Here is a 72089-nt window from a genome sequence, read left to right as displayed (position 1 = left end):
GATTTCTGAAATTTCATGGGGTCCCCCTTTTGAAAAAAAAATTTGAGTTCCGGCTAATATGGGAATTTCATATGTGACGTGACGATTTAGTCTATATTTCCGGACCCATATAAGCGATCCGTATGAAATTTTATACACATCTGTGGGGATATTATAGCTATCATTTGGGACTAAGTTTGTGAAAATCGGCCAAACCATTTCCGGGAAACTGATGTGAGTTCGTAAATTTTGAAAGATGGCCGCTTTTCCCGGGCACTTCCGGAACCGTCTATGGTGGTCAATGTAGTCAACGAAAGTTTGTTTGGCTGTTGGTGACCTAGAACAGCAAATTTAAGTTGTTTGAGAGACATTTTAGCGAAATTTTTACCTTTTTTGCTTTCATCGGAGTATCGGTTTGAATCCCAATTTGCTATGTGATCGCACGCCACAGCCTGTAACTCCGGAACCGGAAGTCGGATCGGGATGAAATTAAATAGCCATTTACGGAGATGCAATGCCTTTCATTTGAGATCAAGTTTAGTCGAATCGGTCTAGCCATCTCCGAGAAACCGATGTGACTGTTATTCTGAATTTAGATACTTCCGCCGGGGCTTCCGGAACCGATGATGGTGGCCAATGTGGCCAAATAGACTTTGAATGGATGTTAGTGACCTAATACTACAAATCTAAGCAGTTGTGGTCATATTTTGGAAAAATTTTCACCTTTATACATTCATTGCAGGATTTCTTAAAATCGACATTTTCTGCGTGTTCGTACTCATCACCCTGTAATTCCGGAACCGGAAGTCGGATCCATTAGAAATTCAATAGCAGCCTATGGGAACGTTGCACCTTTCATTTGGGACTAAGTTTTTAAAAATCGGTTCATCCATCTCTGAGAAAAGTGAGTGAGATTGTGTTCGCGTACACACACACAGACGCACATACACACACACATACATACACACACACATACATACACACACAGACATTTGCCGAACTCGACGAACTGAATCGAATGGTATATGTCACTCGGCCCTCCGGACCTCCGTTAAAAAGTCGGTTTTCAGAGCAATTGCAATACCTTTCTATTGAGAAAGGCAAAACGTGACTCACCTAATTATTGGCAGAAATATGCTGGAGCAAAAATTTCACGTACCTGCAAAAAAGAAGAAAAAAACAACATTAACGAAAATGTTGGTCCATCTTGTCGCGCTTAACATCCTAATAAGGATATAATTTGCACATTTTCCCGCAGCTAGCTGGAAAGGACCAAGCAACTGCCTCGGACAGCCCCAGCCAACCAACCCCCTCCACTCAACCAAAAACGATCACGAAGAAGCATCAGCATAGACAACATTCCAGACAGGATATTATGAATGGGTCAGTGAACAAGGGCGTCTTTTGAATAAGAAGCTCGGGAAAACAGTAGAAAGTGTCAGGTTCGGGCCTGAGTCTGACTGAATACAGAGCGAGATCAAGGAAAAAATATTTCCCCGTTGAGTTTGAGATAGTGCGGAGGGGGAGTTCAGATGCCCACAGGGGTTATAAAACAGTCGTTTCATATTCCTTTCCTGTCCTGTCTGGGCTGCTGGGCATGGCTTGGGAAATGGTGGATGCGCCGCGCGTACTGGACAACGGACGACTTGGGTTTCGGTTCTGTAGTTGACAAATGGCACGAATCCACGAATGAATTGAATTTTAAGTGTTTCTTCTTGTTTCACTTTCTCGACTGCGGATGGGGAAAACTTCTGGTCGTCGATTTGGGTGCTCCGCGTGTTCGATTGGGAGTCCGTTACAGTGTCGTTATTTAATTTCGGATAGGGATCGATTCAGACATCAGACGTTGTCGCCCCAGTTGTGACGGGGCAGCTGCAGCTTGGGTTGATGTCGGGGTCGGGCTTGGGCTCGGAGTTCGGTGATTGGTTGGGATGGAATTTGAAATAATCGAAATCGATTATCGTTTCGGCGTTTAATTAGATTGGAGATCAAACTGAAGGAACTTTGTTTTGGAACTATGCACGATAGTGAATTGTTGGAATGTACTGAAGTGAATTGTTAAAACGGTATTGACAAGTAACCTTTGATAGAATAATTTTCCTGTTGCTTTGAAGAAGAAAAAAAATGAATAATAATTTCACACCTTGAAAAACTTCTCGTGATTTAAAAGAATACCGAAAGCTTTGGAAATATTTTCTACATTTTTCTTCCCGGAAATTCGCATTGCCGCGTACATTAACTAGAGATAAACCGGTACCATCACAACTGGTTCCATGGAATTATACGATTATCTCGATTATTTGGCAACATATAAGCGAATGATAAATTATTGGTGAAGTCGCCTTTATCCAGTTCCATCATGTCATGGATACAATATTGATAACAGGGGTGGGCGTAGCGTATTGGTAAATCGATTGCCTTGTACGCAGCGCACCTGGGTTCGAGTCCCGACCCCGCACATAGGGTTTGAAATTTTTCATAAGAGATTTTTCTAACCCGAAGAGGCGAATGACCTTAAGGTTAAAACCTCTATAATCGAAATAAAAAAAAAAAAATTGATAACGTTCATCAAATTGACTCAGCAAAAAAAAACACTTTATGCTACAATCACGCATTAATGGCAACGGTAAAAGCTGCATCCAGTCCCACAAAATCCCTATCAGTGAGAAAACTGATACTAACGGAGGCGCGTTCATACTCGTGACCCGTAAGTGCAAGAAATAAAGAATAACATGAGATCGTGGCAGCATTAGCGACGACAACATGAAGGTGTATTACAAAAAGAGCGAAATAAAAGACTACCAAGACTCAGTTGGCGAGAAAATGCGAGCATGATATCGGATGGACAGCCACTAACATTCGCTTTGTGTTAAACTTTGTAAAAAAACCGCGGCTCCGTTTAGCTAGCTCATTGAGCTGTGTCAAATTAAAGCACCACATACAAAACCTTCCCGCTTTTACCACGGACTAGTCATTTTGCATTGACACAATTAGCCCACCAAGCAACCAATTAATCGGTCGGTTGTTGCACCGACTCTTATGGGAGACTAACATGGACGTCTGCCGATGCGACAGGCTATTAATTGTGTCCGACTTAATCTGTAGAAATCAGTCTATTTCAGCGGATTGAATCGATTAGTTGATAGTTTAAAACTGAAACCAGATAAAACCCAACTTAGTCGGTTAGTTAATTTGTCGACTCCGAAGCATCCGATTTGTCGGTCGAAAAAGAATTTTCGCAACAGTCAAATTTTCTATAAGCTAATTATTAAAAAATCATTTTTTAATCGAGACAAATTAATCAACTACTTCGATTATCTATCAGTTACTAATCGATTAAAAAAAATTCGATTGCCATTGATCGAATAATTAAATCATAATCGGACATCCCTATTTTGAGCTACCATCAATGCTACCGGCGCTAGCATTGTCCTGTCACTAAACGCTAACTTTTGATGAGAAAAAGTCAAAACGCAAATTCCATAACTAATTTAACAAAATACCGCGATCTTCTAACTTTTAACATTTCTTTTATTTTTTATAACAACGAAAATATTTTCATTCGAATGCTCGAATTTTTCCTAGAAAAATAGGAATAGATGGAAATTTTTCATCAGACGAGTATAGCTTGGTTGGTATCCCGAGCAAATACTCATGGGTTCAAACACCACATAGCCCCTTGAAAAGGCCTTAAACATGGTCCGTGCCAAAATTCACAACCACCAAGACACCATAAAATGGTTTCAATAACCCATAAATACACCAACATATGGTATTTTATATGGGATCTACCGGACCATGTTGATGGCGTTTTCAAGGGTTGAACCCATTTCAAACACCCATGTCAAACCCCATGAGCATGGGTGTATTCGTTTGCTCGGGATGTCGATTGACCCTAAAATTGAAACGTTTATAATGGAAACAGAAAAAATGTAAATAGTTTCAGAAATAATGCATTTTCCCTAATATTTTCCCATGGTGGCAAAGGGCAAGTCCAAATAGTGAAATATTTGATTTTTGATTTTGTTTGGAATTTGTCACAGGAAAAGGGGAGATATCCCAATTTTGAGCCTACCATTTGAGTCAATACGTTAGGATGGCAGACGCTGTTCTAATAGTTTTAAATGGACAAGACGATAAAATGAATATGATGAAACTAGGCTCATGACCCTAAGATGAACGAAGAATTTTTCATTTTGTGTAAGTATTTTTTATTGATTTTTGACAGCTTAGTCAGTCTTTAAGGAATGAGTAGAAGTATTTTTATTCTTTGTCCGACGTGTCGATGATGTTCAGCACCATCTTCAGGAGAAGAACACCCGACGTCGGATAAAAATTAAAATACGTTCTAACCATTCTTTAAAGACTAAGCCGTAAAAAATTTATTTATTTATTTATCGCTCATGAATACAATACATGCAAAATACATGAAAAATCACAGTAAAACGTCACAGTCGAACTCGACACGCAAGCAAGAGAGAGACAGGGAGATAGAGTAAATTCAAGAGAATAAATTTGATAGAGTAGATGTTAGAGAGTGATTTCATGGGAAGAGTTCTAGCGAGTAAATCGTAGAGAGTAAATTTGTTACAAGACAATTGACAGTAAATTTGACAGAACAAGTTCGAGCGAACAAGTTTGGGACAAAAAGTTGCGAAGAGTAAGTTGAAAAGTGTGAGTTTAAGAGAGTATGTTTAAAAGAGCAGGTTGTAGAAAGAAAGTAGTTTTTGCATTGTTAATACAGTGATGGTCCGCTTTTATCAGCCCTTTGGTGTAATGAAGGTTGACAACATCGGGACACAGTTTTTTCATTATTTACAAAAAATTGAGCTATTGAATATTATTTCTCAGCTTCTAGACTAAACCTCATAACAATTTCCTATTATATTGTGTACATTTTCCTTAAGGGAATTGACCACACCAAAATTTTCAAAAATCGCGTTTCGTTGCATATTTTGCACTTTTAAAATAAGAAAAATGATCCCAAAAAAGGATTCTTAGTATTTTTGCTTGGTTCGTCGGTTAAAAACCATGAAACATGTCGCTGTAATTTATAATATGTTTCAAATTGTACGAGTTGTACAACTTTAAACGCATATGTTGAATGATTGTACCTATTTTCATGAGAGTTAACTTGACCTGTTCCTCCCCTTTTGTCATGTTTTTTACCACAATACTTGATAAAAATTATTAACAATCCTCCATTTTAAATTTATATCAATTTATGAATGAACTACGTGATAACCTAAGAACTCTCCCGGTATTGAAGTAACAATTAATGATTATTCCAATTTTAACACACCATTTGATACTCGATGGGCATCAATTTGTGTCAAATTCAATAGGCTGGCAAAAACCGAACCAAAAAGTTGTTGAAATCGACTTTTCACTGTATACTAATGCGTAAAGCAATTGTTTTATTTGCTCTTTCATATTTGTACAGTCAATTATGTATAGTAGCTGAAAGTTTAAGCAATTTAAGCAAATAACAATTCTAGAGCTTTCATTCAAAACGACATATCTACAATGAGTGACTCTCTTTTGATTTTTACGGCGTCACTATAACATTTTTCACTTATTTAGGAGTACAGATCGAAAGACGGTGGTTTTAACTAGTATATTATGCAAAGAGTTGTGGGATAAATGTTAAAGCGACCGAATTATTAACAGAAGAGAAAGTAAACAATGAGAGTCACTCATTGTAGATATGTCTTCTTGAAAAAAAACCTGTTTTAATCCACCTAGTGGTGCAATCGACAGCCACGATCTTGAGATGCTATGTGTCGACACTGAAACATCGCTTAAAACCAGCGGCGGATCAAGGAAGAGGATCCGGGGGGTCCGGACCCTGTCGAAAATTTTCAACTTGTTAAGAAGTTTTAAACTAGTTTTAATTTTAAAGTAGCAACCCCTCACTGGATACTCCTACCTACGCCTAAAAAGTCAAAAAAAAAATCACACACACACATACATACCCACACAGACATTTTCCGATCTCGACGAACTGAGTCGAATGGTATATGGCATTCGGCCCTCCGGGCCGGGATTAGATTGAGGATTTTTAGAGTGATTGCAATACCTTTCTATATGAGAAAGGCAAAAAGGTGCCAAAGTCCAAAAAAGTCAATTTTAGTCAAAAACATTTTTTTAGAGATTTCATCAAATCTCAACGTTTCATGTATTTTAAAGTCATTTGGCATCAAAAATGCAAATTCGATTTTGAAATTTTCCCTTACTCCCCCCTTTGAGAATTTTTCATTTTAGTTTATAAGGGAATTTGCTGTGTGGACGCACTCTTCAACCCGTAACTCTGGAACCGGAAGTCCAATCAATAAAAAATTCAATAGCAGCCGATGGGAAGGTTGTACCTTTCATTTAAGACTAAGTTTGTGCAAATCGGTCCAGCCAACTCTGAGAAACAGAGCTGACATTTTTTTCCACATACACACATACACACATATGCACACACAGACATTTTCCGATCTCGACGAACGGAGACTGAGGGATTAGGTTGAAGATTTTTAGAGTGATTGCATAACCTTTCTATATGAGAAAGGCACAAAAACGCCCAAGAATTTACACATTTGCACAACACTCTCGGTAACTGGCTGCCCAGATATTGAATACATCAAGAACTAAACAAGACTTTCTATTCTTGTTCGAGAAGCCCTACTCGTAGACTAGGTACGTAGATTAGACGTAGGTTGAATCCTAGCCCTTATACCCTTCCAAAACTTCGACTCCGCGACGTAGGTGTGTATGGTAAAGTGTGATGAATCGTCGTCCTTCCGTTTAGTAGGCGAAGCATCAACACTTTACCTTTCTACCATATCCTTTATTATTTACAATGACCTATGGAGAAGGGAAAAGCTGGTAATGTTGATTTTCATGCTATTGTGGTTTTAATTTGGGATTGAATTTGGATTAAGGTGATCCTTTACTTTCGAAGCCCACAAGTGAGCTGTTTTTGGGAAATAAATTGCAAAGTATCTACTGCATAGATTTTGAATTTTCAGTTGAGTTGAGTATTTTTTTTTTGGTTTATTTTAAAGCTAGATGTTTTGAATTTCAAATTATAATTTTTAATCCCAGGTTAAATAATCAGCGGCTTTAAAATGTCATTGATTACATGAATGTTATAACTACTGCCGAGTAAGACTTTTCATAAAAGAATTGGTCCAATCTCAATATTTTTTTTAAAATTGTTCAATAAACATACCGCTATTTTTTCCCATGGCAGATTTGAAAAATATTTTTGTTCTATTTCAATGACACTTCAATAGTAATTCTTCAAAAGGGCTAATGAGACTTTTGTAAACAAACTTATTTCGCTCATTATTCCGCCAACGAGTTGAATTTTATGAAAAATATACATGAATCAACATCTTTACCCTTGGCAGAATCAATTTCAAATGTTTTCTGTGTTGAAATGACAACAAATTAAGAGAAATCAGCAAAACAAAAGTTTGTTTACAAATCTTATTAGCCCTATTCAAATGTTGATATGGACTTAACCTCTTCGTGCCCATGTTGTTTGTGGACAACATTTTTAAACAGCTATAACTTTTGACTGAGGGAAGATTTGCTCACAAAAACAAGTAAGGCTAATAAATGTAATTATTGCCTTTCATTTGAGTATTAACAGTTACAAGGATCAGCTATAGAACTTAAGTTATTGCAATTCATACGTCTCCCAACCTTTGAACGGAACGGATCGTTATATTTCACAGTGGTGCTCGGTGTGTAAATTTTAGTGAGTCAAGGTCATCCTTTGTTCGTTCGTTAGCAGCCGTTCTGCTGGTGCCGACAGTAAATCCAGTACATTGTTTTCGCTGGTGCGGAACAATCGACGTTGTTTGCAGATAAGTTTTGCTTTATTTTTTTTCCTCGTTTGCTTTCTTTCCTTTTCCCTACTTTTACTCTACCTTGTAATCAAATAATAAGACACATTCCCGTTTATATAACGCTCTGCCCTCGTGCTTAAATGGCCGAGGGCGAAATACCATCTGATGCAATCATGGAAGTCCCTGATCCCCCTAATACTCGCATTGCTCCCCGTATAAAGCAGTACCCAGAAGGTTCCTCTGGGCCATGGGTGGTATATTTTCGGACCGGAGAGAAACCGGTTAATATATTAAAACTTTCTCGAGATCTGACTGCTAATTACCCGGCCGTAACTCAGATAACACGTGTTCGGGCAAACAAGATACGTGTTCTAGTGAGTGATCTCGGCCAGGCAAACGCGATTGCTTGCTGTGAGCGCTTTACGCGGGAATTTAAAGCGTACGTGCCTTGTGTGGCCTGTGAAATCGATGGGGTAGTGTCCGAACCGGGCCTGAAATGCGAAGAACTGTTGGAGCACGGGGTTGGCTGCTTTAAGGACCCCTCTCTTGAACAGATTAAGATCTTAGAATGCAAACAATTGTATACCGCAAACACCGAGGGAGGTAAGACTACCTACTCTCTATCAGGCTCGCTTCGGGTGACATTCGCCGGGTCCTCTCTTCCCAACTACATCCTCCTTGACAGGGTTCGCCTACCAGTTCGCCTGTTTGTACCGCGGGTCATGAGCTGCAGCAATTGCAAGCAGTTGGGCCACACAGCCACATATTGTGGAAATAAGAAACGATGCGGCAAATGCGAAGGAGAGCATGAGGATGACTCTTGCGACAAAGAAACTGAAAAGTGTATTTGCTGCGGGGGCCCTTCACATGCTCTTAAATCGTGCCCTGCGTACAAGCAGCGCGGGGATAAAATTAAGCGCTCCCTTAAGGAACGCTCAAGGCGTTCTTATGCAGAAATGCTAAAGAATGCTTCGCCATCTGTCCTGTCCGAAAATCCCTATGCTGGTTTGGCTAACGTTGAGCAAGAATCTGACGACCCACGAGAGGGAACATCTTTGGTTAACCCAGGGGAATCCAGGAAGAGGAGAAATCCAGCCTCCCCTACATTGCCTCGTAAGGGTGCCAAGGTGTCGTCCACTCAGAGTGCGCCATCTACAACCAATAAATCCAACGGAAGTGATGCACAAAAGCCGAAGCAATTTGCTCCAGGACTTGGAAATATTAATTCTAACAAGGAGTACCCACCACTTCCAGGGACATCCAAAACCCCAAGTGTCCCCTTTTTTCAAACAGATACTCAGTCCAGTAGCGGACTAATGAAATTTTCTGACATAGTGGACTTAATTTTCACAGCTTTCAATGTTACTGATCCTCTTAAAAGCCTTCTGATACGTTTTCTCCCTATAGTGCAAACATTTTTGAAGCAGTTGACTACTAAATGGCCCCTCCTTGCAGCGATCGTATCCTTCGATGGCTAAGTCATCGAACGAGGTCACCGATTCGATCACTGTTCTACAGTGGAACAGCAGAAGTATCCTCCCGAAAATCGATTCCTTTAAATTTTTACTAAATAGTTTAAAATGTGATGCTTTCGCATTATGTGAAACTTGGTTAACTTCCGATATAAATCTCAACTTCCACGACTTTAATATAATTCGTCTGGATCGAGAAAACCCCTATGGAGGAGTACTTTTGGGGATCAAAAAGTGCTATTCTTTCAACCGAATTAACCTCCCTTCGACACCAGGCATTGAAATTGTCGCTTGTCAAGTTTTAATCAAAGGTAAAGACCTTTGCATTGCTTCCATCTACATTCCTCCTAGAGCCTCGGTAGGGCACCGAACGCTTTGTAATATCACGGAATCCTTACCGGCACCGCGGCTAGTTCTGGGAGACTTTAACTCGCACGGTACGGTATGGGGCTGTCTTCATGATGATAATAGATCAACATTAATCCAAGATCTTTGCGATAATTTCAACATGACCATCTTAAACACGGGAGAAATGACGCGGATTCCTACACCACCAGCACGCGCAAGCGCGTTGGATTTATCGCTTTGCTCGACATCGCTACAGTTAGATTGCATGTGGAAGGTGATCCCTGATCCCCACGGTAGCGATCATTTGCCTATCGTGATTTCAATTGCTAACGGTTCAAGACCATCGGAAACAATCAATGTATCGTATGACCTCACACGGAACATTGATTGGAAGAGTTACGCGACCGCGATATCCGTTAAAATCGAATCCACTCAAGAACTTCCTCCGGAGGAAGAGTACAGGTTTTTGGCTGGCTTGATTCTCGACAGTGCGAATCAAGCTCAGACTAAACCAGTACCCAGCGCGAATACCCATAGACGGTCTCCCACCCTGTGGTGGGATAAAGAGTGCTCAGAGCTGTACGCGGAAAAGTCCACTGCATATAAGGCCTTCCGGGAAGACGGGTTACCCGCTAGCTATCAACAGTACGCGTCGTTAGAAAGGCGAATGAAGAGTCTAATGAAAGCCAAAAAACGCAGTTATTGGCGCCGGTTCGTCGACGGGTTAACGAGAGAAACAGCGATGAGCACTCTTTGGGGTACGGCTCGACGTATGCGTAACCGTAATAGTACCAACGAGAACGTGGAATATTCAAACCGTTGGATATTCGCTTTCGCCAAGAAGATCTGTCCGGACTTTGTTCCTGTACAGAAAACGTACCGCGCCGCGTCTTCTCACGATACCGCGAACGAAACACCGTTTTCGATGGTGGAGTTCTCACTTGCTCTCTTATCGTGCAACAATAACGCCCCAGGGTTAGACAGAATCAAATTCAACTTGCTGAAGAATCTGCCTGACACTGCAAAAAGGCGCCTGTTGAATTTATTTAACAAGTTTCTTGAGGGTAACATTGTCCCTTATGAATGGAGGCAAGTGAAGGTCATCGCCATCCAAAAACCAGGAAAACCAGCCTCCGACCACAACTCATATCGGCCGATTGCAATGCTGTCCTGTATTCGGAAGTTGTTCGAGAAAATGATCATGTTTCGCCTCGACAATTGGGTTGAAGCAAATGGCTTACTGTCAGATACACAATTTGGCTTCCGCAAAGGCAAAGGGACGAACGATTGCCTTGCGTTGCTTTCTACAGAAATCCAAATGGCCTATGCTAACAAAGAGCAGATGGCATCAGTCTTCTTGGATATTAAGGGGGCTTTTGACTCAGTTTCTATCAACACTCTGTCAGAGAAGCTGCACCAGCATGGTCTTTCGCCAATTTTAAATAACTTTTTGCTAAACCTGTTGTCTGAAAAGCACATGCACTTTTCGCATGGCGATTTAACAACATCGCGATTTAGCTACATGGGTCTTCCCCAGGGCTCATGTCTAAGTCCCCTGCTCTACAATTTCTACGTGAATGACATTGACGATTGTCTTGCCAATTCATGCACGCTAAGGCAACTTGCAGACGACGGGGTGGTCTCTGTTACAGGGCCCAAAGCTGCCGACTTGCAAGGACCATTACAAAATACCTTGGACAATTTGTCTGCTTGGGCTCTTCAGCTGGGTATTGAGTTCTCCACGGAGAAAACTGAGTTGGTTGTTTTTTCTAGGAAACGTGAGCCGGCGCAACTCCAGCTTTTAATAATGGGTGCAACGATCAACCAGGTTTTCACATTTAAATATCTCGGGGTCTGGTTCGACTCTAAAGGTACCTGGGGATGTCACATTAGGTATCTGAAACAGAAATGCCAACAAAGGATCAATTTTCTCCGAACAATAACTGGAACATGGTGGGGTGCTCACCCAGGAGACCTGATCAGGTTGTACCAAACAACGATATTGTCGGTGATGGAGTACGGGTGTTTCTGTTTCCGCTCCGCTGCGAACATACACTTCATCAAACTAGAGAGAATCCAGTATCGTTGCTTGCGCATTGCCTTGGGTTGCATGCACTCGACCCATACGATGAGTCTCGAAGTGCTGGCGGGCGTTCTTCCGCTAAAAAATCGATTTTGGGAACTCTCATATCGATTGCTCATCCGATGCGACATTCTGAACCCGTTGGTAATTGAAAACTTCGAGAGGCTCGTCGAGCTTAATTCTCAAACCCGATTTATGGCCTTGTACTTCGACTACATGGCACAGAGCATTAATCCTTCTGCATATACTCCCAACCGTGTTCGTTTGCTAGATACTTCTGATTCTACTGTATTCTTCGACACATCCATGAAGGAAGAGATTCGTGGAATCCCGGACCATATACGCCCGCAGGTGATCCCCAATATATTTTATAATAAATTCCGAGAAGTCGACTGCGACAAAATGTTTTACACTGACGGATCAAATCTCGATGGGTCCACTGGCTTCGGTATCTTCAACAATACTATCACCGCTTCATTCAAGCTCAATGATCCCGCTTCAGTTTACGTCGCAGAGTTAGCTGCAATTCAGTACACCCTTGGGATCATCGACACTCTGCCCACAGATCACTACTTCATCGTTTCGGACAGCCTCAGCTCTATCGAGGCTCTTCGTGCGGTGAAGCCTAAAAAGCAATTACCGTATTTTCTGGGGAAGATACAGGAGTCCTTGTGTACGTTATCTGAAAAATCTTATAAGATTACCTTTGTTTGGGTCCCCTCTCATTGTTCTATCCCGGGCAATGAAAAGGCCGACTCATTAGCAAAGGTGGGCGCATTAAATGGTGACATATACGAAAGACCAATCTGCTTCAATGAATTTTTTAGTATTTGTCGTCAGAGGACACTCAACAGTTGGCAAACCTCGTGGAGCAATGGGGAACTTGGACGATGGCTACATTCGATTATCCCAAAGGTATCAACGAAGCCTTGGTTCGGGGGGATGGATGTGGGTCGGGATTTTATTCGTGTAATGTCCCGACTTATGTCCAATCACTACACCATGGATGCGCATTTGCGGCGTATTGGGCTTGCGGAGAGTAGTCTGTGCGCTTGTGACGAGGGCTATCACGACATCGAACACGTTGTCTGGGTATGCGCCGGGTATTGTGACGCCAGGTCTCAGTTAAAGGAATCCCTTCGGGCCCGAGGTAGACCACCCAATGTACCAGTCCGAGATATGCTGGCAACTCGTGATTTCTCCTATATGTCCCTTATTTATACCTTCATAAAAACGATAAATATCCCAATTTAGCCCCTCTCTTTTATTTCTCGTTTTTAGAGTTTCCTCCTGCCTTGTGGAACCGATCAGCTCCAGAGTGCCACTATGTAACCGCCGTCGCCCTTACCACTACGCCTGCATAGAAGGAAACTGAAGCGAGAGCGACTCGAGGTCCGATGACTTTTGAAGGATTCCCCGCGGGTCCGAAGAATACCATCCGCCAATCCGGTACTCGACGACTTACTAGACTGAGGCGCAAATTTGATACGCTGATCTCCCCCCCCCCCCGCCGTTCGAGCGAAAGTTGCAAGTTTTGCTCTTCTTTCCCTGTCTCTCCCCTGTCTTTGATACAACTGCTGCTACACTGATGCGGAAATAAGCCACCCTTTGAATATCTTGACCAAGCATAAGTTTTAGTTAAAAAATTCAAATTAGTATTCTGTATTCCTAGTTTTAAGATAGCTATAATTTTTACTCTTTATTGAAACTCTTGTCCTCCATCTTGTAAATAGAATTGAATCCCTAGTTTTAAGATTTCTGTGAAATTTCTCATAAATATTTGTTCCCCCTTTTGTGTACTAAACTATATTGTTAGTTTTAAGATAACCGTAAAATATTTCGTAAAATACTATTACTCCCCCTCTTGTATATCAAAGTGAATCCCTTGTTTTAAATTTTTTTCATAAAAAAATCTTTTGGCCCTCTTTTGTATATTGAATCTTATTTCTAGTCTTAAGATAGCTGTAAACTTTCTTTTCCTTTGTAAAAAAAAATATTTCAACATTGTAACCTCCTAGTTTTAAGATATCCAAAATGTAAAAACAAAAGCATTTGGCACCGCCAAGCTAACGCATTTGTGCCTATCAAATAAACGAAATGAATAAAAAAAAAAAAAAAGTTATTGCAATTTGTTTGATTGGATTCCGATGGAGCAGTGCTGCCAGGGACAGTTTACGTTGACGGCGGAAAATGAATTTTTCATATATCTTCGTTATGTTGCAATATTATTGAAAACAGATAAAACTTATAAGTTTACACTGTCTTTGGCTACGTTTTTCATACAATTGCACTATTGTAAATATTCTAGGAGAATTGTATTGAGCGTTGGAAGTTAAAAATTGAGAAGCTTCTACCACTGCGAGGGAGGCACCCATCTTTTTGAAAATAGGCTTTTCGTGTTTCTTCACCTCACCGTTTGTAAGGAAAAATAGTTTTGAAACCCTACATGCACTAGAAAAAAGTTGGGCATGAAAGGGTTAATATGTCAAAAAATGACCTCAAAATTAAAAAAAATTGACAAATTGTTTCTTAAATTTTGTATCGCAAAATAAAATAACAGCGGTATGTTTACTGAAAATTTAAAAAAAATGAAAGCGGACCAATACTTTTATGAAAAGTCTTACTCGGCAGTAGTTTGAACATTATTTCAAGGTCGTCAATGTTTTTTTTCTGGACTTCAAAATTGAAATTTTAGGTCCAAACACGTAGAAACAAAGTTAAAAATGAAAATTCAAAATCTACCAAGTCGATACATTGCAATTTATTCCCCAAAAATAGCTAAATTTCTGGCCTCGTGAATAGAGGACTCCTTAACTCCCAAGTATCATTTCCTGAGTTTCAGCATGTGATCCGTCAAAATCGTTGTCGTTACATAACGCAACACGAGAGAGTTGAAGTTCAAGAAAGTACGTTTGGGAGCGTATGTTTAAGACTGTAAATGTGGAACTATTCGAGAGAAAACAATTTTCATGGAATAAGTTTGAGGGTAACTATGAGAGACTAAATATGGGGGAGTAAATTTGAATGTTTTCTGGATTATGTATGAGAGAGAAAATATGAGAGTTTAAAAGAGCAAGATTGACAGTTTGAGAGAGTTAGCTTGAATATTGAGAGAATTTTTCAGAGAGTTTTAGAGTTCAGGAGAGTAAGTCTGAGTATTTGATAAGAGCAATCTTTAGGGAGCAAGTTTGAGAGAGTAAAATTAAGAGCAACCTTTAGGGTGCAAGTTTGAGAGAGTAAATTTTTTTTGGAGTGTAGGTTTAAGACTGTAATACTTCAATTTTGAGCAATTTTGAGATAAACAATATTTTTAGGGAATAGGTTTGAGGAAGAGTATATATCCGAGAGTAAATTTGGGAGACAAAATATGAGGGAGTAAATTTGAAAGCCTAACAACGAGAGTATATTAGCGAGAGCAAGGTTTAGAAAGAAAGTATCGGAGGTTAGGAGATTAAGTTTGAGAGTTTGTGAGATCCAGTTTGAGGGTATGAACTAGTAAGTTTAATAGCCCTTCCCCGAGCGTAATGCTATATGGCATCATCGGACCTGACTTGTGTAATTTTATCGTAATAGCTTGTTTGAACATATTCGAACTGGTTCTTATACATAATGAATAGAGGATAGATTAAGCTGTTTTTTGTTGTATAATACATCGAAATTCGTACAACCATCATCGTGATGAATGAATAAAAATTTAAAGTCACGTTAATAAAAATTAAAAAAAAGAATAAACAAAAGTACAACTATCATGTCGTAATCTTAATTTTTATTTTTTTAAATTTTGATTAGAGGTTTTAACCTTGGGGTCATTCGCTTCATTTCGGGTTAGAGAAATCTCTTTAGGAAAAATCTAAACCTTATCTGCGGTGTTGGGAATCGAGCCCAGGTGAACTGCGTACAAGGCTATCGATTTATCAACTACACTATGCCCGTCCTCCGTAATTATAAAAATACTAAGATAAGAGCATGCTTTTATCATTTGTTTCACGCGGGGAATACGTCAAAAAAGTGAATTTGAGAGTTTGAGAGAGTAAGTTAGAAAATGGGAAGAGTTCCTTTGATAGTTTGTGAGTTTAGGACAGCTGATTGAGAATTTGAGAGAGTAAACCTGGATGTTTATTTTCCAAATTCATCTCATCAGTAATCAGCACCAACTTGGTGCAACAGCATCTGTGTTTGCTATGCAAGACACCACTAGGGGTCAGCATGTTGCTTTAACCGTTCACGCAAATTATTTGACTGTTTGGTTTTAGTATCTAACCGGTGCCGATTTGGTGTTAGTGTGAATTTTCATATCATCTAACTGGCACCAATTTTGTGCTGATCACTGATGAAACTGAATTCGAAACTCTAAAACCCACTTTTATCCACGTCAGGTGTTCACAAATTGGCTTAATCTAATATGTTTGCCTTTTGGGAGCAAATTTTGCAGAGTAATTTACTCTGAGATATTTAGAGAAAGTAAACAAGAGTGTTTTAGAATTGGATTGTTAGTAAGAGGCAGTGAGATTAATTGCTTGGAAGCATATGTTTAAGAGTTAAAGAGAAAGAGGGAAAAAGAGATAGTATGTTATAGGGTAAAACTTTAAGAGAGTAAGATTGAGAGAATACATTATAGACAGTATGCTTGGCGGTAAGTTTGAAAGATTAACAATAAGGGAGAATAAATTTGAAGGAGAAAGTTTACGAGAGTACTTTTGAGAGAATAAGTTTGAGGGACCAAGTCTGGGAGAGAATGTAGGAGAGAATGTACGAGAGTAAGTTGAGAGTTGGAGAGACAAGTTTCTGGTTTTGAAAGAGTAAGCTTGTAGATCCAATGAATTATGTTGACCTTTAAAGAAATTTCGTTTCAAAGTCTACGAGATGAAGTTAGGGCTTGAATAAACCAGATAGTTTGAGAGAGTAAACCTGAGGGCTTGAAAGACCAAGTTTAAAAAAAATATGTTTTCGAGTTTCCGAGAGAAATCTTGAAAAAAAAAATATGTACACGACTTAGTTCGACTAAGACTTACTTACACCACTGTAGAGCACGAAAAAATAGGAATATTTTGGGAAATCTTCTTAACGCAATATAGAGATAAATCGAGAGCTTGTTAAATAGGATTTATAGCAAAGTAATGAATCATAAAAAATGTTTGTGTTTTTTACCAAAAGATGGCAGTTGTGTAACATTTCCCCCATGCGCGTTTTTTTGGAAGGGGTCAAAAGCCGATAAACTAGTTCCCATAACTTCAATTTTTTTGATTCCTTATGACAATCGCAAGCGACGTATGTAGAGTTTTTTCGATATTTTGATTTTCCACGAAATAGCACACTTTTGAGTGAAAAAACGTCGAAAATGTAAAAACGACACAAATTAGGTAATTGAAAAGAATTAAGCAATATAATAATGAAATCCTACGTACGTCGCTGGAGAAATCAATTTCGAATATACGGTAAAAATTTCGAAGCGATCAAAAATCAATTGGTCGAGTTATATTTCCGGCCAGCTGTAAAAAAGTGGTTGCGAGAAAAACGCGAATAAAGTTTTTAGTACACTCGGGGTATACGCAAAAGGCTTTGCGACAGAATTGAAAATTTGAACATTTATGTCTTCCATTTGTTGGGACATCATTTCTACCACCCTAAAACACATTTTAGACCGATAGATAAAAATTCGATTTTTTTTAATTCTTCAGTGGTCCCTTTAAATCATATTTCGTAGATCGCTCTCCATAATACGTTATTTATTATTATCACCTCGGGTCTGCCTCGAGGAAACAATCTGTGGCCTTTGCTATTTTCGCTGTTCTTCAATGACGAGCCCTGTGCGAAATGCACTAGGATACATACGCTGACGACCTCAAACTATTTCTTATTCTACTGTCCATAACATATTGCATTGCTCTACAGCGACACAAGATGATTTCTGTGATTGGTGTCATAACAATTTGCTGATTCGTAGTGTATCTAAAAAATCTGTTCACACAACGCAAAGAAAAAACTGGAGCTAGAATATTTCTGGGGAATCGGTCATGTGAATGTTAATCGTGGTATTCTTCTAGACTCGCAATTGTGCTTCAGAGATCGATTCAGCTAATGAAAGTATTGTCAAGGCTCCTAACACTGATAACTGTGACGCTATTTGGAGTCTGAAATTCGCAGAAATTTTAAATGGCTGTGAACAACATTCTAAAGACTCCAAAAAGAGAGAAACACTTCATAGATTGCAATAACTTCCACTTAAAAAGGGGAGCCAATTTTTCGGATATACCTATTGGAAGTATTGCCACATGACCCAGATAATACGGTAGAAATGATCAAGTTAAGACTGGACACCAACAGCCTTGAAGGGCAGCGGAATCGGAACCATTCTGTTCCGCCTCTCCACACAAGCAGTCAATTCTAAATCTGACGGTTTCTTGTTTGTCTACTATCAAAATGTCCGAGGAATGAGAACAAAAACTCATGATTTCTTCGTGGCCCTCTCTTCTTTCGATTATGATGTTTTTGTTCTCATACGAACCTTATTGCGCACTGACATATAGAACTTAGGACTTTCAATGAACTACACAGTTTATCGTTGTAAACTCTTTCTCGCCGGACGCTCGATCTGGAATTCGTGAACTACACAGAATGAGTCAAATTTCTTGAGACTCCGACCTCGATGCTTAAAGCGGACGTTCACCGTAAACCCTTCGTGCTGAGGTTTGATACGCAACGCTTTTGCCGAATCCATCGACAGTCTCAATTTCAACTTCCATCACTGTAGTTTTCATAAAATTTCCGTGGCCTTCGATGCTGTTCACTAGTGTGACTTGTTAAGTGGAAACGATCTGGATTATGCTGCCGCGATGCTCTACGGAACTGCATACAATACTGTTTGGTTCCTAACAAACGAGCGGAGAAGCGTTAACAAACCGACGCATTATATTTTAACTTTCTCAAAAGTATGCGATAAACTGCCTTACAATATTGCTCTTCTGAAACTGCAGAGCCTAGGATTTTCTCCGTAATTAGCTAGATGTTTGCAATTCCGCCTATCTAGTCGATGAGCTTCCAGTAGAATGTGTTCAACACGTTCTAGCTTACTTGTTACATCAACCGGAGTCCCTCGAAGAAGTCAACTAGGGCTTTTGATTTTCGTTTTATTTATAAACGACATCTGCACTCGTATCAATTTTGGAAAATTATTGTACGTTGATAGTTTAAAGATTTTTCGTTCCATTGCTTCTAGGTTTGACTTTGCTGCACTTTAAGATGGCGTAGTTAATATTGAACAAAAGGTTGAATGGCATGCAGGTAAACGTCGACCATTGTCAGATGATAAGTTTCAAGGCGATCGTTCACTCTAAGCTATCATGAATATTTGTTCCAAGACCGCGTTATCGAAAGAGCGGACTCTATTCGTGGCTTGGGGGTGCTTTTTAATGGGAATGTTAGCTTATCGGATCACATCACCATTAAGTTTAAATACTTTATATTAAGAAGGATATAGGAAAAATGTAATTGAGTGAGGGCGCTTTAAAGAGACAATATACTGTCTATCTTGATGAATACTCACAGAAAAATTACAATAATTTGGATTACAACTGCAGAGCAAGACAGACTTTAATGTCTACCCAACGATTAGCAAAGCGTGAAATAAACCTGGCCAAATTAAACCAGGTAAATTTCCAAATAGAGCTAGTTTGTTCCAATGGCTGCTTCGGAACCGTAACTGCAGGTGTTTATTTAGGCGGGAAATGATCAATTTTCAAGCAAACCAACATAGCATTAGATTAGAACTTAATGCCTAATGACTTTGGGTACTCGTCTAAGTCAATAAATGTCTGCAACAAGATTTTAGTGATTCGTGTTTGATAATTCGCAAAGCTCTGTATATTTCAAACGGATGAATTTCCATTAGCAAAGCATTCACTTCAAAGATTCTGCTTATAACATTTCGTGGTTCTGTTTTTTTATTGACTCAACTATTTATTTAATTAAAGAATCAATAACCTCTTTCTTGGTAGCAAAATATGACCAATACCACTACCTTTTCAGGAGTTTTTCCACCTTTATGTCCCATTCAGGAATAAAAGTCCTGCAGCAAACTTACAAACACACGCCCACAGCTATCCCACTGAATTGAGCAATCAGCAACTGCTCTCCTGTCATATCAAAAGAAACTAGCAAAGCTCAGGGAAAATTTAATTAAATTCAATTTCGTGTGAAACCACACCACCAATCCACCTCCCACCCATTATCGCCGAACATTGTTCCACGTACAACTACATTAAACCAAAAAAATAAAATAAAACGGAAAGAAAATGCAACAGTCTGAATTTGCCATGCTTCGGTCGTCATTGCCAGACACAACGTGGAAAACTTTTTTCCTCCCTCTTCAATACCCCCTTACCCGCAGCCAAGCAACCAACTTCGCTGAACTAGATTTACTCCGATGCTCACCTCGACCAAAACGGTGCAGCCCTGTATGACAAACTTTAATTTGATGACGCATGAAATTCTGTCCTCTTTTAGGATCAGTTTTTGAAAAAAAAAAAAATACAGTAACCAAACAAGCAACCAGCCGGAGACAAAAGACTATTTTGCAAGGCATTGCACTTTTTCACCGTTCTCGAAACCGTCTGTTGAACGCCACTATCCACCAGCCAATCCAGCCAACTAACCATCCAGCCAGAGCCAGAGTAGAGCAAGTTTCACTTCTGGGTCGAAAGCCACACACACACCATCACATCGCCACACCGCCTCCGATTTGTGGTGGAGGTGCTTCCAGTCAACCCACAAATCACTCCTCAGGACGTTACGCGTCGTTCGAACTGGTCCGGTCGGGAGCAGTAGAAAGAGGAGATATTGAGACCTGACCCGGGGGTCGGGGGAGGCAAACTCAAAGTGATATTTATTCTCGCGTTAAAAATTAAAGCGTTTAAATAAATTTTCTTCTTTACAGCTCTAACGGTGGGCACCTGGCACGCAGTTAGAGAACAGGGCATCGTTCGATCGCTGCGAGCTGTTTTGGTAGCCACTACAGAGACGACACAAAGGTCATCTCAAGCTGGATGTCTTGAACCGGGAGGAGGAGGAGGGGCATGATGCTCCAAACAAATTGATTGGTGATTGATCAAACAGTTCCGTTTTGCTGCTACCTTCTGGTACTGATAGATCTTTATTTAGAGCTTTGATAAGGATGGTGGTGTGATCGGATCATCTCATATTCGTGTGAGCATGGAATACAGACACACGGGAGAAGCAGCTGCTGTGGTGTCCGAGCGGTTAAGGAGATGGACTTGAAATCCATTGGGTTCTACCCGCACAGGTTCGAATCCTGTCTACAGCGAAATTTTTTTTCTCCAGTTTTTTTTAGTGGTTCATGATAATGTGTAATGCTATTCAAATTTTGTCGGTAGAAAAAGGGGCCTGACTCACTCGCCGCTGGGTTGTATTGGTTTAGAGCTATAGTAGAACCTCATTCAACTAGGTATATTGAATTTGAGCGCAATTTAAGTAACTATTTTAATAAAATATAAGCCTTCGCAAACTGTCGTAAACAATCAGTTCGAGGTTATTTATGAGCACAGTAGCTTTATTTTTCTTGTTTTGAAAGGTTTGAGAAAGGTTTTAAACTGAGATCAAATTCCGATTCTAGTTTTAATTTTGGTAAAATCTTAGAATTTTTTTTTGCTAAATTTTAGGAAGTTTTTAGTAAAATATAGTAACATTTTAGCAAAATTTTAGTTAAATACTAGTATAATTAAAAAAATCTGTTAATTTTAGTACAATATTTGTAAATTTTAGAAATATTGAGGAAAGTTATATACAGTTAGTTATAGACTTTATTAAAATTTTGGACCATTTAAGGTAATTAGCCTATTTTGGCCCTATTTCTATTATCACTCTACCCATTTGGTTAGATCTTTGTTGCACGCATTGGCTCAAATGGCAGGACGATAATTGGGGCATTCGATTCGAGTGTTCGTTACATTCAAACACGAGTTCTTCACTTGTTTCGTATTATTTTTGGTATAATAGTGGTACTTATGAACGAAGCAAACATGTTGATGCCAATTAATATGCATTCCGTTAATTGTAGGCGGAATAATTAATGGAATAGTGTGGCAACCTCCTTAAAAGAGCCAAAATTAGCGCTTTACCCTAAGTAGAACTTTAGGAAAAATTTCGAAATATTTTACAATAACTTCAGTAAAATTTCAGAAAATTTTTTATGTAACTTGAATAGAATTTTAGAAAAAAAAATAAAGAGATGTTAGGAGAATTTTTACTGAGATTTTAGCTGAATATTGGTAGATGTTTCATAAAAATTTCAGTAAATGTTTAATAATCTTCGTAATTTTTTTATGCAATTTTGAGATTATTTAGAAATTTTATAAATAAATAACAGAAATTTCGGTGAAGCTGGACTAAGAATTCAGTGAAACTTTTACGAAAAGATTTATAATTTTTTTCGAAATATTCTACAACCAATTTAGTCTAAATTTAGTAAAACTATTAGCGAGAATTTTTGGAATAATTGCAGCAAATTTTTAGTAAAATCTTTAACAATTTTCAATAACATTTTAAAAACAATTATAAAATTTTTAAGAATTCTTGGAAAATTTTAGAAAAAATTTAGTGGAATTTCAGTAAAATCTAGGAAAAAAAAATCAGATAAGTATTATAAATATTTTACAATAAATTACAAATTTAGAAAACTTCAAGTCATATTTTGAAAAATCTTCGAGAAAAATTCATAAAATTTTAAAATTAATTAGAAAAACTTTAATTTGAACTTAAAACATTTGAGAAATGCTTCACAATTATTTTCATAAAATTTGAGTGAAATTTTAGCGACAATATTAATGGAATTGAAAAAAAATAAATAAAATTTTAGCGTCATCTTTAAATTTTTTTTATTAAATTTTAGGAATGTTTAGAAAAATTCAAGCGTAATTTTAGTAATTTTTTTTGAACATTTAAGTAGAACTTTGAAAAAATATAGCAATCTTATACAGTAGCAGTGAAATTATAGTAAAATTTTAATATAACTTCAGCAAAATTTTGATGAATCACCAAGTTTTTAAGAAATTTTGGTGAGATTGTAGGAAAAAATTTACTGAAATTTTAGTTTAATATTAGGCGAATTTTGACAAAATTTCAGTAAATATTTAAAAAATCTTCCTACAATTTCAACAGAATTTTTTAAAATTGATTCGAAAAATTTTAGTCAGATCTTATAAAATTGCAGTGAAGTCTTAGTTTTAATTGTAGATTTTAGTGACATTTCAGTAACATTTAAGAGAAGTTTCAAATTTTTTTGATATATTATACAATAAATTCAATAACAAATATAGTAATACTTCAGTAAAAATTTACTGTAATCTTAGTAAGATACTAATAATATGTTGATGAAATTTGACTTAAATACTAGTAGAATTTTTGTATAATTTCAGTAAAATTTTAGTAAAAACTCAAGTTTTAATAAAATTTTAAAAAATTGTTAGAAAAACTTTAGAAAAATCTTTGAAAGTGTTAAAAAATAACGACATTTGGTTAAATTTCAGATATTTCAAAAATTATTCTGCAATAAATTTAGTAAAATTGAGGTAAAATTTGAACAAGGTATAAGTTTCATTTTAGTGAAATTTATTTAAATAATATTAGAATTTGAGTAAAATTTCCGAAAATTTTACAAAAGTCATCGAAAAAATTTCAGAAGCTCTTAAAAATTAAATAAAAGAATTCTAGTTAAACCTTGGAAAATACATTTCGTAGTAAAATTTCAGCAAAATTTTAGTAAAATTTCAATGAATTTAAAAAAAAATCTAGGAGATATTTTAATAAAACTTCAAGTAAATCTTGGAAAATTTTAGAAAAATTTTCAACATTTAATAATTATTTCAATAAAATTCTATAAATTTAACTAAAATTGTAGTAAACTTTAGTAAAATTTTAGTAAAATGTCTGCAATTTTTTTTAGTTAAATATTTGTAGAATTTAAAAAAGAAATCAGTAAAACTTAGGTACAATCGTTGTAAAGTTTTTGTAAGATTCTAGTAAAACTATAGCGCATTTAAGTAGGCATTCTGGGAAAGTTTTAGAAAAAATTACAATGAATTCAATCAAATTTTAGTGCATTTTAGTACAACTTATGCAAAAAAATTAAAATTTTAGTGAAATTTTACATCAATTTCGGTATAATTATAATAAAACTTCTGTAAAATTTTAAAAAATTCATCAATTTTTGAAAAATTTAAAAATATTCAAAAAAATGTTAGTCAAAGCTGGAAAAAATTTAATAAAATTTTAGTGAGATTTTGGTAAATTTCAAAATGTCTTTAGAATAAATTACAATTCCAGTGAAATTTAAGTAAAATTTTGGTAAAGTCTATGCAATAGCAATTTCAGTGAAATTTAAGAAAAAATTTGGTAGTCTGTAAAATAAATTGCTATTTCAGCGAAATTTAACAACAACTAGAACAGGGTATTCGATTTTTTCAGCGAAATAGCATCAAATATTAGCAGAAATTTTGAAAAATTTCATAAGATGTTTGAAAAAATTTAATAAACTTTTAATATTAAATAGAATTTTTTTGGTTAAATTTTGAATAATTATTTCAGTAAACTTTTGGTAAAGCTCAAGTTCAATTTGGTAAAATCTTAGCGAGTTTTTAGAATTTTTTTTGTGAAACTTTACTAAGATATTAGTTGAGATTTAATTAAATTTTGGTGATATCTTAATAAACTTTTAGTAACATTTCAGTAAAATTTTTAAAATGCTTCGAAAATTTGAAAAACATTTCAAAGTTCATTACCAAAGTTTTACTTAAATCTAGAAAAAATCATTAAAAATTTTATAATTTCAACAATATTTTAAAAACATAAGCAATATTACAGTAAAATTTTAGTGAAATTTTGCTTAAATATTAGTACAACATTAATAAAATTTAAGTTTAATCTCGGAATATTTTAAAAAATTGCAGAAAGCTTTTAGTATAATTTTGGTATTAAAAAAATAAAAACAAATTTAGTATAATTTTGCAATAATTTCTATCAAGTTTTAGTGCAGTTTTGTGAAATTTTGGTAAAAATTATGATATTTTATCATAATTTTTACCAAAATTTCAGATTTTAGCAAGATTGTAGAAATTTTTTTTAGTGAAATTTAGTTAAAATCTAGGACGTTTTTGTAATATTTCAGTAAAATTTTAGTATATTAATAATAAAGTAATTGTGATATTTTAATTTAATTTAGTTAACCCTTTAATTTTTTTGAAATTTTTGCAAGGCTGTAGTAGAATTTTAGGAACACTGAGCAATTTTGGAAATACTTTACAATAAATTCAGTAAAATTTCAATGAAATTTTAGTAAAACTAAAGTAAAGTTTTATTAAAATTTTAGATTCTTTTCAAAGAAATTTTACTTTAATGTTAGTAGAATTTTAGTACAATTACAGTACCATAGTAAAATCTTTGCAGAACTGCAATACAGTTATAAAATTAACAAGAAAATGTTCATTTAAATCATTGAAAACTTTCATACAATTTTAGTGAAATATTATCATAATTTCAGTACCATTTTAAAAACAAATTTTGAAATAATTTTCAACAACTTTAGTAGAATTTTAACAAAATTTTAGTAAAACTTATCCTTCCGAAAATCGCGTAAATAATTCACTGAACTAGCAGCCGCTAGTGCTTAACGACCATTTCTCTGATTTTTTAGAGCGACGTGTACTCAGTACAAAAGCGTGAAGAAATTTTTTTATGATATATTAGATAGAGGTTTATAAAATTTTAGTAATATTTTCGAAAAGTCATGGAAAAAATTTACAAAAATTTTGCGATGGTTTCAGAAAATATTTCGTTAAATTTGAGTAAAATCAAACTAAAGATTAAAGTATTCTAACAAGATTTTGCAAAAAACTTCAACAAATTTCAACAAATCTTCGCTGTAGTGCAATTTAAAAAAAAACCTTTAGAAATATTTAACTATAACTTCAGTAATCGTATAGTTAAACTCAAGTTATATTTTAGTAAAATTATAGACTAAATTTTAGTGAAACTTTTCCAAAATGTAAGCAGATATTTAGTATAATTTTAACAAAGTATCAATAAGATTTTAATAAAATTATCGTAAAATTGAATGAATATTTTAAATCCTGTAATTTTAGCTTGATTTTAATGAAATTTTAATATCGTTTGAGTGAAATTTTAGAAAAAAAAATGAAATATTTTAAAACACCTCCAATAATATTTTAGAAAAATTTGAGTAAGATTTTAGAAAAAATTGGCGAGATTTTAGAAAAGTTTCAGTAAAATGTTAGTAAAATCTTCGTAAATTTTTATTGAAATGTTAGAAACTTCTTTCTTCAAAATTTTAAAAAAAATAGCAAACTTTTAGTAAAGTTGCATACATTTTTTACACAATTTTAGTAGTGTAGTAGTTTTTCTTTTCAACAATTTTTTACTCTTTTACTAAGCAAAAGGGGAAATTTTAGAATTCGAGCTTAAAACAGATTTAGTATTGATAGAGGAAGTCCAGTTCAATCTACAAATTGTACAGTAGAAAACATCTCAATTTTGAATAAGATTTTTAAGAAAACAGTTTGTGACCTATGAAGAACAGCTCATGTAGTAAAGAAGGAATAATAAAATTAAATTACTGTCCGTGACGAAATTTAAGGCAGATTGGGTAACATTCGGGGGTAATGGAATTCAGAATAATGAAATTTGTGGCTGTAGAACTCGAAGTAATGGAAATCGGTTATTGACCATAATAGGGGATGATGGAATTCTGGGACCGTGGAGCTCGGTGTGACAAAATTCGGCGGCCAATGCTTACGATGTAATTGGGTAGAACAGCATTATTTACGCACAAAACCTCGATGGAAATCGCACAAGTCGTAATAATGCACATTAATTGGTTTTACAAAAAAATAAGTTGTTAGATTTTTACGTGTGACGGTGAACCAGCCTCCATATTGGACCTGAAGTGCTAAGTCACAAGTGATAAGTTGGTGCCTCATTTGTCCGAAAATTTTCGTGGGTGGTTTCATGGTAGATTCGTTCTCCACGTCTCGAAACGGCTATAATGTTATTGGGCATAATAATATAGTAAAGAGTACTGACGATCTGTCAACTGCCGACGGGTAACCAACACATATTTTAGCAAAACCTATATTTTAATCCGTACGTTGAGCTCTCCCAGAATTTAATTAAATTTTCTTGAAAATATCACAAAGCAGATTCCGTACCTGAAAGTTATTCGCACTTTAGGGGTCACGAGTGTGAACCCGTCGTCTTTCGCTTCCTCGTTGATAGTTCCGGCTGTTGATTTAGAGGTACTGGATGCAGTTTTCGCAGTTGGAATTATAACCGAAACAGCAACCATAAGTATTGCCTAGTGCAGTTCAGGTAATAGTAAGTAGGTTAGTTGTGCGTAGTGGTTTCTGAGGATGGTATTCCCCAATGAGCAGCCTGATCACCGAACTAACACGTATTAATTCAGCTTTTAAATGTGCAAAGAGTACTATGCATATTAGCACCGCATTCCTTTTTCCATTCATGTAGAAAAAAATGAGTCGGCCCAGCAACATTCTCACTACGAAAACACCATTGGCGATAGGTGTGAAGCAGTTTATCCATGTGTCTTTAGTAACGAATTTCACTTCTCCGAATTGCGGGATGAATTTTTCTATGAAAACATTGCTAATAAACGGTCCCAGATCATATAGCCGAACATCAACTTTTTCATCGTCCATATAGACAAAATTTTTAATTCAAAAACGTTTTACTCATATTGTTTACTATATTCGTGGTATTCTTCTTTTTCATTTCCATAATTTTACTCGCCCAAGTCATTTAATTTATCGCATTTAGTTTATTTTTTATTGACTTCACTAAGATCATTCATTTTATTAATTTTACTCATTTATCTATATTTTTCATTGTTCAATGGTTACATGCCAAAACACAGCACAACGAAAATTTAATAAATAAAAATTGTGTGAAATTACTGACTATCATTCATCTAAGAATATTTTAAACAGTTTTCAGTACAAGCTTTTAATAATGCAGGGGCAAAAAGTGCCTCAGCATTGTAGATATTTACAGAGGCATTACAACTAACAAAAAAATAAATATTTGTGTTTGGCAAGCAATTTGCACTTACGACTGGAATAGTTAAACTTTCATAGGTACAATGAATATAGGAAAGTACAATCACAATTCCCCGCCACCTTCTGTTAAGAGCGAGTTTAAATGAAGCCAGCCTACATCCATTAAAATTAAATACTTTTTCGAATTAAAAGGGTATCAAAATATTCCAATTTGGGAAAGACCAGATCACCTTGCGCTTTCATATGACAAACCAAAATGGTAAATTTCTGCTACGATATCTACGAAATTGAGCCTCTTTCGGAAAAGGGAAGAAATTGTGTTTCTCTTATTTGCTACACAATCAATTGTGTTATAGTTCCAGCTGCTTAGATCCAATATGTCCGAACATCCTTCCTAGCAAAAAAAAAACCATTAAAAATCAGATTCTCTCACTTCCCTCAACCGACCCCTTTCCCTCTAACCAATCACACTCAATGCCGATCAATACCAGTTCTCTGTTCGATTGTTCGTTCGGTTCAATCAAATTAAATTCAGCTCCGTCCTTTGCTGTTGTGGATGATGATGATGGTGATGATCTTCCGATCCAAAGAACCGAGCCGGTACAAAGGAATCAGCTCAGCTTTTTGGTCAAAAATTCCGTGAATCGTATTCGAGTCAATATTTGCTCGGTTGCTGCTGCTTCATAGATATTGTTGCTTCTTTGTTTAACTTTTCCAAGCAGCAACAGCAGCAGCGGAATTGGAATTGAGTTTCCTTTTTTGGTGGAGCAGGGAGTTAAAAACAAGAAAAGAAGAAAAAAGCGATATAGCAGAAGCAAAGCAGGGGTGAATTCTATTTAACTTGATTTTTCTTCCATCACGGTGTGGAAATTTAAAATGTGGGAAATGTGGGAGTGTTTGGAACAGCTTTTGCTGTTCGTTTTGGTGTGAGGCGAAATGTAAGCGGAAAGGATTAATTAAATTACATTATCCCTGCGAGATGGTTGCGGTTTCGCTTGGAAGGTAGTAAACTGAAGAGGATCATTTTCATTCCATTTTCCCCCGTTTCCTTCCGAAACTGACTGTGGGGGAGAGCTTTACCTGAAGAGCAATTAATTTCGAACTCTTATAGCATTAATTTCCGGGATAAGCCATTTAAAAGATGTTCGTTGCAGAGAATGTTGAATGAAAATTAATTTCTGGTCGTTTTTTCCACGATTGAGGTTCACTGACTCAGCGAGCTGTACGTTATGATTCAAATCTGTCGTAAGTATTTAAGTATTTTTTTCGTGGGATGAGTTCCAGAAATGTTCCCACAGAAGACATACAATTGATTAAAGTTAGAAGCTTACCTACCGGTAGTTTCTGGGAAGATTCACGCAGTGTCAATATTTCCCCAATTACTCCTCAATCGACAAGTAAATAAATCCAATTTGACTCTTCTGTTATATACCGGTGAGAGCTTATTCAAAATCACAATTAGGTGATAATGTTCTTGCTAATGTCTAATACCCACTCCAGCAAACAGATCATATTTATTATAAGCTCCATTCAATATCCCCATTCACGTATCGCGTTGATCTCCTGGCAGCCGTCTCGACGCCGTTGTAACGTAGCCTGCCAGGACCCATTTCACACTCCCCATATCAGTAACCACGTCAACCCGGTCTCGCTGCCTTCAGCAGCCAATGCGTGCGTATGAGAGCACCCAATCCAATAGATATCGGAATCATCTTTTGCTCCATCGCCAAGTCAGGCTAACCTTTCCAGGACGGATCCGCAGAAAATGAAAATGCTAGGCAGCTACCTGCATAGAATCGAGCAAATTTCGCACATTTTTCGGAGACACCAAAATGAAATAAAAATAAAGACGGATCCATGCAAGATCCTGGCCGCCGTCGACGCCGCCTTCCGAACTCTCCCGTTATAGCACAATGAAGTTCACGTCACAGAAAGAAATATCATTATTATTAATGCTATTATTATTATTATTATTATAGCATGTGAAAAAACATCAGTCTACCCTGGGGGAGCTGGCGGCAGGATCCAACCCCCCACCCTCCCCATCAAGATTGCTCATCTGGTTGTTTTCTATTACTGGCTGCTTGCTCGGTTGCATTTTCTAAAGAGAACGACGATGCTGCTGTGCTTCCAAGCAAGGTGGGGGGCTCCGGATTCCGAGAACGGTAACAAGTATCGCACACTTTGGGAGGAGCAAAAAAAACATAGGCAAAACAGAGAGAGGCAAAGGCGAATCCTCAGAGCTTGGGGAAGACATTTCAATTCAACAGTTGCCTGAGATTTTTCTTGGAATCGGTTTTTGGTTGAGTTCTCCCTCCTCCACACAAGGAATCTCACAACTTCTGGTCTGTGTTGGAGGCGTGTTTTTTTCTCGCTGCACGTGGAGGAGTTCGATGTGAAAGTTCCGGTTAGCAGGTATTCCCCGGGTTTCGAGAATTTTTGATGTTGGGCGTGTCCGTTTCTGGGAGTATTTGAATAGAAGTTAAATTTAAAGATAGTTTTGAAAAACTGTTTTAAGGTATGTTGTACTATATACATGAAGCTTGGACATCGAGCACAGTTGAAGCTTTAAAACCCGAATATTAGTGCTAGGAGACATAGGTTTCTATATTTCTTCCTAAGGATAAAAACTGAGCGAACACTAATATTTGTAATTTTTGAATGTTTAACTAGTCGTTCACTTCGGAACACAAATTATATTTCCGTCTTGAATCTAGTGTCAATCCAGCACTATTTCTTTTATTTACAATCTTAGGTTCATTAGCCCCTTTTTCGGGTTAGAAAAATATCTTTTTGAAAAATTTCCAACTCAATGCGGGGATGGGAATCTAACCCAGATGAGCAGCGTACAAGACAACGGATTTACCAACTGCGCTATGCCCGCCCCTCGGCGCTAAATTAATCCGGTTTTTCTGTTAGTGTCAGATTCTAAGCATGAGTATGATGACCGGACAATTTGTAGTTGCTACTCGGTGTTTGACCACAACTAGAGAAATTGCACAGAAAACCAACGAATGGAACCTGAGAGTAGTTGTATCCACCATTACTGTACACTAGAGTGACAAGAAAAAAATGACCCCTATCGGCCCGCCCCTGAGTCGATTCCTAGTCCTACCAGGAGTAATTTGAAGCAAATCGGACAAGTCTAGCTACCGGATCAATGTGCCTAAAATTTTAATGGGATTTTTCGATAATTTACACTCTAGCTCACATTTTCGCCGCTAGGTGGCACTGCATGCATCATATTATCGCTTTTTCTTGTCACTCTACTGTACACGTTTCGAGCGTTCGATACTTTGAAATTTGCATATCGGTGACGGCCATATGCTTACAGTAATCGGTGAAGGAAATGAGTGTTGGTGTAATGAACGTCGCTATAAAGAACGTGTATACTTATCTCAGCATCTCCATGGGAAGTTACACAAATCACGATTCACCTTAATAAGTGACGCGAGTTGCCTAGAACACTCAGTAGTGTAATCATGTGTTTATTTCTCTGGGCAGCCGGATGCCGAGAATTTATGATATATTTATCGTCTGATGAATTAATTCCGAAATTCTCAATTCGCAAAAATGGCAACTTCAACTCCGGGCAGCCGGCTGTCGTAATTTTGGTACTCTGAATTTGTTTCTGATATGAAATCATATTAAAAATACAGATTAAATATTCATTAGGGTGGCTCAAAAATATTTTTTTGTCGAAAATTTTCATTGAATTTTTGAATGATTATTTCCGTGCACTGAAACGTTTTTGATATTATCGTTTGTTAGAAAAAACCTTTAAAACATAATAATTCTAACGCGAAAATTTATAATTCTTACAAAGAAATCTGTGTACGCCGAATTCCTATTTTATTTACAAAATATATTTGAAATTACTTTACCACTGATTAGGGTGGCTCAGAAAAAAGTATTTCATCATTACGCGGTACGCTTTTTTCATTAGTAATTATAGTGTACTTAATTTATTATTTTTAATGTTGAAACGAATTGATTTACATCTCATTATGATACTGCAAAAATTGTTATTTTGTTTTAACGGGTTAAATAACATATGTTCGCATAAGTTTGACCACTTTTTATGAAAAAATAAAAAAAAATTAGCTGACTTGCTGTAATTTAAAATTTTTTAGTTGACTTGCTGTAATGTTTAATTGTATTCACTAATCAACAGGGTTATTATCGATTTTTTTTCGCAAAGTTTTGAATAATGTGTTTTAAGTAACTTAGGGTGTCTATTTCATATCTTACGTGAAATATAATTTAATATTCATTTTTTGCCCACACGGTTAATTAAAAAAATATCTTATTTTAGTTGGGTAAATTCTGATGACTAGAACTCAATTGTGTTCTTTCAATTTGACAGTTGCTGCGTAAGTTAACAAGAAAAAGTGCCACGAAAATTTTATGACATGTTTCAATAGGTTAAAAATATGTGAATTTCAAACAGTCTTAATACTGTCACAGTCTAAAAACCACTCTGTTCGCTCGAATTCGTTCTCTTGTTCACTAGTTTAACCGTCATGGATTACGCTCTCGATTTCCTTGAAAGTTATGTATATATTCGCGCCATTATTTTTACTACAAAGCTATTATTCAGCTTGATTATCAGTAATAACCATCCGTCTCCACTGATTTTTTTTTTTAATTTTGACTGCTTATCACAAGTTTCCGTAAAAGCACTACAGACTCATTTTCAAGAGAAAATAAAAAAAAAAAGTTTCGAATGAGTGTAGTGTGATTGCGGGTAATCGCGGGTGCCGCATTAGAAGTTCGACTTCAATAAAAGTTCGTGACAGTTATCTAAATAATTACACCAACTAGTTACTTACTTTTACGATGTAATTTAATCAAATGGATAATTTTGCTGAAATAATGTATTAATTAATCTTTTTTCAAAAACCAAAAATCATCGGTTGTAGTTTCTATGATCGAATTATGCAAAAAGCATTTGAGTTTAATAAGCTGTCAGAAATTCGCAGTCAGTCCAACTAGAACAAACCGAAAAGCCGAAAATCCAGTAAACAAAGCTATAATGTTATAGCTCAAATGATGAAATAAAGTGAACATGGAAATTGATAATAGATATCGCAGGTACTAAGTGATTCAAAAGCTACCATTCCACTCAATCAGTACCATGCGTATTTCCCGCACACAAGAAATACTCCATGGAATAATTCCTTAGTTGGTCCAATAAAACACGCAATAAGCAAATAAATCAGTTTGCTCGATACAAAGATGCGTCAGCTCGATTCTACCGATGGAGACGTTCCCGTTCACAATATCATCTTTTCAACGAACAATTAAAACCAAATAAAATGGCTTACTTAAATCAAAATAGTAACGGAAAAAGTTATTCACATAACCAAATACCTGTTTCTCCTTAACCCATTCATGCCCATGCGTTTGTGGACAACAGCGTTTTTAAATAGCTATAACTTTTGATTGAGGCAAGATTTGATCTATTGGCAAATGACCCATTCGGCCAATGACCCATTCGGCCAAATGACCCATTCGGCCAAATGACCCATTCGGCCAAATGACCCATTCGGCCAAATGACCCATTCGGCCAAATGACCCATTCGGCCAAATGACCCATTCGGCCAAATGACCCATTCGGCCAAATGACCCATTCGGCCAAATGACCCATTCGGCCAAATGACCCATTCGGCCAAATGACCCATTCGGCCAAATGACCCATTCGGCCAAATGACCCATTCGGCCAAATGACCCATTCGGCCAAATGACCCATTCGGCCAAATGACTCATTCGGCCAAATGACCCATTCGGCCAAATGACCCATTCGGCCAAATGACCCATTCGGCCAAATGACCCATTCGGCCAAATGACCCATTCGACCAAATGACCCATTCGGCCAAATGACCCATTCAGCCAAATGACCCATTCGGCCAAATGACCCATTCGGCCAAAAGACCCATTCGGCCAAAAGACCCATTCGGCCAAATGACCCATTCGGCCAAATGACCCATTCGGCCAAATGACCCATTCGGCCAAATGACCCATTCGGCCAAATGACCCATTCGGCCAAATGACCCATTCGGCCAAATGACCCATTCGGCCAAATGACCCATTCGGCCAAATGACCCATTCGGCCAAATGACCCATTCGGCCAAATGACCCATTCGGCCAAATGACCCATTCGGCCAAATGACCCATTCGGCCAAATGACCCATTCGGTCAAATGACCCATTCGGCCAAATGACCCATTCGGTCAAATGACCCATTCGGCCAAATGACCCATTCGGCCAAATGACCCATTCGGCCAAATGACCCATTCGGCCAAATGACCCATTCGGCCAAATGACCCATTCGGCCAAATGACCCATTCGGCCAAATGACCCATTCGGCCAAATGACCCATTCGGCCAAATGACCCATTCGGCCAAATGACCCATTCGGCCAAATGACCCATTCGGCCAAATGACCCATTCGGCCAAATGACCCATTCGGCCAAATGACCCATTCGGCCAAATGACCCATTCGGCCAAATGACCCATTCGGCCAAATGACCCATTCGGCCAAATGACCCATTCGGCCAAATGACCCATTCGGCCAAATGACCCATTCGGCCAAATGACCCATTCGGCCAAATGACCCATTCGGCCAAAAGACCCATTCGGCCAAAAGACCCATTCGGCCAAATGACCCATTCGGCCAAATGACCCATTCGGCCAAATGACCCATTCGGCCAAATGACCCATTCGGCCAAATGACCCATTCGGCCAAATGACCCATTCGGCCAAATGACCCATTCGGCCAAATGACCCATTCGGCCAAATGACCCATTCGGCCAAATGACCCATTCGGCCAAATGACCCATTCGGCCAAATGACCCATTCGGCCAAATGACCCATTCGGCCAAATGACCCATTCGGCCAAATGACCCATTCGGCCAAATGACCCATTCGGCCAAATGACCCATTCGGCCAAATGACCCATTCGGCCAAATGACCCATTCGGCCAAATGACCCATTCGGCCAAATGACCCATTCGGCCAAATGACCCATTCGGCCAAATGACCCATTCGGCCAAATGACCCATTCGGCCAAATGACCCATTCGGCCAAATGACCCATTCGGCCAAAAGACCCATTCGGCCAAATGACCCATTCGGCCGAATGACCCATTCGGCCAAATGACCCATTCGGTCAAATTATCCATTCGGCCAAATGACCCATTCGGTCAAATGATCCATTCGTCCAAATGACCCATTCAGCCTAATGACCCATTCGGCCAAATGACCCATTCGACCAAATGACCCATTCGACCAAATGACCCATTCAACCAAATGACCCATTCGACCAAATGACCCATTCGGTCAAATGATCCATTCGGCCAAATGACCCATTCGGTCAAATGAATCATTCGGCCAAATGACCCATTCAGCCTAATGACCCATTCGGACAAATGACCCATTCGGCCAAATAACTTATTCGGTCAAATGACTCATTCGGCCAAATGACCCATTCGGGCAAATGACCCCTTTGGGCAAATGACCCATTCAGGTAAATGACCCATTCGGGTAAAAGACTCATTCGGCCAAGTAGCAGTCGACCAAATAGCGTTCGGCCAAATAGTATTTTGCCAAGTGATCGGACATTATTTATTTTATTAGTTTTATTAATTGTTCTTATATTTATTTGTTTATTGGTTTGATTTATTTAGCTCAATTTAATTTCTCATATAATTAATTTGAGTCACTGGATCCATGCGGTTCATTTTATTAAATTTAATCAGTTCATTAGGATTAGTTGTGTTTGAGTATTTTCATTTTATAAATACTATTTAGTAATTTATTACAACTTTCATTGGTTTTTATTAATTTTTTCATCAGATTCATATTATTTACTTTATTGGTTGTGTTTTATTAATCGCTTTATTTATTTTATTATTTATTTTTATTTAAAAATTCTACTAATGTTATTAATTTTATTTTTTTTAATTTTTTTCTTAAGTTTGTTAATTTTATTTATTTTAGTCGAGGTTTTATTCGTGCAGGAATCGACACTGTACCTGTGTTACAGAAGGTAAATATAGTATTATTTTTTGCTAAAGCTAAATAACTTAGCCTGATAATATGCTAAAGAAATCTGTTGTATTTTGCAAGGCCAAACTTTTCGTTTAAACATAAGCTAGGGTGGTTCTAATTTTAGCACGCTTTAAAATTAAACATTTTTACGTTGCGAGGAAGAGCACAGCTGACTTCAATGAAGTTGTAGAACAACACATTTTAGACAAATTTGCTGAAGAGACGTATGCTCTATCTTTAATACCTTCCATTGCAGGAGAAATCCAAGTGTAAACTTTAGCGTGTTCCTTCAAAAACGGATTTATTTAAATAACTTTTGTAGTTTTAATTTACACTAAAGTAACCTTTGGGCAATTTGAGAATTCTTTTAGTGCGAATAATATACACCAATTACTCAGCTATTTCCGTTTCTGCCATATGAAATATATTTTGTGGTATACATCATCAAAACATGGCAAGTCGACATTTTTTATATCTTGCAATATTCAATAGTTTATTTTTACCATGCTGAATTTTCCTTAGTGGAGAAAATTTAGGTAAAAACTTTCAGTTAGGTAGGTATTAACCGAATATTGGAAACGCAAATTCCAAAGCGTCAATCTGGTACTAGCTTAGTCCTATCCCTAAGTTACTGTCGGATTCTGTTGAGAGGAACTCGAAACGTCTCTCCAATAACTAATTTAGTGTATTTTTAGTAAAAAGTTTAAATAACTTTCTACCGAAAAAAGCTAGACGTTCAGTCTATGGAGACAACCTATTCTCTTTCAAAATATCTGAAAGTATTTCTAAAGTTATGTTTACAAAGATTAAAACTGGAAAAATTATATAAACAAAACCATTTGTTTTCAGAAACACTATTTTTTGTTTACTTTACTGTGAAATGAAAGGCACAAGACATAGAGATCCAGTGTCTTAGACAACAAAATTATTCTAAATTTAAATTTTTTTTTCAATTTTTGGCAAGACGGCGAAACTCTACCCCGAACCATTAAACAGTTAATTTTTAGATTTTAATAGAATCAGAACCCTACCCACTATTTAAATAATAGATCAGTTTCGCAAAGTGTGAAATTTTACTGTGAGAACCAAACTATATTTTTTATTTTGACCGCCGTGAAAATAATTTAAACATATTACCAAGGGTCAATTTTTTTCAGTCATGTAGTTAAAAAACAAACAAAAAATCCGGATCCTGGTGGCCAACTGCTTCGTATCCTTGCCCCGTCGATTATTTTTGTACACTAGGGCACTGAGGGAGCCGAAAAAAAAATCCTCAATGGGACGGCACTGGGGCAAGTTGGTCGGGTTTCTTACTTTCGGCACGTACGGTATTTTTTTTCTGATCGATACTCTAGCGCCTTCTTGGCGTAATGGGAAGACGCCTTGTCCAGCCAGAAGACGTACTTTCCATCCGCATCATACTTCTTTAAGAACGGCTGAAGAATTTTCTCATGACACTCCTTCTGGTACACTTATTTATTGATGGCCAGACCGCTCGACTTGAACCACGGCTTTGAAATCCCTCTGTCCGATATGGCGATGTACAGCATAACTTTTTTTTCAAATTTATGCTTAAACTTATATTTTACTTCGAAGGGGGGGGGGGAGGGGGTTGTGGCCGATTTTGTCGCTGGAATAGTAGCTGTCATTTCCTGGAAGGTCTTTGAGAGCGGAAAGTAACTTTCGTCGTCCAGCACGAACGACGTCCCGCGGTAGTTCTTCGTCATCCACCGACAATGCGATTTCACGATCACTATCTGCTCTTCCTTGTACTCGGGGAACCGAGTCTTCTTCCGACAGATTATGTCCTCCATCTTGAGGGTTCGGTGAATCAAGGTATGGGAGCAGTCATATTTTCGGCCGGCGTCACGCAAACTCGTTCCGTCCTTGTTGTCGAACATATTTTCCAACGCTTACTTCTTCTTCGTCATTATCTTCGCTGGACGGCCGCTGACGGCCTTCCTCTACACGCTCAGGAATGCCAGGATCCGGTAAACTGTACTCACGGGCACGTTTTCGTCACGAAAGTGGTCTACCGTAAATTTTTTTCCAAGATGACCATGTGTTCCGTAAAACCGTACAACACGCTCACGTGTTTCGAGGCCATCTTCGATTGAACTGACAGCACCCGAGCGAAAAGAAACATGCCACCCATTTCTAGGAAGTCCAGAGAGCAATTATCTTTGAGAGTAAAAAAATACGCTCTTTACTTTTATTGCAGAAAGGTATTGAAATCGCGCTCATTTTTATTGAACACCCGTTAAGAAACACCAAGAAACCTCTTAACCCTTTTTAAGTTTTTGTAAAATGAAAATTATGCCGTATAATGCCTACAAGTCATAAGCAGACTTCTAAAATTAGTCTTTCTATAACTTCAGATGGTATGGCTTCGAGATGGTCGGGTTCGGGTTTCGGGTTCTATAAATTTAAACTTATCGGGCTCGGGTCGGGTTCCACTATGGAGTATGAATTTCGACATACTTTGAAGCCGATACTTAGGCCGCGATCGAAGTAAACACCTGAAATTCGGCTATTGCGTACAGAAAATCAAAGCGAGTAGAAATTTAGAATGTCATGAACAATGATAGCACTCATATGGTGATGGTATACTGGCGCCACTATCAAGTCAGTGGTACACATATGAAACAAACACTTTCTGTCAGGTTGTCCTGGGCTGGGCCGTTGCATGATCCGGATTTCTGAATGAAAATATATGAATTTCTACGATCTTACCCCTCTGGAAGTCGCGCATATGGCCCAATGATCGAGCAGCCGCTGATGTTCTAAGGCGAAGATATCGACGATTTATAAGTTTATCAGAATATTACAAACTCGGCGTTCAATAATAGTAAATATAAATGCGAATTCCACCCGCCAGTAATTTTGTTTTGTCATAGGCTATAACTAGACGCGTATGATGCTTTTTCTGTTTCGAGTGATTCTATCATTCTTGGATGAGCCTAGGATCTAGCTCGGGTGCCTAAAATTAAAAAAAACTTCGAGATCTTTGAATGATTCTTCATATTAATAAGTCGGGTTCGGATCGGGATGGTCAAATCATAAGTTTTCTGGTTTGTGTCGGGTTCGGGTTTTCTAATTTTGAAATTCTCGGGTTAGGGCCGGGTTTGGGTTCTTCAATTTTAATATGTTCGGGCTCGGGTCGGGGTCTGGTTTTTCAAACTTTATAATTTCGGGCTCGGGTTTTTCAAACTCTCGGGTTTTGGTCGCGTTCGGGTTCGAAAAAATTTAAACCATGCCATCTCTAGTGTGGCTCTAGTAGAATGATTTAAAAGTTAATCTTTTAATCTGGTAAAATTTGAACCACCCTAATATTTGCATCTACAAAAAGAAGAGGTTGATAAACTGCGAAAACTTTCACAAAGCCATATTAAGGCGAATTTATTTACTTATAGTAAAAGCTTAAAATTCTTGTTAAATTGGCATTCTTTACCACCGCGCAGCAAACCATGCGCAGAGGCAGCTAAGGAAAGTCCATCTGTTACTACTAAAACCGTATGCTAAATCACAACTGGTTGCTAAAACAACGACTGTGAATCGAACAGTTACAAACACTAATTCAACAACCATTGCAGCCTGCACCACTAAACCAACAGCCATTACCAACACCGAAGTAACATCAATTACGTCAAATGCCTCCAAACCAACAACCAACACCACTACTAAAGAAACAAATACCGATCAAGGAGGATTTACAACAGCGACATTTAGCACAAGAAACAACATCCGACAGTGAGTAACATGAATGCAGACTCGATGACGATATGAACGTGAACGAAAACACAAGAGAAAGCAGACTAGATGACACCAAACCTACTGCGGTCCACGCAGCTAATGTTTCACCGCCAAGGAAAGGGATCTCAACACGCAGTAGCAGACTGCGACAACAAAACTCGATTGACAGGTATTTTGAAAGTTGTTTTTTATTTTTACATATTGCTAAAATTATAAAAGACCCACGGCTCAGTTATGTCAAAGTACTAGGCCGTGTCGAGTCAACAAGTGACAAAAAACAAAAGGCAAAAATAGACCAATTTATCTATCCTATTAGTCTTGCCCATAAGAGTGAGTTTTCGTAAATAATGAGTTATATTATGGATTTTTTTGAGAGCCACAATCAATTCACAATACACAATTGTTGTATTGTTTATTATTTATTGGGACGTTAACCTCGATGGGTCATTCGCCCTAACACACAATTAAAATTTGACCCACTTTAAAGGATATATCTCGAAAATTATCGAAACAAGGTTCAGCGGAAATAATATATTTTGAATAGCGTTTTTTCTCGGATTGCTGTTTTTCATTATGAAACTTATATGAGTTATAGGCAGTACCGCAAGGATCTTAATGTTTGCAGTTAAAAATTAACCTTCATCAGTAACTGTAATCGGTCGTCGACCTACTCCTAATCGCAAGCTTTCTCGGATACGTTCCGCTTCGGTGGAACGGAAAAAAAACTAAAATTGCATTAAAAATGACACCATATTTTCCCGTCCAGCCTTTGGGAGAGACGCTCGACCGCACCAAGTGAGGGGAGCTAGCATTAAAAATGCAGACGCTGTAAAATGGCTTGTAATAGCGTTTGCTAAATTTATTGTTCAAACATGCCGTCGTCCGACGATGTTCATTCTCCGCACCATCCGTTCGGGACTTCTGATATGCTTTCGGGAATGTGCACGCTTTCCCCTAGTTTTGGGTATTCAAAGCAGCATCTCTACTCCGCATCGCTACATCTTCGATTCGGCTCTCCGGCCCCATGCAGGGCTGCATGATCCTACAATTTGTGTTTATTTGTTTTATTTAAGCCCTTTTACGTCGTCCCTCCCTAGGCTAAAGTATTCCTGTCTGTTCCTTTCGGTTTCGTTTCGGTTGAGAGTGAAAATCCGTGGCAACAGAGACTCTCCCCACACTACCACCATCATCCCCCACCCACACCGACGACCAAAACTTATTCGTCCGTGTTTTGCAAAACTTCCCAATCCTGCTGGATGCCAAGTTGCTACTGAAGCGCAAAACACGACTAGAGTACAAGTAAAGATGTTAGTTCGCAAGGAAAGCTAAGAAAGCTTTACGCCTCCTGCTTCCACCAGTACCACCACCATCCTTTCGTTAACTGTCAGGCTGCTGGGGGAAAGGGGGAGCGGGCGGACTTTTATTATTACACGAAAATTTCTAGAAACCTTCGTCGTCGTCGTCGTCTGTTGTGACGCCGCCGCCCGTGTTCGCTCGAATGCTTTCCCAACCACCAGAGCCCAGAGCCTGCACCGAAGCGTGGCTGTGCATTTTCGGGGAACATTTCAATTTTTTAGGGGTGCATTAACCTTTTGCGTCCCCGGGATCGCTCCGTTTCCGACCCAACCATTCGTCGCAGCTCAATCGTCGGTGGCGTTGTGGCGGCTGCATCTTACTATTCTGGGCAGATGTGTATGTATATACATATAACAAATATAGAAGCCCAATTCGGTGTAAGGGGTCCGACGATGTTCGAATACAGGGAGCACCGGCGCTGCCATTTCAAACAATTGTAGGACCCTTGAATTTCGTGTTTTAGCAGAAGATAGCTTCTCCCCATGCTCCAGTCAGGATTTGATGATTCGTTTCGATGTGCAAATAGATTCCCGGACGAAATCCGATGAAGGAAACAAGATCTCCCCGTCAAGTAGAAGACGAAGCAGATCCTTTGAAGCGACGGAACGGAAAGCCGCCACCGCCGTCGTCGTTGCTTATCTGTGTGCAGTGGCTGGAGGGTGGCCGCGATGGCGGGAGTCTTTGATGATGGCAGAGAACGAAAGGGATCTCCGAATTTTCGTTACAATGTTCCCCGGATTTCGGCAGCGGAAAATTCATCCTTTATGTAAACGTGAGGCGGGTCAAGAAGAGGAAAAAGCCAAAGGATTTGCTATTTTCCCTGATGGTAATTTCGTTGCTTCGTTCGGTTGCATCCTTTATTTTTTGTGCAAGACTTGGATGGCATGCGTCGCCGTCCTCCTTCCAATATGGTTTTCCCCTGGTCTTGTTAGTAGAGGATGTAACTCCAAAAGTTGGATCTAGGTTGGTAGAATTGCTTGGACGAGTCTCGGCTCTTCCTCTGTTTGCCCAGGACTCCACATCCGCCGAGCTCCAACCGGATTGGTCTCTTTTCATTGCAGTCTTTGGCACTATGAAGAAGGAGAAGAGAAGAAGATAACAAACAAACGACCCATGATAGTACGGTTAGGAGTTTTCCCAAACGATACAGAATGCGGGGAAAATGTATAGTTTTCTACGCTTGCTCGTGACAGGATTTGTCTGTTCGCCCACTGGCAAAGTTACTGCTGAGCTGGGCTTCTGGACGGTGTTGTTAGTTGGTTTGTTCATTTTTTTGTGTAGCCGAAGGACGGTGCCGTAGAAACCTGTCGTTGGCATTTTTCGAAATAGTATTTGACTTTTATCGGGTAGAATAAATTTGTTTACTTGTTCTCGCCTGTTTTGTGTAAGATTTTTCCCGTTTTTTTCTTTCGTTTAAGGGGGCATTCGCTACTTGTTGAGGGTAGATTTTTACGTCAAATAAATAAATAAACAGGAAACTGATTTCAAGTTGGGTCACTTGATTCAGAAGCTCTGCACGTAACATGGGCGGATCCATAAGGATTGCTGTTTATTCTACTAAGCATTTTCAACTTCACACCTTGTTTACATCACACGGTCATGGTTTTCTGTTGGGTTCCTTTACGTTGAAAATGGTTACAATATCGATAGGATCAATGAAGTTTTTATTTACCTTTGGCACATACATACTAAGGCAAAGCCATATGAAAGACTTGTTTGTATTAAACATTTTTGTACTACACGTACTAACCAATGCGATTGGTTGTCCTCGTTTCTTTATCATTCAAGACTCAAATTCACTCGTTGGTTAAATGATTCATTAAATGAATCATTTAATTATCGTTTAATTATATGTCATCGTAAAATCCAACTCTGTGCAGTAGGCTTGGCTATTTTAATATTTGTAATATATTTTTATATACTGCAAATATTAACCTTGACATAGAAACACTAAAGAATAATTGCAGTGTTTTCCAGGATGCTTTTTAAGCGAGTAAAGGCGCTATATCCTAAGCTCATTAGCCAAACAGGACTAAATACCTCTATCCCATCTCAGGACCAAAGTAGTGACATTATCCCTCTTAGCTCAGTCACTCCCAACGATTTTTCAAACCCCCACCAAATTGAAACGGTCTGTACGGTTGTCCACGTTTCTACCTTATTCAAGGTTCAAAATGATTCGTCGATTAAATTCTTCATTAAATGAATAATTTAGTTACCGTATAATTTTGAATCATCTTCATTGACACCCCCTCCCCCCATGTAACAAATTGTCACAAATTTCTCCATCCTCGCCTCCCATATTACGTAACAAATTCCTTGAATTTTTTTTTCTTCGGTGAAAACATGTTATGTAACGATCTAGCTTACTCCCCCTCCCCCCTACGTGACAACATGTCACACCTTGTCGTACCCCTCCCCCCGTAATATTGACAAGAAAAATTGTAGGCGAGCGTCTCAAATTTTTCAGGATCCCTACATGTATTGGCTGTGTATGTGTAGACTAGACTACACTAGACTAGACACGTACCAATAAATGCGATTGGTTGAACTACGGAATCAATTACGCTCTTTAGTGAGGAAGCATTGACTTCGATAATATATCTAACAGAATGAGGGACTGTTCCGCCCTCAGGTCACTTTATATTTTATGCAAGTTGAATTAAGGAGGTGAAAAAAAATAATCAGAGCTGCATCGTTTACTCAAATGTCAAATATCATTGAATAATCGATATACGAATAGTTTTATACTACAATTCCTCAAAATATTTGTTTATTTCTATTCTATTTCTGTAATATTTCTCTACAAAAAGGGTCACAAACTCGAGTGTATTACCTATCAAACCATTACCATCCTCAATACCGCTTGTGAAATACTCTCCCGTATGCTGTTTAGCAGACTACGTCCATTGGCTGAATCCTTTGTCGGCGAATACCAAAGTGGATTTTAAAGTGGCGTACGATTAAATAAAACGAAACGAACTGTTGCAGATTATGCAAGAGCATGGCTTAGCGATAAAACTGATTAAGATGATTATTCGTATGGGTAAAAATCAATCACCAAAATAACCGGAGATACATTCCACTATTGTGTGACGTTAGATGGATTGTAACAGGGTACTACACTCCATAATGTACTGTTTAATAAAACGCTTGAAGGTGCGATGCGAAGATCTAATGTTCAAAGGAACGGAACCATCTTCATGGGATCTCACAAAATGCTTTCCTTCGCGGATGATATACACATTATTTCAATACAAAGATTTCATCGCTCATCGAATCAGTTGTAAAATTTAGCAACAGCTACAAGTTGCTTTCCAGATCATAGCATTTTATATCAAACCTTTTAACTCGGACGAAGGTTTCAGATTGTACACAGATAACACTGTGACTTCGGCAACAGTTTCGCGTCCTGTTCGTGATCCACAATAATATACTTTGTATTTCTTGCGAACTTTGTATCCTCAATTGCAGCCAATTTAAAATAATAGGTTATTCGAAGAACATGTTGTGTTTTTTCGTAGTTTAAAGATGCAATGTTGTATTTGAACATTTATTTAACTAGTGATCGTAGTAGAAGTAGTTCCTACTTCTTTCCTTCGACAATTAATTTGTAATGCACCTAGGTCGCTTTTAATCCACCATTAACAAATTTTTTAAAATTTTGAACGATATAAATGTTTTAACTTTCCGCAGTCAGTCGCTAAAGGATTGAATTGGCGTTTGATTGAATTTTCGGTTTCGGAGATTTCTCTATATAAACCGGTACAACCATGTTTTCTCGCGACACAGAGCAATATCTAAAAATCACTCCACTACAGCTAAAAGTAAAGCTAGCAGACATTTCGATCTACCGCTTTGTTGCTTATCCACTGCACAAACAGTCTAGTATTGTTTCACTCGGTTGGGTGGTGAAATGTACGAGCCACAGATGATAAACATTTCGGTAGTACGGGAAAATATGAATTCGATTGACTTTAAGAGCCAGCGTTCGCTTAGGCATATGCGAGATAGACTTTGGCTAAATATCAGCTTCCTGCTTCAGAGGGAAATGGGAGAAAACGGGTCTGGAGGAACAGATCGAAATTTTAAAATCTGTCTAACTCTGGTCTCTTGAATTTCATTGAAAGGGCTCTGAGACAAGGCGAAAATATAATACACCCAGGTTTTTACACGGTTTTTTGCGCGTTTTAGGAGGTTTTTTTACGCGGATTTTTCAATAAACGCGGTTTTTTAAAGCGGATTTTCCAATTAACGCGGGTTATGCAAAATAGTACTTTTGAATGCAAAAGACTTAGACTTTTTTTTTCTGAAAAAAAAATCGAAGTCCTTTTAAATGCAACAAAGAATTTTGGCAGTTTTTATTTTGCGCGGATTTCGCAATTAAGGCGGTTTCTGCAAAAAATATTCTAAGTCCTTTTGAATGCAAAAGACTTAGAAGATTTTCGAAAAGATGGAAGAGACGGATCTAGAAGACTCATTATCGCCCGCACCCCAACAATATGCGTATTTTCGGAATGGTCTTGAAGAGTAGGTACCAGAAATTGATTTTTGACGCCATTTTGAAATCCGAGGTGGCGACTTCTGGTTTAGCGAAATTCGCTATAAACCACTTAATATGGGTATTTTCGGAATGGTCTTGAGGAATAGGAGACAAAGATCGATGTTTGACGCCATTTTGAATTCCAAGATGGTGACATTCGAGTTAGCCACATTCACTATAACTCAGTCAATATGAGTATTTTTGGAATGATCTTAACGAGTAAGTTCCAAAAATTGATATTTGACGCCATTTTTAAATCAAAGATGGCGATTTCCGATTTAAAATCAATATGGGTATTTTTGGACGTTGAAGTTGTAGTACAAATAGTTTTAATTAAACAGTTTAATTTACTTAAATTTAAGCAATATGTTTAATATGAATAAATTGAAACCCCCAACTCACACTACATACGTCTTATTCTTCTCTCTCTTCCATTCTCACCGCACATAAAAATATTTTGCGTTTTGCTGGTTTATGGTTAGATCTTATATTTGAGGGTGATTTAGATGATTGCCCAGATTTTTCATGGGGGAATTTCGGTAAACTGGATGTCGCCATCTAGCATTTTAAAATGACGCCAAACATCGACGTTTGTCTGCTACTCGTCAAAACCATTCCGAAAATACTCATGTTGATTGAGTTGTAGAGAATCTCGCTAAGCCGGAAGTTGCCATCTGGGATTTGAAAATGGCGCTAAAAATCATTTTTTCATGGAAAACCTTGCGGGGAAGGTGCAGATTTATCTATTTCTGGCACCTACTCGTCAAGACCATTCCGAAAAAACCCATATTGTTAGGGTGTGGGCCATAAGGAGTCTTGCGGACCCGTATCTTCCATCTTTCCGAAAATCTTCTAAGTCTTTTGCATTCAAAAGGACAAAGGTTTTTTTTTGCAAAAACCGTGTTAATTGCGAAATCCGCGCAAACAAAAACTTCCAAAAATATTCTAAGTCTTATGGTGAGTTTTTTTTACGCGGATTTTCCAATTAACGCGGTTGTTTATGCGGATTATCCAATCAACGCGGTTTTTTCCGTAAAAAATTAGAAAACATTAGAAAATATTAATTAAGGTGCCAAAAAATTCAATTGCATTTAATGCAGGCTGCAATGTATGGTAGAAAGTTTTTTGAAATTCTTTAAAAAATGAAAGTAAGCATAAGAAACCTACGAATATATTTAGAATTTTTACTATCTAAGCCAATATTTTTGAAATCAACGCAATGACATATTTCCAATGAATTTAAAAAACCGTCTTCCATAAAGTGTAGCCTACATTAATTGAAATCGATTGATGAATAAATATGTATGTATATGTCGCCGTTTTGAGTTCAAAGATATAGGCTGAATAAACAATTCCCGCGCTTGCTCCTACGCTTCCACTCATTATCGTTTGATAATGCAACAGAAGCTGCAACAGCCATGTTGGTTCATGCGGGGTCGCAGTAACGCAAGCTGTTTATGCCTTCAATCCGTTGATTGAAATACATGCGTGGCAACCTTCGGTGTGGAACAATTTAGTTACAAATGGGTGGCCAAATTGTTCTTGGCGACATGGTAGATACTAAAAGTAATATATGTGTTTTTTTTTGTTTTTAGACAAAAACATAGGTCCAGGACAACTTTTTATTTCATTTTGTTGAAAAAACTGTTGAAACAATATACAAAATTATTATTTTTCGGATCGGAAAAACCACGAACAACATGTGTCTTACGCCAAATTCATTGTTGGTTAGTTTGTTAAAATCGATCAATTAGGTCGCTCGTAGTATTTTTTTTTTCAAAATTTGCTGGCTAAAAACAACAAATGGCAATATTATGGACGAACTTCGCGCTAAATCGCATTCAGAGTTAGCAGCAACCTCTCAGATTTTAATGAAACTTTCTGCGCATGAGAACTTTATCACAAAAAGCCACTTTGCATACTTTGTTTTTCCAAAAATGATGTAGACTGTATTTTGAAAAGGGTCAATCTTTTTTATCAATTTAATCAAAACGGCTATAGTCTAAAAATGACAAATCCTACAAAAAAGTATTGTAGGAGTGATTTGCACAAAATTAGTCGAATTTTTGAATAAAAAAATTGAAAAAATTCTTCATCGACTCCTACACTGACAAAAAATCGATTTAAAAAATTTAAAGTCGATTTACAAAAACGCCTCTTCTTTGATTTGGATGAAATTTTGTTCCAAGATAGGTAATTATGTCTCCTACCTACCGTCGAAAATTCAAGTTCGGCACTTTTATAGCTCTTTAAAGAAAAGTGTATTTTTATCTAAAACTAAACCAATGAGAGTCATAATCATCTCAGAATCCAATTTCTGAACTGCTAGTTGCCTGATACATGCAAAAAGAATCAGTAACGAATTTGGTATATAATCATAACAAACTTAAATGAGGGCAAAGATAATCCATTTAACATCATCGATATATGCGAGTTTTAACTGAATACCACTTGGCCGTGTACGAAGAAGTATCTTGTCTATGTACCTGCCTGGGAAGTAGAGATTGATGGCGTAGGGACTTTAATTGCGAAGTATGGGAGAAGAACTCTATGCTTCGGTCAGTAAAAATTCTGGTTCGCCATCCTAAAAATTTCCGAAGGAGGAAAATCAGTTTTCTCTGCTTAGCTTCCTCGTTAAAGCCTGCGAGTGTCCTTTGAAGGGTGCTGTTATAAAACCGAAGTAAGTGGTTCCTGGTCTCGGTAATCTTAGAAACTCGCAGGAATTTCTACATCGTACATCAAAAACCCCAAGTGTCCCTATGTTTCAGTCCCTACATTTTCCCCCAGGTTTTACACAATGCATTTGCACTACAATTAAAGGTCCGACGAAATGAGCGAACAACCGTGAACAGTCTCCTACTTTGTGGTGGGCAAAGATTGCTTAGAATTGTACGCGAAAGGGACTTTTGAACGTCGGATCGCCCAAATTTTCCCCAATATACGCGACACTACAAATGCAAATGAAAAACATGATGAAAGCTGAAAAACGCGATTATTGGCACCGATCCGTCAACGGATTAACGGACAGATCATCAGAGAAATAAATGTTTCGTCTGGTGGCTAACTCCTACGTTGTGTATTCGATTCATCCTGTGATTGGAGTACACGGAATGTTCGTCATATGATGACAGCTACGCATCGCTTTTATGCTAATTATTATGACAGTAGTGTTGAGTGCAATCATAAAAGAGACTGTGCTGCCAACATTCTTCCCACAAAATTGATGGTTTTACCATGTCCATATCGTTACAGCAGGCTGTCCATTTGATGGAGCATGAAAAGCACTCTGCATTTCTTGGGGAAAACATGGAAGTTTTCGAGTACTTTATCTGAAAATTCATAGCAGATTACCTTCGTTTGAATTCTTTCGCAGTGCTCCATTCCGGGTAAGAAGGCGGACACTTGGATTAGAATGATAATGAGAACGGGGACATTTAGGCATTAGAAGGTGATATTTATGAAAGATCGCGTAACTTCAACGAGTTTTTAAATATTTCTTCTCAGAGGACACTCGAAATTTGGCAAATTTCGTAGAGCGACGGAAGTTTAGGAATCCCAAAGGTTTAAAAAAACCTTGGTCCAAAAGAATGGATGAGGGTCATGACATCATTCGGGTACTATCTCGGGTCATGTACAATCATTATACGTAAAAGGCCCATCTCCAGCGTATTGAGATCGTGGAGAGCGGTCTCTGCACTTGTGGTGGTGGTCATCGCGATATCAAACATGTTGTCTGGTCGTGCGCTAAGTATTCTAGTACCAGATCTCCAAATAAACGAATCCCTTCGGCCTCGTTCTAGTCCAAATTCGTTATTGATACTTTTTGCATGTATAAGGCAACTAGCTGTTGGGAAATTGAATTCTGAGATGATTATGACTTTCATTAGTTCAGTTTTCGAAATTTTTAAAGCAATTTGTTCAGTGTAAGAGTCGATGAAGAATTTTTTCAATATTTTTATTAAAAAATTTGACTAATTTTGTGAAAATCACTCATACAACATTTTTTTGTAGGATTTGTAATTTTTAGACTATAGCCAAAAAAAATTGTAAAAAAAGTTTGACCCTTTTCAAAAGACAGTCTAGATAATTTTTGGAAAAACAAAGAATGCAAAGTGGCTTTTTGTGACAAAGTTCTCATGTACAGAAAGTTTCGATAAAATCTGAGAGGGTGCTGCTAACATTTGTTCGAGTTGGCGCGAAATTCGTCTATGATAAAAAAATTTGTGGCGGAGAACCCAGGTGAATTTGTTTTCGCAATGCTAAATACTACCAAAACATTGGATCTTTCATAGAAATTGTAATTTCACCTAATTTGGGTGTCCCGATTGAAAATTTTTAGCTCTATACTGTGTTTATGTACCGCTAAGAAAAGGGCGATGTGCAGTGATTTTCAGAGCAGTGTGCGGGCATTGTACTACACCACTACGGTCGGCAGGTTGAAAATGTAGCTAAATTTTAACGAGAAAACAAAATTATCTTTCTTAATGATATTTCACCGAAAAATACATAGAGAATTCATGTCTTAACCTAAGTTGTTCCTAATATCACGATTAACAACTTTACTAAAGACACCAAAGGTCTAAATTATATTTTTGAAGAGTTGATTCTTCATAATTACTCCTAGGTGGATTAATCACTAAAAACTTTTTCCAAGAGATGCGCTGTATTGTGTTATAAAGCTTCATCGAAGATTCTAAACATTCGAAGATGGCGGTTTCCAAATCATGTTATTTTGACCGTAAAAACTGTTATTTCACTATGCTTGGCTTTAAAAGTGCATTTGTTGAGAACACGACCTTTTTTCGAGAGTTGTCCTACTGGAGCTGTAGAGCTAGAGTTTTGGAAGGGTTTCCCGTCAGGGCATTCGCTACAATTGCCGATGAGAAAGGGAATGTCACCTACTAAAACACTTACGGTAAATTGCGGTGGACCGTGATTATGAATGTGATGATCATTGTACGGTTTAGATATGTGCGGACTTCACGATCGCGTGTATCATCGCGAAAGGCTCGAACGTTTGTTCGTTAACGTGTTCGATCGCGTGTGCTAAAATGTATGTAATTTCGTGTGTATAAGTTTGATTTCATAACCGTGTGTCCATTCGCATATTCGGTGTATGGTTGAGATGCTACAAGAGAGTCAGTTCTTCCACATCACTAAAGTTCCTGCTCATTCAGTCAAGGAACGTAAATATGAGCGTCATTTTTTATTGGTCCAACTGAAAATTTGCAACTGCTAAAACGTTCACTTAGTCACCGAGGTGTTATTCTGTTTGCGAGATCGCGGGAGTTGGTGTGCGTGGGTGATCGCGAAGCGCTCGAGCGTTTGTATGTCAACGTGTTTTTGCTTGCATCAGTGTGTATGTAACTTTGCGTGCATAAATTTGATATTAAAATCGTATGGTCGTCCGCATATTCGCGTGTATTCTACCGTTTTACGATTTTGTTCATAATCAGCAGCTGTCCCTTTTCCCTACCGCGCAAAACACCTAAAATCGCAGAAAATCAAATTTCCATATTCGCTGCAAAGGATTAAATTACCGAAGCTAGCTAGCGATTGCCATTTTCCGATACACCTCATCAATTTTCCGCCTTCCCACCAAAAGCTTATTTTTACTGCCACAGTAAAATTGTTATCTTTACTATCCCGGCGCGGCGTCTCGATGCAACCCCTTTCTTTCCTTATATTATTATCAGTGAGCTGCTGCTGGTAGATATTGTACTGTTGTAGTTTTTCGTCTATCGAAAAGAAGGAAAAAAAGAATGCGACGCTGCCCTGATCATGATTATTATGATCATTGCTTTGCGCTTGGATGGCTGCGGAAAATGTCGACGGAATCGCATAGTTGATGATGATGATGATGGTTTTGCTGACGGCGTGGACGAAGACGACGTCGCACTTTGATGCTATTGCTACTGTTGAAGGCGGTGGTGATGGTGGTTGCGGTAGCATAGCCGTAGACGATGATGATAACAGTGTGCATCCGTGGAGCATATATAGTGCCATCGGAGAAAACTGGGAGGTACCATAATGAATAGAAAGATGGAACGAAAAATGCACCCCGATAAAAACTGGTCCCGGTTGTTGCGAGGTCGACGGTGAAGGGTAAAACGATGAAGATAAGAAATTGAGTGAAACGTGTTTTGATACCCTTTCCCTTTCACGCAGGATTCGCGGGGAGGCGGATGAAGATTCCTTTGTTCGAAATCCGTTACAGGCGGTGGCCGAGGGTGTGGAGGGGGGGAAAAGGGCGGAGATAGTTTTGGCAAAATGGTACTTGCTAGTACCGTCGAATAAATGGTGGGAAGTAACGACGGAAACGTGATTATTAACCTGGGTAATTGGGTGGGATGTTCACCCGAAGAAGCTGAGGTGTTTCTCCTCGATTGCTCTGCTGCTGCGTTAGGGGTTGGAGATAGAACTGTGAGGACTTCGCTATTTCCGAATGTCATGACTTTCGAAGTTTTAGGGGTCTTTTTACCATCCAACTTTGTATGTAGTCATAGTTGGGGTGGTTTGAATTAACAGAGAGGAGAAATAGTGGAAGTTTGATAGTCCAGATAAGATAGACCAGATAAGAGTCTGAATCTGTTGCTGAATGCAAATGTTTGCAGTCCAGTATCTTCACTGGCTGAAGCATGGGGTCTTTAAAACAGTTAACCCTATGTGTCAGCAGATCCGTGCAATTCAAACTCGAATCGAAGACGACCTCATCACATTCAACCCGATTCGCGGGTACATATACTCTATATTCCTTCGTAATAGACCCGTAACCAGTAATATCATTTGTCTGTTTCAAACTATTCCGGTGCTTATCAGCGCGAATTTACGATATTTCTGTCACAGTCGAATATCGCTCCGTCAGATCTTGAAAAATCTGCAATAGATTCAAAATATTTTTGTTATTAGCCCGGAAAAAGATAACTAATAGCATGGGTACAATTTCAGTCAGGGAGTCGATTTTTTGTCGACATCCATCTCGCCTTGAGGCAAACTATTATTAGGGAACGTCATTTGTGCACGAACCTATATCCCAGCGCAAGATGATATTAGAAACAAGAAAAGGGAATGTCATATTTTAGCGGTACGCAAATTTTTACTCACTCGAGAAAGGGATCCTGGAAACAGTCAACCCCGTGCCAGACCAATTCGAATCGATGACCACACCGTCTATCTCAACTATGTCAGCGGGTATGTGGACATGGTTACCTTTCATAAAAGACTTACAACCTGTAATGTCAACTTGCATACTTGCATATAACGGTAAAAAATTGACGAAAATTCGACGAAGCGAAGAGCACGCAAAATAACCTTGAAAGCGGTTTGACACTATTCTTTATTTATATATTGTTACACTGTATGAACTGGGGATATCGCCTTATCGGTCCGAGAGTCACCGAAAGAATGATGCTTGTGGAGTAGTCAACCCCGTCAATCTCATCTATATGAGCGGGCGTGTAGACGCGGTATACCCTAATAAAAAAAATTGTTGCCAGTATTATCATTTTCTTGTTTTAGACAGAACATCATATTTCTGGGCGGAATTTCGAGATATCTGTCACAGCTGAATATTTGTGAATCTGTTGTGTACCTAAAATATATAATTTGTACATGAATCAGTTAAAAATACTGATTTGCGAACTATACTTCATTTTACTGTCACTATTGTTATACTAAACTGCTAAAACATTTTTTTCATTCTTGCTTATGGATAAATATTTTGCTGCACAAAAGAAATTTGATCGACAAATTCCTTCGTTTGGGACGCGATGATAACGATTTCAAGTAAAGCAGGATTAAAACTGTATATAATAGAAGCTGGTCAACAGTGCCGTTCCATACTAAAGAGCCAAGTACAACGCGTTGTGAAAAGTTATGAATTTGTCTCTAAGTGGTAAATTTTGTGATATTATTCAACCATCCTTCTACCGAAGAGCCCGTTTTCTTAAATAAATTAGCCTGGTTCCTTAAAACAAAGATAGCTGTTTAAAACCGAAACAATGCCACATCATCCTACCTTGATTGAGCTTTTATAAATATTACAATCAGTGCTTTTTTTAATTTTTGGATTTTGAATATTAAAGTAAGCGAGAGCGTTATTCATAGGAAATTCCGGACTTTAAATCAGCCGCAGAAAAAATTCTGAGGCCGATGAGAGAAACTACCTCAAGTTCTACAAGGCTCTTGCTCGCGGCAAGTTTCTTGGCAAATTCAAGATTGTTTTCACGAAAAAATTGTGGTTTGGCAAGGGATCTGCTCCTGTGGCAAGAAATTGTGACGGATAAGTTTGCGAATTTGGAAGTGTTCAAAATGGGGTGCTATAACAAATAGATATCTGGCCAGTTGCTACTGCGGCGTTGACATGCGACAATGGTTTAACGGCAGTGGAGAGCAGCACATCCCAAGAGAGCTAAATGTACCCAATTATTCTCAGTTTAGTTCAATAGACAAGCAATGGGTGAAAATGTAGATTAAGGCAACAGTCACCAGCGTCCCATTGGTCTGATTAAAAATTAATCTAGTCAAGATTGGGATTTCTTTGAAATAGCTTCGTTCCACATATAGTTTTTCGATTGCAAAAAGGGTATAGGAATTTGAAAGGCCTCATAAATTAAAAAAAAAACACGAATCAAAAAATAACGCGAATAAAATAAATCAAATGAATAAAATGAATAAACATAAAAAATACTCAAATAATTGAAACGAAATGAATGGACAGAATAGATTAAACTAATATTTGAAAAAAATAACATAAATAAATAATAAAATTATTCAAGCTGAATAAATAAATAAATCAGTAAAATTTTCGAAAAAAAGTTATTAAATTAAAAAAAGTTAAACTATTACAGTCAGCGAAATCAATCAAATTGATTGCATTGCGCTTTGCAATGGGACACTTAGAGTAAAGTGGGGTCCAGTAGGTCTGTTTTTGGCACGCTGGTGCGATGGTATTTTTGCACTGATTTTGATAAATAAGCACTCGTAAGAAAGGTTGTACATCTGGCAACATTTTGGCAATAATCATTTTATGTCTGGCTGAATATTTTTATAGCTAAATCCATTAAGGCGAAGGTACTTTTTTCGATCGTTTTAAATTCTGCGTAGTGCGTAGCGTAGCGTAGTTGGTAAATCGATTGCCTTGTACGCCAGCTCACCTAGGTTCGTTTCCCAACCCGGCACATAGGGTTAGAGATTTTTCCAAAAAGAGATTTTTCTAACCCGAGAACAGGCGAATAAGCCTAAGGTTAAATAAAATATAAAAAAATACCGAAATTTTATTTTGCATTTGAAAATTTTCCAAGCGAACTGAAACAGATGAAACCCACACATTACTATGGGTTTAGGATTTCTACTAAACCATTGTGAAGGAACATGCCCATACAAACTTTGGTTTTCAACTGTAAAACTTTCTTCCATTTTTTTAAATAAATTCACCACGAATCTTGAGGTCCCTATTCAATTTGGTTTCTGGGAGAGGGGGGGGGGGGGCGAGAGGTCTAACCCTTCGGGCTCTATGGCTGGTTACCTCTTTGAATACGACGGTTGAATTTTTCGCCATGTTCGCTTCAGATACACTTAAAACAATCTTTTCGCATCCAGCACACAGGAAAGAATCAACAGTTCGGCCAAATTAAAACAAACTTGAAAATATATTGTAATGCAATTTCAGGTATAAGCAAACAATTGTTTCAAGTTATTCAACTGATTGCTGATTGCAGAGATTTTATTTTCATCTGTACATAGAATTCGGCTCGAGACAATGCAATGTTTGGTGTGAAACTAGTCATTACCAGTTTTTAGCATTCGCATGGTCATTTGTTGCGAGTGAAATTCTGGAAGTTCTTCATGTAACAGCTAATAGAATTTTTTCAAGTGTGTGAGGTTTTTATTTATTTTGATTGGATTAAAAAACTAGAACGATTCGTTTTACAAACCTGCCTTCTACCAACGTAATGAGTAAAGTAGCCTTTTTTGAAAAGTTTTTTTTTCATTGGGCAATAATTGGAAGTTTCAGTCAGAAAAATAGTACGCCTAGAAATTTGGTATATAGGTTCTATACGAGTCCGTATAATTAGTCACTTCGCCAATAAAACTCACATTTCCACATGAAAGCTACAGAGAAGACATACGTATCTCGCCAATCACTAACACTAGCCGGACGGTAAATTCTCAGCTGAAATCAAAGAACTTCAAGTCTGACCCGACGACAGATAACGTGATCAACGAAACCAAGCGCTCATTCACGGAATATTATCAAAACGTTTACGGCTTGCGTACAAAAACATACGAACTTTTTGCGGCTCTATCTGTTTATGACTATGACGTAACGGTTGTTCAATAAAAAATGAGAATTTTTTCAGTCATTTAGTTAAAAAACAATTTTTTTTCCAGCGCATTCAGTCTTTTTTTAATTAAAAACAATGTTTGCTATTCAAAAAAACGTCAATTAATATTGGAGAAGGGGCCCTGGTCAGCCGTACGACGCAACTTAGTTGCGACTCTCTTCTAAGAGCGCAGGACGGCACTGACGTCCATCGTCCGGATACACTTAGGCACTGAGGGAGCCGAAAAAATCCTCAATGGGATGGCACTGGGGCAAGTTGGTCGGGTTCCTTTCTTTCGGCACGTTCGGTATCTTTTTCTGCTAAAGATACTCCGGCGTCTTCTTGGCGTAATGGGAAGACGCCTTGTCCGGCCAGAAGACGTACTTTCCATGTCCTTTAACGGCAGAAAAATTTTCTCAATTTTCACAGCTTTAAAATCCCTCTGTCCGACATGGCGATGTAGAGCATAACTTTTTTTTTCAAATTTATGCTTAAACTTATATTTTAGTTCGCCCGTACGGCCGACTTGTCGCTGGAATAGTAGCTGTCACTTCCTGGAAGGTCGGTCTTCGAGAGCGGAAAGTAACGTTCGTCGACTAGCACGAACGACGTCCCGCAGTAGTTCTTCGTCATCCACCGGCACTGTGATTTCACGATCGCTATCTGCTACAGATGATGTTCTCCATCTTGAGGGTTCAGTGACTCAAGGAATGGGAGCAGTGTTATTTGTTCTGTCCTTGTTGTCGAACAGCTTTTTCCATGCTTCCTTCGCTTTTCCACGCTCATGCATGCCAGGATCCGGTAAACTGTACTCATGGGCACGTTTTCGTCTCGAAAGTGGTCTACCGTAAACTTTTTTCCACGATGACCATGCGTTTCGTAAAACCGTACAACACGCTCGCGGACTGCTTGCTGTTTCGACGCCATCTTCGATTGAACTGACAACAAAATCGAAAAGCGAAAAGAAATATGCAATCCATTTTTAGGGAGTTCAGAGAGCAATTCACTTGGAGAGGAAAAAATTTACGCTCTTTACTTTAATTACAGAAAGGTATTGAAATAATTCTCATTTTTATTGAACACCTGTTGAAAGGAAATACAAACGGGATAATAAACGACCTAGGTGGAATTCGGATCTACAATATCTTCGAAATCCTCTCAGGAAGGCTCGAAAAAGATTTTCCAGAAGGAGAGATGAAGCCGGCAAAACGGCCATGCGGGAATCAGGAACGCCACTTCGAATTTATGAATGCAATAAAGTTTCGCTCATATGTTTCCGGAATTGAACGAAAGCATAAAGGACAACTTTAACCCTTGAATGTGCAATATTGTTTCAAAACAACATTGCAAAAAACCATCCCAAACGTATTAAAGCTGAGACGATTTTCAGAAAAGTTGAAAAAAATGGTTTACACCTTTAAGGACTAACCAATTTTGGTCTTATCAGCGGAACAAAACGTCCTCCGATGGAATCCCGGAAAGCGTCAACTATCTCAGCAAATCTATTCGTGTCATTATGTCAAAACTCTGACTCTGACTTTGCCTACAACCAGTCTTCCCAAATGAACATCGTACGCAATGTTCGCTCTGGTTCTGTGTTCATGTTCAACCCACACTTCGCCTGCACAACCGAACCCCATGTACGTACACGGTGTGCGTACACATAGGTTCGTGGCACCCGTTTTCTCTTTCTCAATCTCATCATCACTAGCGTTGACTCTTTTTGCCTTGTGCGAATCGTTCTCGTGTACGCATCCGGTGTACGTACACGGATGTTTGAACTAGAGTTTGTACATCGTTCGCTTGGGTTCGATGTTCGAGGCGAACCTGTACATCGAGACGAAGTATGTTTGAGGTTGAACGCGTGCACGAAATTTTGTACACAGGTACAAACGTGTCGCCGTCCGTGGGAAGTCTTCCTACAACATATTTCACCGAATATCAGGTACATATTAATCTACGGACTATTGAAAGTTTGTAGGCTTCGGACGGGCTTCAACCATCGTTTATCAAGAATTGCTCTTCATCTCTGGTGCTACCGGCGTCTCTACTATTCAATCGCTCTCGCGGAAGCTTTAATAACATAAATTTACAAAACCGGCCATGTTCATGATGTCATAGAGGAATTTCAATCTTGGGCTGCCTATCAAAAATTTTCGAGAGTATGTTGTTAGATGATATTTATCTCGCATTAAAACTCATCATCACTTCGGATCAGCATGGTTTTGTAAGAAAGCGCTCGCAAACTACGATGAACTACGTGTCGTCGCTTATTAAAGAATTGGGAAAACAGAAAACAGATCGATGCGGTGTACGTCGGTTTCTCAAAAACTTTCGACCGTGTTTCTCACCAGCTTGCTGTGGAAAAGCTAAGGCAGACTAGACTGCCGGACTGGTTGACTAATTGGGTCTCCTCGAACATTGCGAACCATAGCGCCTCTCACACATTACATCGAGCGTTCCTCAAGGGAGTCATCTCGGACTTCTTCTATTTGTGCTCTTTGTGAACGACCTCAGTAGCAGAGTGTCGTTGTCTAAAGTCGTGTATGCAGGCGATCTAGAAATTTACCATGTTATAACAACTATGGTAGACTGTTGTCTATTTCAAATGGACATCGTAGGAGGATCGACTGGAGTGACAGAAATGGAATAAGTGTGAATATTTAGAAATGCTGTACAATCACTTTCACACGAGTTCATTCATCAATCATGTCCGTGTACCTGATGAATTCTGCTCCCGTAGTAGAAATTGCATCCGTCAAGCACATTGGTGTCATTCTCGACCGGAAAAATTTTCGGCTAAATTATTCTCATCTCAATTTTGTGGAGACGGAGAATATTTCGATTCATCTTTTCCTGGAAAAGTTGGACATTCGAAGACTCCCTTCTCGCGTGAGTGAGAATTACAATGGCTGGTTATTACATTGAAATGATATTCCCCCAACTGTAACTCAACCTGCGATAATTCAAAGCATTGATCCAAGCTCGTCAAACCTGTCTGACCTGAAAACAACGGCACGGAGACAATAACAAAAAAACGGCGCTAATTTTTCCCGGACCAACCACATCTGCAAACTGCACTCGAAGTGGCGAAATGAAAGAAGCATCGATATCACCCCATGCGCTCTAACCGTCCTGGGGAAAAAAAATCGTCGGATCACCTATTTTCCCAGGACAGCGATAGAAATGAGAGAAGAACAGCTGCAGACAGATTCAAACAATGTGCCCTCAAATTTGCGTAAATATTCATTAGAGTACCGCAACAAAAATGTCGTCTAGTCACGGCGCTGCACGGCATTTCGTTTCGCTGCTAGACGAGACAGCCTTCGGAGTCTACTGGGAAAACTTCCAAAATAGTACCGAATCGCCATAACACGGTTAGTGTTCTTCTATAACTCTACAAGCATTTCGAAGTTGTAAAACTTATCGGTGAATTATGGAGACGCCTGGTTTGTTGCGAAGTGAACCGATTCAAAGTTTTCCAGATTATACACGACTCTGCTGCTTCAGCTTCCAGACTCCCTACAAAATGCATAAAGTTCATCATACCTTCCCAAACAGTATCTGATAGCGCAACTTTCGCTGGGACATTACATCGATCCCATTTGCTATTCATACTTTATGTATTTATACAGTCGAGTGTTGTTTACTTTGACGCAGTTATTTTTCGCTGCTCGATGTTGCAAACCATTACATGTCCCCCGTCCCAGCCGAAAACCCCCGAAAATGTAGCGCATTACGAGACGGCACAACACGCAAACACTTGACTGACTGACTACTCCCCGGGTCCTGGCGCGGGGGGCGACGGAGAATGCGTTCGGGATGTCGGCTGAATTGGGCGGGTTTCAAAAGTTACCATAGTGAGGGAGTCAGACGAAACCAAACCAGTTGCTGCTGAAAGGAAGCCGGCAAGCAAGCAAGCAACGGCGGACGGGAAATAAGGCATGAAGACAAAACACAAGTTGCGGAGGAAAATCCAGATCCTTCTGCTGACTGACTGACTTCTGAGAAGCAAGTTGAAGAAGGGTTCGTTGACTTCCTTCTTCCCGGCCGGCTGGCCGTGCGCACCAGCTCAGGGCTGCCGCACACACACACACCGTCACAAAAGAAAAGAAGTAGACGTTCCCGAAATTAATTTCCGCTGCGAGTGGGGGGAAAACTGTACTCCAAGCATGAACACCGGATTCCATCCGCTTACCAGCGCCCCGCCGTCCGTCCGTCCACCTACCGGGATTCGTCCTGGTAGGCTGGATGCGGGGGTTGTACCTCATGTTTCCGAATGAAACCAACAGAAGAAGCATCAAAAGCTCACGCCACTTCCTTTCATTAGTCTTAATGAATTCTCTTTCAATTATTTCTCCCGTCTTTCTGTGTGTGCTTTCCGGTCCGCGGAGGGTTGTATCTACACTTTCGGCGCCGGTGTCGTGCCGTACACACACTCACGTTATTTCGCCGAAAAAAATCAACTTTTCCTCGGAAACCGACTGTCCTCAATGATCAAATGACGGGAAGATTTTTGCGCTCGATCCCGATGGGTGGGGGAGGAGAACCGCCGGCCAGGAAGCAAGTGTATTTTCAATTAAATGCTATGGATGGTTACTAAACGCGGTGCAGTGGACCCACGTCCTTTTGGGACGGAGGAGAGGACACTTGAAAGCCAAAAGAAGCGCTTTGGGGCAATAGGAGAAAGAAAAATGCACAGGTGCTACACTACACAGCTGGGAGCGGTTTTCCACTTGACGAGACTTCCTTTACGGACAAAAAAAAAATCTTTGGCGAAGTCAATGTCTCTGTGATGTTCTTGTTGTTGTTGTTGCTTTTTGTTTTTTTGTCAGTTAAAGAAGAAAATCATGCCATGCCAAACCCCATCACCCGTAATCGCCGATGGAAATGTTAACGTTGGAGGAGCATTGCACTAAGAAGAACGTAACTTTTCCGGTTATTTTACACCTGTGGGTTGTTAATAGCACTACGTTACGAAACTTATGTCGTTTTTGTTTTCACATTTTCAGTGTAGCGAGCGAAGGGGATACATGGAATTATTGCACCCAAGTTTAAGCGAATATACTTAGTCGGTGTGTAATGCCATAGCGAAATGAAAATGTGACTTTAAAACACAAAACCACGTCATTTTCATCCTCTTTTTTACTCAAGTTAGGCAATTTACAAAAGTTTGTTTTACATTACAAATCTGTTTTGTTGTTGTTAAAAGACCATTAGGTTGTTCTCAACCAACGATTGTTCTGGGAATTGTAAAAACAGAAGAGAAAAAAGATCCTTGTCTGGGACTTCAAACTCCGCCCGAAAAATAATATTTGGCAAGCAGTTTGTAGTTGTGAAATGAAAAATTTCCACCAGTTGTTGAACCATTACACAGTGGTTATTTTTGACAAAATCGCGCGATCTATTAATTAAGCGTAAATCATTAAATTTGGGTCAACGACGTCTTCCAAGGAATTTGTGGACATCACAAGCCTTTTCATACGGTGTTGTGATTTTATTGATAAATCTTCCTAAAATTGAGACATATTTATCAACTTTCATAAAAGTACATTTAATAGATTATGTCTTCAGAAAAATTGTAGTGCTAGTTTTAGCCAACAACTTTGCTGAAGATACAAAGTCTCCATCTTTAATATCTTCAACAAACTTTTGCTGTTTGTGGATGACCCCTTAACAGCAATTTCTTTAATATAACTTTTTAAATGTCATCCCGACAAGATGGGTAAGTTCCGTAAAAAGGTTTGAATAATCAAAATTGACAGCTTTCTTTATTACAAACCAAATTATTTGGTTGTGTATGTTGAAACGGCGAATTTACGTGAGTGTGTGCGGAATATGCATGTAAAATAGCAAACTCGGTCATTTGCTGCTATACTGCCCATAATCGCATAATTGTCTCATTTTCTATAGATTCCCTATCTTAATGGGACTGATTTGCGATCATAGACAGTATAATTTTAGTGAATAATTCTCCTAAAAGTAATTTCACTTTTAGGAAGATTATTCACTAAATTAAACTGCCAATGATCGAAAATCAGTCCCATAAAGATAGGGAATCCGTTAGAAAATGGGACAATTATGAAATTTTTTATTTGGTAGTATAAATGATCTGACGTCTTTGGAAAAGTTATTGAGATTACTTTCGCGAATATCTTTACCGAACACACTAAGTATCTTCTTCAAATCTTATACTGTCCATGATCGCATATTTGTCCCTTTTTCTATGGGATTTCCTATCTTTATGGGATTCATTTGAGATCATGGGCAGTTCAGAAGTTATAGCACGTAGTATTCGAATGACACCCAAATATATTATTTTGGGATATTTTTTCAATTATCATTCCTGCCAATTTTTGTATATTCTATGAAGTTTTTCTAATCGTTAAAATACACGGTTCACACGGTGAAGAGGGACAAATTTGTCGTCACCAGGAGGCATATTGGTGGACTTTTGAGTGATTCGTAATTATACTGTCTAAGTTCAACCCCCATCCACAAAAGACCTAAGTTAAGTCCGTAAGGTATTGAGCCTTTTCTAATGACTCTGCCACTTCTACTATTCCGATTTTAATACTTCATATTCTTGCTCTCGCTTGACTACTATGGCTCTAAATTTTCAAAACATTCCCTTCCCAGTAATCTCTAGCTAATTGAATGTCGTTGAAATTTAAAAAAGTCAAAATATACAATTTTCATTAATGCGTAATTTTTCATATCTCGTGTATTTTCGAAGATATTGGGCTTTTTTTTAAAAAAAAACAATAGCTTTTTCAAATCATATATAACTCTACTGAAGACAACGAGATACAAGTTGAGTCCATTGAGTTTTAAAGGGTTGATGTAACACTTCTAATTGCAATAAGAACTGGCTGCCCGTTTGAAAGTTATTACATATGAAAATTTCGCTTATTTTATCAAAAATTACCCAATAACTTCTAAGTCACTGGAGATATACCGATGATTAGTTCTGGTATGATACGTATCTTGACAAGGCGAATAACGTTCTGGAACATTCTGAAGCTTTATTTGCGATGTTTAAGAAGTTATGTTATAAAACGGGGACATTCACAAACAACGGTCTGTAACTTCGAGTGTACTATAAATGGAGATTTTTGATCTACGGTAAATATGTTCGCAAAAACATGTTCTTTAACATTTCTGATTACTTCATAGTGTTTCTCTTACTTTACAAAAATGCAATAAATATCTCACTTCAAGGGGGATTAATCACTATAACTATGTATATCATTTAATTGAAGGTCTTGGATCATCATAAAACATCCTGGAAGACATCATTGCTATACGCTTTACCGTTTTTGCGCGGCTAATTTTTCGCATGTTTTTGGCGAAAAAAAAAACCACTGTGCATTGGTCAGAACCCGTAAGCTGGTGAAGCTTGGTGGATGTGTCTTGATCGACGATGAAACCTATACGAAACCCGATTTCAGCAAATTCCAGGGCGCAAGATTTCGAGTAGATATAGGTTTGTTTTTGCGGATAAGTTCGCGACAAAATTTACGATTCGGCAAGGAATCTGTTCCTGTGGCAAGAAAACAGCGTTTTTGTGACGGATAAGATTATGAATTCAGAAGTATACAAAACGGAATGACATAATAGACGGATGTCGCTTTTCATTAATTCCCGTGATGGTCCAGTTACGTTTTGGTCACATATAACCACTTGCCAATGCAGCCAGGAAGTGCCACAAGGGTACAACGACAATGGAGTGCAGCTACTCCCCCAAATAGCAAAATGCACTAAATTATCCAGCTCCATCCAAGACCGTTAACGAAACGAAGACTGAAGCTGAACGGTCCAGCCTACAGCGACAATGGTCGGATGACGAATTGGTGAAATAACCTTGTCAAGACAGTGACTGAAGGAAGTGTGTGGTGGCTGATGAGCGGCATCAATAGAAAGCGCGATTTTTTTTCAAAATTACAACGGATGATTTGTTTCAGTTATTTTCATGAAAAATATGTTATTATTTTTGTTTTACCCTAAGAAACTTTTTCGATTCATGTTAAGGTCAAAAAATACATGCGCTTGAATGTGTCCCATTCCTTAACTTCCTCCGGAAGTCGCGCATATGGCCCACTGAACGAGCAGCCGCTGGTGCCCTAAGACGATTTCGCTAGATTTTCAGAGCAACGTACACTCAGTGCACTAGAGCGACTTCCAGAAGTTTAATAATTTAGCAATTATATGTTGGAAAAAGTAGAAGCGGTTACATACTACGAGAAACCTGTTTCTCGGAAAATCCTAACGGTATCATCTGAAGAAGTAGGTCGAAAGCCCTATTCCTTCCTACTTAAGTATACAATACAAAACACAAACAACCTCAAGCACCTATCAGGACTACATACCTGCGTGCCTGTTTATTAATCAAAGGCACACAATAAAAAATCCTACCCGTAATTTGCTATCTAACCTACGATTCTCAATATCTTTATGAACGGTTGCCCAAATAGTAGCTGCTGAATAGGCAGCAACGCATATCCACTCGGCAAAAGCTGTGCCTAGTTCCAACAAATAGCACCTCAAAACGGTCCCAGACGGGTACTGTCGATAAAAATTTATTCAGGATAGAGAACAGAAGCATTTTAAAATACCATCGCCGAAACGTACAATCGTTTACGGTACTTGTAGTGTCCGATACCTAAAGTTCCAGCTATCAGAACAGATCGCTTGCCAGACAAGATTTTTTATCACATCACATTTATCACATCATTTTTATGGAAGATATTCAAGGGTTAGCTGAAGTGTAAAAGGATATTTCTAATTAGTTACGGTGCTCCAATCCTAAAAGATACTTGAAATTTTTGAAGCAAAACATTTCACCATCTACCACAAAACGTGGATACATTACACCAAATCTAAATCGTTAAATATTTTGTAGCTCATCTGCATTGATTCATATTGTTTTGTATTACGATCTCATTGAGTATATGATTAGAATTAATTTAAACCAGCTTCAAATTGAACTTTTCGTGCAAATCCAACAGCTTTTTCATGGTATAAAAAGTTATTAAAAAGAAGAGATAACAATCTCTTTATTTTAATTCAAAACAATCGTTGAGTCTGCAGCGTATCACATATAGCATTCTAATGTGTGTTGAAATATGATATGGTGCAGCCAAATTTTGTTGATCGTCATTTACTGATAGGTTTGAGAAGCTTATATGCACTTAGAGAAATTTCTGTTTTAGTCTGACAACGTAGTTTGTATTGTGCGAATTTTCTTTGGCCGCCCATTAATCCCATCGGTTATTGCCCTTAGTAGCGAAACACCTTACGGTCAGACAACGGTATGTACCTATGAAGGTAAGATGAGTACGTGTCAGCAAACTGTATTTTTCTCGACTGCAGTTCTGCAACTAAAACAAAACGGGAACAATATCAGCTCATAGCATACAACAAAGTTTGTTACGATCAAAATTTTGTCAAACATAAACTTGACACCATTCTTTAGATCGTATAATCAAAAGACCTGAACTGCCAACATTTTGTAGAAGTGTGCCTGCATTAGCAGGTACCCCCCCCCCCCCTCTCTTCTGAATTTGGTATTTTATTTCAGTTATCAAAATGGTGTCCAAGCAAGCGAGGCAACGTATCAAAATTTTACTCGGATATCGCGAAAACCCGAATGTGCCGGGTTGGTGAAATCGTTTAATCACTTTAAAAAAGAATGGAGGTAACTTTGGTCGAAGGCCATAAAGCCTCTACGTTCGAAATCGAAATGCCGCAAAAAACTGGATGTGTCATCTACAACCGTACATTGGGGCATCGCGAAAAGTTTTTTGTTGTGAGAGCTAGCATCCCTCCATTTCCTAAATATTGTGACAAATGTCAAATAAGCTCAAAAGCCAAATTTCACATCATTTGCACAATTTTTGACATCTGCCCACTTCGATTAAAGGTTTTGCCATTGGCACTATGAGAAAATATGAGGGAAAAAATACATTAAATGCTAAAACTTTTGTAGTAGTACTTGAAAAATCAAAGTTTGTACGTTTTTTTAAAGGAAGCAATCTTAGTATTTTGGTGGAAATATTTCCATTACTCAAAAAATACAGGAAGTTGGCGTTTTGAGATATTTTGTTCGCAAAATATCTAATTTTTAATAACATTACCACTCCACTGTTGCACATCACACATTTTGTGCAGTTTTCTAAGGTGAAATAATTCCAGGAATCGAATGGAAGCGGACGATTTAATTGAATATTTACCGTTATTTTTATTACGTATGGTTGACAACTTGAAAATATACCGATTTCCAAAAGATTCGAACGAAATTCGTTCCTTGTTGACTGTCGCTCATTTCATGTAAACTCCAGCCGAAAATCTTGAACTGTATATTCGTGAAATCGTTTGACGATAGGCGATGAAAATAGCATCTAGTCAGGACCAGTGTGACCCATATTCATCAAGACCAACTACGTCAGATGATAAATAAAATAAAAATAAAAAATAAGTATACTGAGGAGATAATTTTTAGAAGCTGTTACCTGGTTGGTGGATTGTTGATTACGGTGCATATGATTAGATTTACGATGTATATCATTAGACTTAAATTAAGTTCAAGTGCCGTAACGACCTTCCATTTATGTCCCAGACATTACCCACCCATCTTGTTACAGATGCGAGTGAAACAAAGATGCTTTGCGATTTATTTCAGATAAAGGCTTTTACATATTCTCCATGCCAGTTACTAAGAAAATCGATACCATCTAAGTATACATCGAGTGAAGATAGGTGGCCACTTTTTTATACTTTCCTCTCACTTGTCGTTCAATTTATTTTATCTCCCATAATTTCTGTCCCTTCTTTAAGCTTTCACTTTGCGCCGTGAGACTGCTTAGACAGTCTCACGAAAACTCTCAGCTGATAGTAAAATGGATGGCGAACAAGATCCGTCATCAAAGACTCTAACTTCCCATTTAAAATCTTGCACACGGAACTCGGTAGATTTTCTAATCTTTCGGATCGAAGAAAATCAGTAATAGATAGCTCGAAAGTCGAGATCGACGGTGTGGTCACCGGTTCGAGTTTGTCGTTCGGGGTTGACTGTTTCAAAAACCCCTTGCTTCAGTGGGTACAGATTTTGAATGGCAATCACACTGAAGGGGGCGAGATTGTGTTTCCGTTCAAACTCGTATCGGGTGACCTTTGGCGGAACTGCTTTGCATTAAGGGGGTCGTCTTATATAATTGTGGCAAAAAGTACCTAATGTTTAATCTTTTATTTTTGAAGCAGTAAAATATTTTAGACATGTGCGCTATTCGACAAAATGTTTATTAAGTTTTCTTCTATATAATAAAAAATTTCAAGTGTAAGGTGTCAAAAATGGCGTCCAAAATAGCGGATTTCTCGGACAAGAATTTTGGAATCTGCGGGCATTCTCGTTTTTGAACCATTCAACTAATGAACTTCGGGATTTGCCCGCCTAAAAGACAACCTTCTCGGGCGCTGTAACCTACAAAATCGAAATATTTTGATCAGTAACGATTTTTTACAGCCGGTTAAAGTGGAAAAATCATGCGAAAAAAAAACTTTATTTTCAAGTGACCGCCATTTTGCTTCTATATGGAATTTTTACATATTTTTTAGATTGGGGCACCTCTACGGAATATAATCTTCAAGAACGTTTTGAATTTCTTCTTGTAGATGACGAATTGCGTCCTTTATCGTGCCCAGATGAGGTCGGTTTTCAAAACACCTTTTACTGGAGCCGCCATTTTTGAAACCTAACACTCGAAAAATTTTATTTTTCAGATGAAACCTTAATAAACATTTTCCAGAATAGCGCACATGTTTAATTCATTTTACTTTTCCAAAAAAAAATTATCAAGCATTAGATACTTTTTGCACAATTATGTAAGAGGATCCCAAAAAATACGCCTTCTTTGACTATTCGGTTGTTTGTACCCCTCGTCAGGTATTGCACTAAACAAAGGAAATTACCCGCTGTAATAACAAGGCTCGGTGTGACAATTTCACTGAGAATCATGCGGATGGCTGTTACACTGGGAATACTGTAATGTGTGCCTATTATGAGTCGAGTCCACATGATTTATTATCAAGCCCCGTATGCAAACAGCGCCCGAGGAATCTAAAGCGTTCCCTTAAAACACGCTCTAAGCATTCGTTGGTAGAAATTCTAAGAAGAGTTACTTCACTGAACACGACACCACCAGCACCTATCTGTCGCACTTCTGATTTTATGAATTTATGAAAACATGCGATAAAGTTTTCAATGATTATGCAAATCCCCAAAGGGAAAATTTTGGACGATTCCAAATTTTTTTGTGCATAAGGGCACATACCTTACATAAAGTACGGTTTTTTGTTTTAGTGTTTCGGATTCTCCTCGTCAGTAACTAGCACCAACTGGGTGTCTAGTTAGACGATGTATCTAAGCTAGTACCCAAATTAGCACTAGTTAGACACTAAAATCCAAAAAGTCACACGTCTTGTGTGAACACTAAACAACTGGCTTATACCGAGTGATGTCTCGATAGTAAGCACAGAAGTTCTGTTTGCCGACGAAGAATATGAACCGAAACTGTCTTGTGGTTTGAAGACCCAAACGCCTGAAATTATGCAAATCCCCAAAGGGAAAATTTTGGACGATTCCAAATTTTTTTGTGCATAAGGGCACATACCTTACATAAAGTACGGTTTTTTGTTTTAGTGTTTCGGATTCTCCTCGTCAGTAACTAGCACCAACTGGGTGTCTAGTTAGACGATGTATCCAACGACACGACCTGAAACTCAATGAAATATTGTGAAGAAAAAGGGTCCGAGTCATTTACTGCCAGTTACCAGTATATTGAGTGACCCCTTGATTCGAACGAAAAAATTATTTCTTCAGCAACACTTCTTTTGTTTATTGATTTTCAGTTGCTGTATAGCAACCATGTTATTTGCACAATACCAGTCCAGTAACTAACTTGAAAAACAAATTTCATAAGAAACGGGCTCTGAACGGGTTATCGGTATCGTACGACCTTTCGTTGTCCTCCCTATGAGGAACCTGCAACGGTTGCTTTTGTCTGCCAGATTTCCAGTTTCAGAACACAAAAAAAACAAATTTCAATCGTCTTTTATAATTCGAAGCAGTTTTTCACAAAATTCTCGATTTATTTATTCAAAAATCTGTTCGTGATAACCAGAACTGCCATTGAATGAACTTGGGTCGCGTAAGCCGAGCTCCAGCAGCTCCGAAAGTGAGCATTCGAACGACGAAATTTGGGACGATACGCTCATCATTCGCAAGTACGACGAATCGTTAACAATGGTCAGAGAGGATGTTGTCATGCGATTGGCCATGAAAACTAACAAAAAGGTAACATCCAAGGCCAACCGGAGCAAACTACGAGTGAGGAAGTTAAACCGGGGCTGCCAGATAAACCTCCCGCAGATGAAGGTACTGCGACCGAGAAAGGTTCCGTTGAAATGGGAAGCAAGCCGGTGTTCAAGATCGGCGATTACTGCCGAGCCACCTACGACGATGGCGTAGATTATGAAGCAAACAATTTTGGCAATGTCAAAGGACGGCAGCACACTGCTTCGCTATGTGGGCTACAATAACGACCAGACTGTGGCGGCAGACAGCTTGGTGCCATCGTGGGGACGCAAGGAACGTCGCAAGCAGCGTGAGGATGCAGCAGAACTAGCCTTTGAAGAAGATCACTAACGGATGGAAGTTAGCGACGATGAGGAGAAGTTGACTAAGAAAGCTAGCAACATTAGGATTAACTACAGTCCTAGCTTCCGAATGCCTATGGCTGGATCAGCAGCGTCGGCGGCTGCTGGCTCCGGTGCTGGGATGGGAATGGGAGCCTCATTTGTGGTACCACCGCCACCGCCGATGTCACCGATGCTAGATAATGATGATGTCGAGTCGGAGAATCTTTCCGCTATGCTCATGTCCTGGTACATGAGCGGCTACTACACCGGTCTGTATCACGGGCAGAAGATGTCTCAGAAACGGGTCCGGCCGACCTAGAGTAGTGGCAGATAGTTGTTTTTAAGGTATTCTCATTGACTTACGTTATTTTTAGCAGGTAAGGTTTTTTTCTCATCTGAACTGAATTTGAATTGAGCCTTTTTTGAATAAATCGCCCTATGTTTCAAAAGTTAAAGTTAAATAAAATAAAGAAAAACTGTAATCCTTCAAAGTATCCATCACTCGAGCTTCAGCGCAACAAGGTAATGAAGTAAAAATTCTCTATTGTATGTAAAACTTAAACTTATGTTATAGTTTTCAGAAAAAGAAACGAAGGAAGGATAAAGTCCGCTCTCGTTCCGTTAGTCGAGGAAGCAGCTCTGGTGCTAGATATACTGTGCTACGGAAATCTACTTTTATATCAGTTTCTCACCCGGCTAGCGTAAGGCGTTTATCTTTCTATTGTTCCAAAATGGAAAGGAATAATTAATATTAAATGCTCCAAGTTTGCATTTTATTAGAAATTTGGAAATACACGAAAGAACTAATCATGCTCAAATTCCTCAACGTTCTTTGAATTTTTTTCTGTTTTTAAACATGTTCAGGCTGGATCACTGAAATCACATATGCGGGAACAATAGGCTCGTTCCAGTACGCGGAAGCTGCTTCTGACCAAACAGGAACCAAAAAAACTTCGGTTGGCTACCAGAAGAAAAGGGAAGAACAGAATACATGAACGGTTTTCTATCTGTTTGATCCAGAATACTTCCAGTTTCTCTTGGTACTTGAAAAACCTAATGAATACCGCACAAAACTAATTTGTTCTGCTCATTTCTGTCGAGATGACTTTCATGATCCATCGAATGCTATCCTACCTTTGTGACGTTCTCTAAGCCTTTCTCTCATATAATTTCTTCCGTACTGCAGAAGACCTAAACCATCTACCTTTTTTCTTCGTTTCCCGCAACTAAACTACCCTCTGCATCTATCTATGATGAAGTATTGGTTCACGGCGGGTGATATTGCGTTATCTGTGGGCCAACACTGGGTGTTGGGTAAACATGTTATGTACTTCGATTCTCTTGGCGTTTGACGCATAAGGCGTTTGATGCAAGCCACCAGTGGGTAGTGGGAAACATGCTAATTCGTTTCACAGTGGCTGTTTAGCTGATTGATAGCCGTTCGGAGCGGCAACGATGCTGTTAGATGCGGCAGGGTTGGCCCACGACGGATGACGCACTGCGGACGGTGATTGCATGCACCGAGTGCTGCACACGAGAACCACCGACAAGGGCGCGAAACCGGTAGATTCCCTTTGGGGCTTCTTGGCCACCCGTGCGTGAAACATACTTTTTCGAAAACTTATAATATTCAAATTGACTGCATTTCCCCTTCTTCATCTTTCTTCATTGTGTGTAGAATATGGCACCGAAAAACGGATGAGCGATAAATGGTTTTCTTTTGGCTGTTTTGGCCTTTTCCCGACGAATGCTTGATATATCAATACATTCATGGCGTTTTCGTTTTTGACTTAGCATTACACCAGTGTATTCTGTGCTACACTCATTCAAACTTGGTTGTGATCAATCTCTTTTTTTTGCACTACACCGGTGTAGCACCAAGAAAATGCAACATGCATCATATCTTGATCAGAAGTGAATCTGCAAATACAATAGTATTGTTTGAAATACTGATAACTAACTAAGAAAGCAACTCACCGGTTAGTAAAATAAACAACCGACGGCGTATCCGGATATTTCTAAATTCCGTGGATTTCCAGAGGCCATCACAGCGAACATTAAGTTTCGATGCTTAATAATTCCTTTTATTCCGTACACAACAAATAGAATCATGTTATGAAAAAAGTTTGTTGTTCGCGTAACCAGAGGAAGCAACGGTAGCTATAGGAGCATATTAACAGATTGTTTAAGGAAAATAACAGATTCATAAGTGCTGCTAGTTTTGTGCATTTTTTAACCAATCGTCATATTTGACATTACCAGTTACCTGAGTCACTGAGGGGTAGTCAGATTTGCGATACAGTTTTGGAATGCCAGTGTCTAGTCGTGTCGTTGATGTATCTAAGCTAGTACCCAAATTAGCACTAGTTAGACACTAAAATCCAAAAAGTCACACGTCTTGTGTGAACACTAAACAACTGGCTTATACCGAGTGATGTCTCGATAGTAAGCACAGAAGTTCTGTTTGCCGACGAAGAATATGAACCGAAACTGTCTTGTGGTTTGAAGACCCAAACGCCTGAAATTATGCAAATCCCCAAAGGGAA

The 72089-nt window shown here is 38.3% G+C and overlaps 1 non-coding gene and 1 pseudogene across 1 annotated transcript; both read left to right on the top strand.

Annotated features, from left to right (window-relative positions):
• The first annotated feature begins 20963 nt into the window (after positions 1-20963).
• Positions 20964-21045, top strand: Trnas-uga (transfer RNA serine (anticodon UGA)). The gene has a single exon. It is a non-coding gene; the product is annotated as a tRNA-Ser (tRNA).
• A 40524-nt stretch (positions 21046-61569) lies between these two features.
• LOC131688334 (survival motor neuron protein-like) lies at positions 61570-70191 on the top strand (annotated as a pseudogene).
• Positions 70192-72089: the final 1898 nt, after the last annotated feature.

The sequence above is a fragment of the Topomyia yanbarensis genome, chromosome 3, assembly GCF_030247195.1.
Source record: "Topomyia yanbarensis strain Yona2022 chromosome 3, ASM3024719v1, whole genome shotgun sequence".
NCBI lineage: Eukaryota > Metazoa > Arthropoda > Insecta > Diptera > Culicidae > Topomyia > Topomyia yanbarensis.
The sequence above is the reverse complement of the archived record's forward strand: the minus strand, read 5'-3'. Positions and strand labels throughout refer to the sequence as shown.